Here is a 72,089-nt window from a genome sequence, read left to right on the forward strand (position 1 = left end):
CTAGGGAACAACGTTCAAGGTAGGATTTAAAACAAAAAAGTATTGATTCCTTGTGAACCCCAGTTCCACTCATCTTCCCATCCCTTCATATCCACCCTCCATCTTGGCAACCTCCCCACAAAAGAAAATAAAAATTAAAAACAACATAAATAAACAGTATGCCCTTTTGTCCACACATTTTTACTTATAAATGTTCATCACAACAAGTCACTAGTGTGGTTTGTGCTTCCGCTGCACCATCAATACTGGACCCTCACTGGGGCTCCTCTCAGATATCCTGTTGCTGCCCAGTGTCATGGAGATCCTGCAGCTTTGGATCCTCAGGATCAGCCCCTTCCCTTGCTCCTGCAGTTCATAGATGGGGTAGATGTTGGGATGGGGCAATTCAGAGCCCTGGATCTCGGCCTGGGTGGAACCTGAGTTGGTCAGCCCTCCTGTACTTCTGCACTCACACCACCAGGGCCAGCGCTCCAGGCAAGGCACAGTGCTGCTCTCCCAAATGGCTGCAGCCGGTGAGAGACAGGGCCAGCTCTCCTACTGGTGGTGCATCTCTCTGTGCCCACACCACTACTTGGCAGACAGTGGGTGGGGCTGGCTCACTTGTACCCCTGTCAGCAGGGCTGGCTCTACTGTGCTGCTCAGTCAGGGTGGGTAGGATGCTCTTCTGTGTGCTGCAGCCACCAAGCAGGGCAGCTCGCCTGATCTCTACCCTTGGGACCATCCCTCCTAGAGGGGGCAGGGACAGGGGAAGTAAAAGGGGAAGGAGAGTTAAGATGGGATTTTAAAAACATTTCTTTAATTTTTGAGATCGCAATACAGTTGTATCATTTCCTCCTTCTTTTCTCCCTCCAAAGCCTCACATATACATCCTCCTTGCTCTTTCAAATTATGTCCTCTTCTGTCTTTTCCTGTTATTGCATATATTTTCTTAAACACATAAAGAAGCCCTGCTCAGTTTGTCTAATGTTACTGAATGCATATGTTTTCGGAATTGACTATTTAGTATTGATAAATGAATTGACGTGCTGTTTCCAGGGAAGACTATTTCTCCTGCTCTCGGCTTTCCTTACTTGCCTGTAGTTCTTCCGTAGTAGGTCCCTAGCCCTTAGTATATCTGACGCCATGTTAGAAGCACCATTCTGACCTTGGAACCCAGCACGTAGGCCCCAACACCTGCCCAAATGGGAATGAAGACCAAATCCATCAAAGACCTATTCCATAGATCCAGGAAAGTCTCTAAATGTACCAACCTTGCTTTTTGGCATCTGTGTTCCATGTCTTGCTTACTGAAGTATCAACCAGGATGTGGGGTTTTGTGCATAAACGGCAAAGGGCTGTAAGGCTCAGGGCTGCACGATTTGGGCGGAGTCTCCTGTGCAGCCACTGGCTGCCAATAAAGACATACTTGTCAGCTTTAAGAGCCCGTGTGGTGGTCTCTGGTGGCTTACCTCACAGTGCTTTGTCTAAGGTTGAGGCTTCATGTCTGTTGGTGTTGTCCTTGTCCGGCTCACGTTTAGGCCGCCATGCTGGTGAGACTTTAGGGATGTAGCTTCTGACAATCCTAGGAAACATGGTTCACACAAACTTCCTGGTCCTGGTTCTCACCATCTTTCCGCCGTCACTTTTGCAGTTAACCCTGAACCTGAGGTATCTGAGTTCGGTTGTAGATGTATCAGCTGGAACTGGGCTCCAGAACTGTGCATTTGATTGGCTGTGGTTTTCTGTCATGGTCTCTGTAGGATACAAGGAGAAGTTTCTGTGGTGAGGGATGGAGCCTACCCTTATCTGTGGATATAAGGACAATTATCTAGAATGTAGTTAGGAATTATGTTGTTTAGTAGGGTGGTAGTTCTAGGTTTCCCCCTCCAAGATCCATGACTGAACTAGTCCTAGTAGCTAGTGACTAGGTTTCTCATACCAGGCACGATTACCCTCTTGTTGAACAGGTCTTAAATCCAGTGAGGAAGCTGTTGGTTAGCGTTAATATGTGGGTGCCACTCGTTTGCACAAGATGGTTGTTGTCGTATGTATGGTTGGGTTGCTGATTGCCTCCCTCTTTTGGAAGCTTGCATAGTGCTTTCTGGTGCTGTGAAAGCAAGTTCTGAGGGAGGAAGCTTAGAGGCCAGTTAGAGCTCAGGAGCCTCTGGGTCCTGTGTCTGAAGCACAGAGTGTCTTCAGCCATAAGGACTTACCTTCCACATCTGGGAATCAAACAGAGGCATTAACAGTAGCTTTTAATGTTTGTAGAGTCTTTTGCCCAACCATGGCCAACTCAAAAGAGGAATTATTGTGCCTGGTGTTAATTTTGTTGTTGTTGTTGTTGTTGTTGTTGTTGTTGTTGTTGTTGTTAGTGGTCTTTGTATCTTTGGAGGGAGTATTGTCAGTCTAGATGGGAAAGTTTCATTTAAACTCTATATGTATACTTATACGTTGACTTACATTCTATAGATATTTTTAGGTAGATAGTTAATAGTATGCTACCTTAGTTTTTGTGCAAGGGGACAGACATGGGTCTATTTTCTTTCTTCTGCATATGGACATCTAATTTCCCAAACTATTTGTTGAAGATGTTTTCTTGTCTCCAGATTTGATTTTCAATGTCTTTGTTAAATGCTAAATGGCTCAGTTATATGTACTAATGTTTGGGTCTTTGATTTTGTTCCACTGGTCTACATGTCTGTTTTGTTACAGTAGCACACTGCTTTGTTACTTTGTCTCTGTAATGTATCTTGAGACCTGGAATTGTAATCCCTCCAGCATTGTTCTTTTTGCTCAGGATTGTTTTGCCTATCTGGGGTCTTTTGTGGTTCTATATTAATCTTAGGATACCTTTTCTATTTATATGGTAACAAGATAGGAGTTTTGATTGGGACTCATTGAATTTGTGAATAGTTTTTGGTAAAATGATCATTTCACAATATTAATTCTACTAATACATGAACATTTGCTGTCTCTTAATTTTCTTGTGTCTTTCCCCATCTCTCTCTTCAGAGGTTTAAAGTTTTTATTGTAGAGGTCCTCCACCCACTTGGTTAGGTTTATTCCTGGATATTTTGTTTTCCTTGAGGCTGTGGTGATGGGAATATGTCCATCCATGGTCTCCTGCTCTGTACGTTCATTGTAGATGGATAGGAAAGCTGTTGATTCATGAAAACTGATTATGACCCTTGCCACATGACTGAATTTATTTATCTTTTCTAGAAGTTTTCAGGGATCCCTGAAATCATCCACAAATAGGAGTAGTGTGACTTCTTTCCCTATTTATATTGGTTTCCTTCTCCTGCCTTATTACTTCAGCTTATTCTTTGAACACAACATTGAAAGGGAGTGGAACTAGGGGACATCCCTCTCAGCCCTGACTTCCGTGGGATTGTTTCAAGCTTTCCTCTGCCTAGGCTGATGTTTGCTGTGGGTTTCTCATGTGTTGCTTTTATTATGTTGAGGCGTGTTCTCTCTGACTCTGCGTTCTTTAGAGCTTTTATCATGAAGACTTGCTGGTTTCACTGAAGGCTCTTTCCACATTTATTGAGATGATCATGTGACTTTTGTGTGGTTTATTACCTTCTCTGAATTCCAGGGATAAAGCCAACTTAGTCATGGTGGGTAGTCGTTTTTTTTTTTTTTTTTTTTTGTTTTTTTTTTGTTTTTTTTTTGTTTTTTTTGTTTTTGTTTTTTTTGGTTCTTTTTTTTTTTTTTCCGGAGCTGGGGACCGAACCCAGGGCCTTGCGCTTCCTAGGCAAGCGCTCTACCACTGAGCTAAATCCCCAACCCCTGTTTTTTTTTTTTTTTTTTAATGCATTTCTGTATTCTATTTGCAAGTGTTTTATTGAACCTGTGTTCTTCAGGGATATTGGCTGTAGTTTTCTTTTTCTGTTGTGTCTCTACCTGGTTGGTTAGAGCAATGTTGGCTTCTTCAATGGAGTTTTGAAAGAGTAATCACACTCCTTCTCTTCTTTTCTTTCTCTTCCTTTTTCTCTTTCCCCTCCTGGTTGCAGATTTTCTTTGAAACTCTAGTAGAGTTTTGCCATAAATCCATCTGGCCCTGGACATTTGGGGGTGGGGGAAGTAGATGGCTTCTTGTTACTTTTTCAAACTCCTTATGGCATTGTTATGGGTCTGTTTAGGCTTTTGACTGGCTGGATCAAAAATACATCCATTTCTTTTAGGTTTTCCAATTTAACAGAATAAGGCTCTAAAATACTCCCTTATAAATTTGTGAATTCCTTCATTGTCTGTTGTAATGCTTCTCTGTTCATCTATGGTTCTGTTAACTTCGATCCTCTCTTTTTTTTGTTTTTGCGCAGTTGGTCCAAGAGGTTGTTTGCCTTGTTTACCTTGTCAAGGAACCAATCTTTAGTCCCTTGATTCTTTATATTCTTTTGTTTCCAGTTCATTACTTTCTGCTTTCATTTTTATTATTTCTTGCCATCGACTAGCTGTTTTCCAAGCTTTTGAATTGCATCATTTGAGCCATTGTTAGGTTCTGCCATCAGTTGTTGGATGAAGTCTCTCCAGTTCTGATGACGATTCTGCTAGGCTCTGGTTTCAGAATGCTCTGCGGGTAGAACAAACCGTAGATTGAAGGTTTTGTGACTGGGTTGGTGTCCCAATCCCTTCACTGAAGCCTAGGTTGGTTACAGAGGACAGCCGGTTCAAGACCTGTGTCCCCCATTACTAGGAGTCTTTGCTAGGGTTGCTCACATAGATTCCATGGAGTGTCCATTGCAATAGGTTTCCACCCTTGCACCTAAAATGCCTGCCAATTCTAGTCGTTTCTCCCAGCACTCCTCACATACACCTGATCCCTCCTGTTCCCAGCCCCATCTGCCCCTGTTCCACCTAGGAAATCCTCTTCTCGGGGAGATCTTTGCAACCCTCTTAAGCCCTTTTGGTTACTCAGTCTCTCTCTCTCTCTGGGTCTGTAGACTATAGCATGACCAACCCTACATTTGACGGAAGGCAAATATCCAAAATATATAAAAGACTTAAGATACCAGACATCAGCAAACCTAATAATCCAATTAAAAATGAGGCACAGATATAAACAGAGAATTCTCAACATAGGAATCTCAAGTGGCTGAGAAACACTTAATGTCCAACATCCTTAGCCAGCAGGGAAATGCAAATCAAACGACTTTGAGACTCTGTTTCATACCTGTCAGAGTGGCTCAGATAAAAAACACAAGCGACAGTTCATTCTGCTTAGGGTGTGGAGCAAGGGGAGCACTGTGCAAACTTGTACAGCCATTATGGTAGTTTCTCAGAAAACTGGAAATCGATCTACTTCAATACCCAGCTATACCATTCCTGGGCATTTACCCAAAGGATACCTCATCCTATCACAAGGACACTTGATCAACTATGCTCATAGAAGCTTTATTTATAATAGGCAGAAACTGAAAAAAAACAATCCAGATGTCCCTCAACCAAATTATGGATAAAGAAAATGTGGTGGTACATTTACACAATGGAATATTACTCACCTGTTAAAAATAATGACAGCATGAAATTTGTAGGCAAATGGATGGAAAAAGAAAAAAAAATCATCTGGGTGAGGTAACCCAGACTCAAGACAGACAAATATGTTAATGTACTCACTGATAAGTGGACATTACTATAAAGTAAAAAACAGTCATGATCTTTCTGATTGTTTAATGTGTACACTTAGTGTTATAAATTTCCTCCATAGGACTGCTTTCAGTTTGTCACAGAGGTTCTGTTGTATTATATTTACAGTTTCGTTTACTTTCAGGAATTTTTTTATTTCTTTCATGATGTTTTCTTTGAACCATTCACCACTGAGTAATGAGTTATTGAATCTCCATGAGTTTGGGTATGTACTAGAAATTGGCTTGATGGTTTTTTGTTTTTGTTTTTTTTTTAAGTTTTATTACATTGTGGTCAGATAGGGTGCACAGAGTTATTTCAGTCTTTTTCAATTCGTAAAGATTTGTTCTGTGTCCAGGATGTGGTCTGTTTTAGAGACGCTTCCAGGAGCTGCTGAGTGGAATGTGTGTCCATTGGCGTTTGGGTAGAATGTTCTGTAGATATCTATTAAGTCCATTTGATGTATGTATGTTGTCATTTAATCCCGATGTTTTCCCATTCATGTTTTTGTCCAAATAACCTATCTGTTGGAGAAAATGTGGTGTTGAAATCACCTACTACTAATGGGTTGGCATAGCCTGTGTCATTACATCCAGTAGAACACGTTTAATGAAATCGGGTGTGCCAGTTTGATGAGTATAATCAGGATAGTAAGTGATGCCTTCCTGATTAATTGGTCCCTTGATTAGAACGAAGCGTCGTCTTCATCTCTCTTGATTAGTTCTAGTTTGAAGTCTATTTTGTCTGACGTTAGGCTAGCCTTCCTGCTCCGTGGCCGTTCGCCTGGAGTCCACTTGTCCGTCCTTTTACTCTAAGGTAGCACCTACCTTTAAAGCCGAGGTGTGGATCTTGGAGACCCCAGATAGGTGGATTTTGTTTTTTCATCTATTCAGTCAGCGTGCGTCTTTTGCCTAGAGAACCGAGGCCATGAATATTAAAGGTTATCATTGAAACGTGTGTGTAAATTGTGGTCATTGTATTGTTAGTCTTTGGTGGTAGTGTTTGTGTTCTCAGTGGTACTTTGTGCTTTAGTAATTATGTCTTTGCATTTCTTTCCACAGCCTCCTGAGTAGAGTACACTCATTCCTCTCGTCAGCCTGAAATAATTGCTTTCTCTATTGCACTCAGGCTCGGTTTGTCGGATATAAAAATTTAAAGGCTACTTATAACGTGGAATATTTTTCTTTCTCCTTCCGCTGTGGTGAGTAGCCTTGGTTGTTCCTTGTGGTCACTTAGGCCTTGGAACGCATTGTTCTGGGCTCTTCTGATTTTCAAAGTTCCTACTGAGAAATCGGCTGCTATTTTGATGGGTTTTCCTTTATATGTGACGTGTGTTTTCTCTCTTGCACCTTTCTTTGTTCTGTATAATTAGTGTTTTGACTATGATATGGTATCTTACAGGGTTTTATTGCCGTAAAGAGATACCATGACCAAGGCAACTTTTATAAAAGAAAACATTTAATTTGGAGCTGGATAACAGCTAAGTTTAATCCATTAGCATCATGATGGGAAACATGGCAGCTTCTGGGACATCTTGATGTTGGAGAAGGAGCTGAGAGTTTTACATTTTGATCCACAGGCAGCAAGGGCACTGGATGTGATTCACACTGGGTGTAGCTTTAGCATTTAAGACCTCAAAGCCCCACCTCCATGATGACAAACTTCCTCCCACAAGGCCACACCTCCCCAATAAGGCCACACCTCCTAATAGTGCCACTCCCCACAGGCCAAGCATTCAAACACATGAGTCTTTAGGGAGCAAACTTATTTAGAGCGATTTTCTTTTATGGTCTTGTTTATTTGGCATTCTGTGTGTTTCTCATGTCTGTGTGTGCTTGTCTTCCCTTATGTGGGGAACTTTTCTTCTATGGTCTCGTTGCAGATCTCGTCTGTGACGTTAACCTGAGATTGCTCATCCTCACCTATAGCTAAAGTGAAGATTTGCTCTTTTCCTGGTGTCTCTCACTCCCCGTGTGTTCTTAAACTTTTTTATTTCTTGCTTATCTGGTCCAGATCCTCCACTTTATCTCCAAGTCCTGACACTCTGTCTTCTACTTGATTCCTTCCACTTTTAAGGTTTCCTTCGTGTTTTTTCAGTTGGGCTGTTGGGGTTTTCAATTCCATCTCCATCTTAGCTCATCTTCTTCAGCAATCCCAGTGCTGGGTTACCTTTTTCGTTTCCATCAGCCTTATGCTGTGTTCTTGGGTGACACTCGGACATTTATTCTCCTTGAATTCTTTTTTAAGTTCCTTTCACGGTTTCATTGTGTCCTCTTTAAACTTGAGTTCTTTGATGGCCTTTATGACTGTTCTCTTAATTTTTGAGTCCCATAGTTCACCTAGGTAACCCTCACTGGCAACCATTTCTACAAGACTAAACTATTTGGTGTGGGGTAGAAAGGGATGCGCTCTCTTGATCTTTCATAATGTTTGTATTTATTCCATAAGTTCTGGACATGTGTACCCTCTCTGTTAGTTTTGTGTCTGATGTGGACAGAGCAGGTTGGAGCAGAAGAAAGGGTGTGTGGGCAGGTTGAGTCTGAAGGTTGAAAATGGTGTAGATGGAACAATGTTAGGAGGGTGCTACACCGGTGTGCTTGGTGTGAATCCCAGTCCAAGCCCGGAGTGTGGGGGTAGATATGGCCAGGTGCAAATATTTGATGCGGTGTAGGAGGGGCCTGTATGTCAGAGGCAGGCAGTGTGGTTCCCAGGGGGAAGGCTAGAGGTTGATTGTGTTAAAGGCTGTGACACTGCATGTAGGGCCTGGGTCATATCTGGGGGCTTTAAAGAGGTGTAGGGGAGGGTTAGGCAGACTCACCGGGGGAACAGTATGCAGAATCTGGGTGGGTAGACAAGTTCTGAAATGGGTATTTCAAACCAGATCACTAACTACATAAGCATTCTTAGTCCCTGGCATGCTAAAACTGCATAAATTGAAACTTTTGCCAGAGGAGAAGTTAGGATAAGGTACAGTCGGGAAATAATGAGGCATTTGAGGTCAGAGGAAGGTGTAGCTAAATGAAGACAGCTGGCTATTGCTGCAGGCGATTACTGTTCTAGAGAAACACCGCAAATGGTGTGTAATGATTATTACTAAGGTTACATGAACTGTGAACACCAGATGACTTACCTAGCATTATGTAAAGAGTCTCATGTCCTGTAGTCTCAGGGGAGAAGAAGCAGAGGAATCAAACCTAGGATTTAATTATAAGAGTTGTGGAGTTCTACAGAACATGAATTCTCAGGACAAGTCCACCATATCAAAGGTAAGGCTTTGACTGGGAAAATTGAGAATGTGGGGTTGCAGTGCTAATCTTGGTTGGCAACGTGACTACCTCAGGAATAAATTAAAAGCCAAGCATCAAGGCATGCCTGTGAGGGATTTTCTTGTCATGGGGAGACCCACCCTACATCTGGATCATTGGATGTGGGAAGACCCACCCTACATCTGGATCACTGGATGTGGGAAGACCCAACCTTCATCTGGATCATTGGATGTGGGAAGATCCATTCCAAACCCGGACCACACTTTCTGGGCTACATAAAAGGACATGGAAGACAGAAGCTTTTGCCTGCTTGCTCTTACTCTTGCTGGCAAGTTCATCTATGCTGCTACTGAGGCGTTCCTTCACCGCCATTAGAACATATTTTTAAGGAGTCCTCTGAAGCCTGAAGACAGGCAGTTCTCTAGGTCTTCCCTGGGACTGTAGGGTCAGAAAGGGGCTGCTGAGACATTCGGTTTTATGGACTGAACAACTACTAGATACCTGCTCTTTCCATCAGGAGATAGCCATTGTTGAAATACCCAGGCCACAGCCAGCAATACACTCTAATAAAGCTGCAGTTAAATATTCACATATATAATAATATAATACATATGTATATGTGTGTGTGTGTGTGTGTGTGTGTGTGTGTGTACACATATGATAAAATTAATTCTATTCCATAGTCATTCTATCTGTTCCGTTCTTCTACGACAGTGGCTCTCAACCTTCCTAATGCTATGGCCCTTTAATATGGTTCCTCATGTTGTGGTGACCACCAATGTTGTGGGTAATTTGAAAATGCTCTGCTTTATCCCGGAGCTACCACACTACCAGCCCCTCTTGGCTCCCTTTTGTTCTACCCAGCTTAGCTCCGGGACCAGCTGCTGCCAGCCCTAACCTGACTTCTCTTTGTACCCGCCTTTGCTTCAGGAGGAAGGGTCACGCTCCCAGCTCCCACCTGAGACCCTCGAATCTACAGACAAAGAACACCCACACACAGCCCGTTTCTTTAACTTGCCTATTATGCATAATTGCTGAGCGTAGATATCTCCTGCCTGGAAAAGTATGCCCTCGCCAACTTATTATCTCTGTCTCTCCTCCCACCCTAAACTTAATGGCTCGTTTCACCTAGCCTCTGCCAGACATCCATGGCCATCCATCCATAGCGGAGGCTGTAGGCCCTAGCTCCCCGCAAGGCCTTACATGATTGCTGGGTCCTTTTTTCCTCCACAGCATCAGAAAAGTCTCTCTCCCTCCTTTGCATCTCCCTTTTCCTCCTGGGGCCTGGATGTTCCTCCCGTACCCTCAGCCCAGCAATTAGCCCCCAGCTTTCTTTATTGACAAATATCAAGAACCAATTGGGGAACAGAGTTAGCATCAGAGCCTCCCCTTTCACACAACCATAAAATTATTTTATTGCCACTTCATAACTGTAATCTGCTAGTTATGAATCACGATGTAAGTATCTGATAGGAAGGATATCCTATATGCAACCTTAAAGCTGTCTACAGGTTGAGAACCGCTGCTCTGGAGAACCCTGGCTAATACAGAGGTCTAGGCCACTGCATTTCTGAAGTCAAATAGTGTGGTCAACAGCCCCTGTGTGCAGGCCCTGATCCACAGCTTTCTGAGACCCCATGAGGCTGTGTCCGCAGCTCATGGAATTTTAAGCAGGATTAGCGTCTTAGCTCGAGATGGAGAGGCAACAGTAGTTCTAATATACACTACCTGAACTGCCATGGGTTATTATTCAGTTTCATCTGGACTGGGCACCCCAGTTTACAGATCTCCGATCTAGTAAGCAGGTTTGTGAACCCCAGTTGTCAGCGGTTCCCCTCTGCTGCTTCATGAGAGATACTGCTTTCTAAACTGTCCCCTCCACCACAACACGGCGAGCAACCTCTCGGGAAGTACACATTTCACTGTGCTTGTATCTTTAATTACAGAGCAGAAGATGTGAGGTTCAGGCTGACCTTCGAGACGACATCTTGCTCAGTACCGACATCCAGTCCTGCTCTGGTGTTCACAGCGGTCCTCTCTGTGGGCTTCCCTCAGCAGTTATATTTACAGTGCGGCATAAAAAATTTCTGAGCATTCCAACATTAAGTTGAAAAAACACAACAGATCATGAAATGAAAACCAAAAAAAAAAAAAAATGTTTAAAGCAAGGGATACACACATGCACATGCACATGCACATGCACATGCACATACACATAGAGCTGGATTCTTGTAGCTCCCTGTTTGCCAAGAACAGAACAACTTACCCTCCCCCAATTCCTGGAGCCTACACGCATCAGTTCAGATTCAGGTCAGCTGTGACTAAAGACCTTCAGGAGCACTGGCTTGCCCATGACAGTTCACACATGAATGACTGTAGGGAGGTCATTTGGAGTGACAACTGTGCTCTCTGAGGTCTCCGGGGACCCAATCATCTTGATTGGACTTTATTTTAGGAGATGGCCCTATCTGCATGGTTCAGTGGGTAGAACTCTAGCCATTACATCTATGTCCCAGGCAGCACGATGAAGGAGGCAGAAAGAACAAAGATGCACACTGTTGGACAGTGAAGGCAGCTTCCTGGAGCTGCTACCGGACCCCTCATTGACAGTCCCCTGTGCAGAGCACACATGTCCACAGTTTGATTCATTAGAAACTCACCAAGATTTTTATATCATGGCAACTATGCGCACAACTGAAAATGGAGCCAGTCAGTATCAGAGAAATGCCAGGTAACAGCCAGCATTCTCTGCCAAATTCTAAAAGCAACCCTCAAGACCTCTGCATGCTCTGAAATCCAAGGATAATTATCATTTGGAGGCAGTTCTGCCCTAACCTCACCCGAAGGATATCACGTTCTGCCTGGAAATAGCATCGGCTTCCGTGTCCTCTGAGAGAAGGTGGAATGGCCCTAGGTACAAGGAAAGCTTGCGACAGCTCATTAGCTTTGCGCAGTCCTCTTAGAAGAGGTTTGCTCCAGGCGCTCCTTCTGCTGGTCTCCTCCAAGTCAGCTGAAAGGAAACACGTAGCTCCTGCGGTTGACATGCATGAAATTCATAGGGTAAGCACACAGAGCCCCGTTCAACCCTCTCCGTTTCCACTCTCCTGACGAATGTAATTCCTTCCTAAACGTTTGACTCCACTGAAGAACCAGTCAAGGCGGACACCTTCCCCTGCTACAGTCCGCTGATGGTTAAGTAGAAAACAATGGAAAACAACAGAAGAAAGAAAGGATTCGCGAAAGTGCCAGAGAGCCCAGGAAGCACAATTTAGCGGCGTCATTATTTCAATCTGACTGACGACATCTTGGCGTACTGCATGACATCACCGGAAGTGGTGTGATGCTGCTGTTCCACCAGGAAGTGGCATAGTGTAGCTGTTAAACTCAAAATATGCAAAGGCAGTCAAAGGTAAGCAGATGGGGACAGTACCAAGGATAGTTGAGAACCACTGTGGTTCAGCAGAAAACTATTTCTAAACATAGTCTAGAATGCTTGAGTTGGATTAATCTCGTCAATGGCTACTAAAGGGCCCAGGTCACCTAGAGAGCCCAAAGCATTCTGGTGGGTTTTAAAGAGAGGTCTGTGTTTAAAGACAAATGTTAAAGTCCTAGAAAGTTTAGTGTTAACTAGAAATCATAGGCCTCAGGCATTCCATCCACGCCCCTGCCCCATTCTCCCATTCATCATTACCACCACCACCACCACATGATACTATTAGGAAAGACAGTGTAGAAAGCGCAGGCGCAATGTGGCTTTGCTGATTGGAGGGCTTCATTAGTCTTCCCTTTAAAATTATAGTAGCGCAATAGGCTTCAAAGTTACTTCTAGAATACAGTTCTTGTCAGTGTAAATTACTTTTAAAAAGAAACACCATTTAAGTTTTTTTTTTTTTTTTTTTTGGTTCTTTTTTTTTTTTTTTTTGAGACTGGGGACGAGCGCTTCCTAGGCAAGCGCTCTACCACTGAGCTAAATCCCCAACCCCGATTTTTTTTTTTACAGAAGAATAGTTTTAAAATTAACAACAAACTTTGTCTTTTAAGAATGTGATTTTGGGGTTGGGGATTTAGCTCAGTGGTAGAGCGCTTGCCTAAAGCGCAAGGCCCTGGGTTTGGTCCCCAGCTCCGAAAAAAAAGAAAAAAAAAAAAAAAAAAAAGAATGTGATTTTGGGAGCTGGAGAAATGACTCAGTGGTTAAGAGTACTGACTGCTCTTCCAGAGGTCCTGAACCAATTCCCAGCAACCACATGACTGTCTGCAGTAGGATCTGATTTCCTCTACTGGCATACACTCATATACCTAAATAAATAATTCTTTTTTTTAAAGGTGACTTTTAACAGCACGTTAGGATAGCCTAAAGAACTTCAGATTGCATTTGATCATCGGCAAGCCACAAAAGTTGTAATTACCTCACTCTTCCTTGATGTGAAATAAGAATACCTGAGCTCCTGTCTTCATTTGTGCACGCAGCTTTGGTCGATTAAACTTTAGTGGGTCGTAGGCACTCTTGAGACTATGGTATCAAACATGGTACCTCTTCCAAGAAACACACCTAAATGCACGTGCATAAACTAAAGGATGTGCAGAATAAGGCGTTTTGATTTTTTCTTATTTTTTGAGAATTCTATACATGCATACAATGAAATATGATAGTATCTACCTCCTATTTCTCCACTCCAACTCCCCCAACATCCCCCAACACACCCCATTCCCAATTTCCTCCCCCTCTCCATAACCCACTAAAAACCTACCACACTTTAAAGTAGAATAATTCCCCCTCTCCAACAGACAGCCACTGCCAGTAATTCCTCAGTAAGCGGTGGGGCCTAGAGATCATCTGTGCTGAAATTCTGGATGACCTGCTCTTGTGCCGGCAACCAGAGCTGCTGTGAGCCCATGCTTGTAATAGCCACGTCATGACCAGAACACAGCACCTATACAGCACTCTCCCCACCCTCCAGTGCTAACACCCTTTCTGCCTTCTCTCCTGCTGTTCCCTGAGCCTTGGCGGTCATGGGATTAATGTAGACATCTCACTCAGGGCTGAGCACTCAATCTCTTCATCTCAGCACTTTGACCAGGTATGCATTTTTGCACCAACGGCTGCCCACTGCAGAGGGAAGCCTCTCTGGCCAAAGCTGAGGGAAGCCAGGTTTAGGGTGATAAGCATATTTAGAAGGCAGTTTGACAGCCAGGCCACTTAGCAAAATAACCTAGGAGCTATGACCACCTCATCCATGGGCTTTGGGCCAGCATCATAGTACCAGACATGAAATTCCCTCTTGTAAGACAGGTCTCAAATTCCATTAGAAATCTGTTACTCCCATAACTAAAGTGGGAACTTCTCGTTTCTTTGGAGGGTCAAGTTATGTCACATGATGTTTTGCTGGGGCACACGGGTGAAAGAACGTTGTCCTGAAGCAGACACAGGCGACTGTTCTCCAGTGGGAGCTGGAGCATTGGTTTGCTTCGTTCCACCTCACTACTCTTTGTTGATGGCATGCATGTATTGGTTCTCCTTACATTACGTTGCTGAGCTTTGCTTGCGGTGATATCATAGAGAGAAACTTGTCAGACTTCTTGTGAGGTTCTCTGCGAACTCAGGCCAGTTGGTGAGCTGCTCAGATTCCTTCTGGATTGAACTGTAGCTGCTGATTCCTGTGTGGTGTCTGCTGAGTGGACTGGTCTGCAGCTGCTGGTTCATATGTGGTGTTTGCTAGTAAAGTGGATTGAGAATAACAGATTGGAATCACCCCAAAGAACTGTTTCTAAAACACGTCCACTTCCCCCATATCCTAATAACCTTTCTTTACCTCTGGTGAGTAGTGGGCAGGAGGAGGAGTTGAACTCTTATTAAAGCAGGCTGAGAAATATTTGTGCCTACATGTAACAGTCACACCACTATGGCACCAGTAGGCGCGTCTTGCCTGGAAGGCTGGTGTTTCAGCTTGTACAGTTCTGTACCGGGTGATACTACAAGTGCCTTTTCTCCCCTAGCAGCCTGCATAGCACCTTCTAAAATGATGAAAGTTGACCAGCTGGGAGGAAGTGTTCTAGTTGGTTTGAGATAGACTTTTCTACGTCCCACATGTAAGGTATATAAAGTATAATGCTTTTATCTGCTGCCCAAAAGCACATACCCTAAAAAAATACTGCATAAGAAAGAGTCTAAAGTTCTACACAGAGGTACGGTTATACTTCTGCATTTTCAGAAAATAAATGTAGTCCCAGATGGTTCCTGATATGTCTGCCCAGGACATCCAGAGACCACCAGATCAATGAGGCATCTGAAGGTAGATGATAAAACACCCTATCAAGAGAAGACGTCCCAAGAGGAAGGACGTCCCTAGACTCTAGGACTCTAACTTATCAAGCTAAGACTTTGGGGGAAACAGCAAGGACATTATTATACTATTGGCTCCCCATCATGCTATTATGATGTTGTTATGTTTAATGGCTGTCATTACCTGTTAATTATCAGCTTGTCTATGCAGAGTCCAAGTGTTTTTGTCATACCCCTGATAAGAGACAGTGCGATATCGTTTTGCCATGCTAAGGGTTATTTACAAAGGTTTGTGTGGAATAAGCTGTATCACCCATTTTGCTCGGTAGGTCTTCACAACCAATCAATTAAAAGAGCTCTCTCCAAAAAAATTGTGATAATTAGTAAAACTCTTAAAATGCAACAAAAGTATTAGCAGAAATGCATCTGGAGACGGTGAGCTGAGGAGCAATGCTTCAGACTAGCCACGGAGGCAGTGCGTTCTGCCACAGCCTCTGTTATGGGAAGCCATAAATGTTAAACACACAGGGGCCTCTCCTAAATGGAGGATAAATATCCGTTTTCCCACCCAGAAAGCTGGGAGTGGATACTGTTAATGACCTGGTGAGCTTTTTGCTATCTGTGAAGGCAGACCTCACCCAAGACATTTATTTATCCAGACTCTTCCTGCCGTAGACTTTTATCCTTAGCCCCCCAGTTACTAGAACCTCCTCAGAGTAGACGACACATGTATTTCATAGCCTGAGGACCTCTATGCTATCTCTGTCTGAGAACACACTAGGTTCTAAGCCTTTAAGTAGTCCCGCCCTAAGCTTTATTGTGCTCGGAATGATTGTCGTCTGGACACCTCTTCCCGAATCGCACTGCGTTTAAATGTGCTGGCAATGAACCGCATAGCATCAGACTCCCAAGTTTGATCCAGGTTCATGATGTCAATTGGAACTGAGTTTTCACCTCTTTGTGGTCATTGCCCCCTGCCTGATGCCTGAGCATCTCTCTTGGTCTGTGTTGTCTCCTCTTACATGTTACCTGTGTTCTACTACCCCTCTGTTGACTGACTGACTGACTGACTGACTGACTGAGACAAGGTCTCTCTGTAGACCAGTGAATTCACAAAGCCCTCACTGCGTCTTCGGCCTCCTGAGTGCTGGGATTAAAAGTGCTCACCATTGTCCCTGGCACTTGCTATTATTATTTTTAGGTTGACTTGTGAGTGTGCTCTCAGACGGCTTTTCACGTTCCGTTGGTCCTTCCACTTACTCACTGGTTTCCTGTACTCCTATGCTCTTCCTTGCTTAAGCCTTTCTTTCCCGTGTATTCTGCCTCTCTGTTTTCTTTTTACCTATAACCTCCTAGGACACTTTTTTTTATGTGCCTCAGGGCCCCTTTCAAGTTGCCTGGCTTACACTTATGCTCCAAGTTATACTCACAGAACAAAAGATTTAAAGCTGGGATCTGCCTGTGAGGGAAAAACACAGTGTTAATACTTTAGTGAGGTACTTCACACCATGTGATTTTCTCCAGTTCCATCCATTTACCTGAAATTTTCATTTCATTTTTCTTTACAGTTACATGATATTCCACTGTGTATATGGACCATATTTTTCTTATCGGGTCACCTAGTTGTGGAATCTGGGTTGATGCCACTTAGCCATCATGAACAATGCATGTGGTGTGTGGATGTTCAAGTGTCTCTGTAGTAGGATTTAAGGGCATTGGGTGTGTATCCAGGAATGGTATAGTTGGGTCACTTGGCAGTTCTATTTCATGTGTTAAAGAAATTTCCAGACTGATTTCCTAGATGCACTAGTCTACTCTCCCACTGTCAGTGTATGCAGGTTCCCTTCCCCAGCATCCACATCAGCATTTGTTATCATATGCATTATGATGATGGTCATTATAATGGTGGTCATTGTGATGGTGGTCATTGTGATGGTGGTCATTGTGTTAGTGGTCATTATGACGATGATTATTGTGATGGTGGTGATTGTGATGATGGTAATTGTAATGGTGGTCTTTGTAATGGTGGTTATTGTGATGAAGGTCCTTGTGATGGTGGTGATTGTGATGGTGGTCATTGTAATGATGGTCATTGTGATGGTGGTCATTATGATGGTGGTCATTGTAATGGTAGGCATTATAATGGTGGTCAGTCATCCCGATTGGGATGCAATGGGCTGCATTTCTATGATGGCTAAGAAAGTCAGACCTTTGGGAACAAGCCAAAGAAACTTGTCCTAAGTACTGCCATTTTGTTTCAGACTCCATTTAATCCCAGGGGGAAACTAAGTTCATGGACCCAGCCCTGAGGGTAGCTGGGAACTTTCTAAAAACTGAACAACTTCTGCTATTCATCTTCTGTTTCAGAGCATAATGACTGTTCTGTCCCTAACCACAGCTCCCATTATTCATCCTTTGTTCCCCCAAAACATAATGACTGTTTCTAACGACAAAGGAACAAATGGATTTGATTGGTTGGATTGTAAAACCTACATTTTGTATCAGTTAACAGAGATTAACCATATAAGGAAAGCCCTTATCTCTAAATCCTTATTGGTGGAAAAATAACTTGGCACAGATGTTTGTAATTTTGAAGCTTAAATACTCTGTAATATTCTGCCTGGAGGCAGGGCAGTGGGAGGGTCAGAGTTCAGCTCCCGAGTCTGTTCTGCAGCCCTGAAAACATCAGTAGTGGCTTGTTTACCATAAAATTTTGTCATCTGCATGGACCTGGTGTTTTTAAGTTGTGTTGGATCTAAGTAGACCCCAAAATAGAGTATTTTTAAAGTGCTTCCTAGCCGTTTTTATTTCTTCTTTTGGGAATTTCCTGTCTAGTTCTATAGTCCATTTTTAAAATGAGTTATTTTCTTAACATTTACTCTTGAGTTCTTTTTATATTCTAGACACTCATACTCTACAGTCTATAGCTGGCAAGGATTTTCTCCCACTCTTTGGGCTGCCTATTCACTGGGTTCACATTTCATTTGCTGTCCAGATGCCTTGAGATCCCACTTGGTGATTGTTGGTGTGATTTTTCTGTGTTACTGGAGTTTTATGCAACAAGCTTTAACCTGTGCCTATAACTGGAAGAATGTGTCCTACTTTTTCAGGTCTTATGTGGAAGTCCTCGATCCATTTAAAGTTGAGGTGTTTTTCCAAACACTAAGATTTTGACTAATTCTTTGAGAATTTCTCCTAATATATTTTGACCATACTCACTCTCTCCCTCAACTCCCCTCAACTCTTACCCACATTCTTAGACAGCAACTTCTAGTCTTTTTTTTTCTTCTTTTTATAAAAAAACTTGAATCCAATTTCTGTTGCTCAACTACTCTTGGGAGCGGGACTTGCTCTGGAGTGTGGTCAACCTACCCAGGGTTACACCATTAATGAAAACCAACATTTGTACTACTATTGCACCTATGGATGCACCTGATCAGGCCAGTCATTGTTACCCCTCATTGGGTTCACGGCTGGATGGGACTGATACTCGTTTGTATCTTCCAGTGACAGGCATAGCCCCTTCTAGCACTACGAAAACTGGCCAGTTTGGGTCAGTACCAGCTTGGTTTCTCCATGTTCAGTGATTCAAGTATACAATGTTTTCAGCAATAGGATCTTACCGTCAAGTTCTGGTGGGTAACCAAGAGCGATAGCAATAGTTTATAAGGTTCAGGTGTCCATGGAACCTCACTGACCAACATGGGAGTTGAGAGGTTTCTTTGTGCAAGATAAGAGTCTCTTTTTTCATTCTATGCATATTGATAACCACATTTCCCAGCAGAGTTTGTCCTTCCTCCAGTGTATATTTTTGTCATCTTTGTCAATGATCATAGCTGTAGTTACATGGACTTTAGGCCCCCAGTTCTATTCCACTGAGCCATGTTGCCTGTTTGTGCCAGGACCGTGGCATTGTTATGGCTACAAGCTGAAGTCAGGTATGGCAATTCTGCCACTAGTATTCTGTGTGATGCTAGTCTTGTCTTTTTTTTTTTTTTTTTCTTTTCTTTTTTTTTTGGTTCTTTTTTTCGGAGCTGGGGATCGAACCCAGGGCCTTGCACTTCCTAGGTAAGCGCTCTACCACTGAGCTAAATCCCCAGCCCCGATGCTAGTCTTGTCTTTTTGTGCTGCCACGTAAATTTTGAGGTTGTTTCTCCATATGTTTATGAAGACTGGTGAGGTCGGAGGACAACTTTGTGAAGTTGGTGCTCTCCTTCCACCTTCACATGGGTTCCGGAAAGTGAACTTATGTCATCAAGCCTGTGTGGCTGCCGCGTCATCCCTGAGCCATCTCACTGGTCCTTCTGCTGGTTTAATTAGAAGGTATTTTAAGAACTCAACAGAAGTTCACCCATGGCTTGTGGAAAAGTCAATATGATCACCTTAAGAAGTTAATTTAGAGTTCTTGTTCAAAGTTACAACTCCAAGAAATCCGTCGGAATGCCCCGAATTTAAATCAAATAACCCAAATGCTAATAGTCCATATTTTAAAATTCCAAACTGAATTACAATGCAAGGCATATTCTCTGTTTTTTGCTTGTGTGGGCTTTTGGAGTTTTGTTTTGGTTTTGTTTTGTTTTTGTTTTTGTTTTGTTTTGTTTTGTTTTGTTTTGCTTTTCGATGGGGTCCCATGCTACCCACTCTAGCCCTTGAACTCCTGATTTCCCGGTCGGCATCAGTCTGCCTCACCTCGGCATCAGTTTGCCTCACCATGTTGTCTCATGATGGAAAATTACCCCATTCACTTGAGATCTCTCCCGCAGAAATTCCAACAACTTTGTTTAGGTTAATAGATGAAGATATTATGAGGACACTTTTCTACACAATGAATCATTAATTTTATTAACTTTATTGAGATAGACAAAATATATATATATAATATAATTCACTTTGAACCATTGAACTCAATGTGTTACAGATCCACCACTAGAGTAATTTTAGAAAATTTTATCAGCTTCCAAAGATACTCTGTACTAATCAGCACTGATTTTTAACTTCTAACAGTTACAGCCTTGGGCTACTCATCTATGTTGTCCACAGACCTGTATATCCTGGAATTTTTTATCCACATCCATATGATGTGTGGCCTTATCTGCCTGCCTTCTCTGCCTGCCTCCCCTCACTCAGAACAGTGCTCTAACCCAGCACCATGTTACAACACGTGGCAGTTACTTCACACAGTTGGAATGTGTCAAGTGCGTGTATATGCCACTTGTGTTGATCTGCTAAGGCCATTTGGTTTGTCAACCGGAGGTGTGAATTATTCTATTAGCATAATTTTGTATACGTTTTGTATACGTTTTTGTTAGAGCAGGCAAATAGTCAAAAGAGAAGAATGCTTGTAGTAGTAAACATACATTCATTGAATTTTTCCGATAGAAGTGCAGTCAGAGGTATAGACTGACTGTAGACATTCCTGAAGTCTGACCATTGGAATTATGAGGTAGAAAGATACAGAGAGGAGCTTTTACTGACCAGCTATCAGCAGAAGCAGCAACCATGATTTGTACTTCAGAACGATCTGTTTGGATTTTAGGAAGGAATCATACTGAAATTAGGTGCCAACATATGTGGCAAAACGCAGAAGGCTGAATCACAGTTTGCTGCCGTGGGGCCCTGCCAAGCTTTGCCATTCCTTCAGAGGAGGGCTTCCCTGGGCTACCAGCCTTCTGAGGTAGTCACTGGGCTCCAGTTGGGGGATGTCAGGGTTCTGCCTATAATATTTCTGCAGTTTCTCTAGAACTGTGGGCAACCCAACTGAGGCAGCATAGAACATGGGCCCGCCCTTGTGCCTTGGCCACCCGTACCCGTGCAAGTAGATGACATCAATGTGCTCTGGGCGAGCAGCCATCCCCTCGTCCAAGATGCGGAATGCCTCATTGATGAGGGAATATAAGCAACGCTCCAGGATCTCCTCCTTGCTGATGGTACGCTGCTCAATGTGGTGGGCCTCTCTATATTGTGACAGGAACGTAGAAAGCCAGGGATCAGGTTTGTGGATGCGACCCAGTGGCTTGTCATACTGATACCAGCCTTTACCTGTCTTCTGACCAAATCGCCCAGCTTCACAGAGCATATCGCCAAGTGGGGAGTACCTGCTGTTGCCCCTCTTTCGGGCGGGGGTCCCTGGTGGCAATGATGGTCCAGTAAGGCCTTGCCCCTTGCGAACTTTCCAACCCACATCTAGCCCTGCGAGGTCTGACACTCTGAAGGGTCCCATTCTAAAACCAAACTCTTCTAAGACCCCGTCTACATCCTCTGGCTTGCTACCTTCCTCTAACAAGAAATACCCCTGGTTGTAATAGGGAGCCAACATCCGATTCCCAACAAATCCATAGCAGTTGCCAACCACTACTCCAATCTTTCCGATCTTTTTGGACAAGCTCATAACCGTGGCGATGGTAGTAGGGGACGAGTATCGGCTAGGAATGACCTCTAGCAACCTCATGACATGGGCTGGTGAGAAGAAGTGGGTGCCAATCACCAGCTGAGGGCGATCTGTGGAAGAAGCAATGTCGTCCACGTTCAGCGCCGAGGTATTGGTGCACAGAAAGGCTCCTGGCTTGCACAGGGCTGACAGCTCAGCGAAGACCTTCTTCTTCAGGTTCATGTCTTCGAACACTGCTTCGACCACCAAATCCACAGTTGAAAGTTCCTTTGTGGATGAGGAGAACCTGAGTTTTGGTTTTGCCAAAGCTTGGCCGTTCTGATGCGCTCTGGATGCTTCCTTCTCCAAGGTGGAAGTGATTATCTTCTTTGCAGCGTCTAGCTGCTTTGGGTCTGACTCCACGGCAACCACAGAGATCCCCACTCTCGCAAAAGAAATGGCGATGCCTCGGCCCATCGTTCCCAAGCCTGCGGATTCGGAGAAAAGGAAAGAAAACGTGATTAGCTCTTACTGGGTGCCGAACAGTTAGCTGGTCACTGGTAGAAGGCGTCTGTGGCAAAGTGACATTTTAAAAGATTGACCCCAGGGATAGAGCTGCTGGTCACTATCACTGCGTGATGATCACACATGAGGCCCTAGCTTCTGTGCCTGGCACTGACAACTCATAAGAACACTGGGGTTGGTCAGTGAACATAAATGTATCGAATAGTTCATGCACTGTTATGTGCTCCGGGGAGAGAGGGGGATATAAAAACCATTAGGATTCACATGCACTCATCCACACAAGCTATTAGAACTAATAGACAAGGGCTGGAGAGATGGCTCAGTGGTTAAGAGCACTGACTGCAGCACTGACTGCTCCTCCAGAGGTCCTGAGTTCAAATCCCAGCAACCACATGGTGGCTCGCAACCATCTGTAATGAGATCTTCTGGTGAGTCTGAAGACAGCCACAGTGTACTTATGTATAATAAATAAGTATATCTTTAAAAAAAAAAAAAAGAACTAATAGACAAGTCCAGTCAAGTTGCAGGATCTAAAATCTGGACATGAGAGCACTGTGCTCCCTTTAATCATGATTCCCAGAGCTCTTCCACTCTGCTCACAGATTGGTACCTCACTCAGTTGTCATCAGAGAGGCCTCACCCAGCCACTGATGGAAACAGATGAAGAGACCCACAGCCAAACATTAGGAAGCGCTCAGGGAATCCTATGGAAGTTGGGAAGGAAGGATTGTAGGAGCCAGGGCGGTCAAGGACACCGCAAGAAAACTTCATAATCAACTAACCTGGGCTCGCAGGGGCTCACAGACATTGAAGTGACAATCGGGGACCTGCAGGGGTCTGACCTAGGCCCCGTGCATATATTTTAGAGTTGTACAGCTTGGTCTTCTTATGGGAGTCCTAACAATGGGAGCAGGGCTGTCTCTGACTCTTTTGCCTGATTTTGGGACCCCTTTCCTACTACTGGGTTGCCTCATCCAATCTTAATACAGGGGAGGTGCCAGTCTTTACTGCAACTTGATATGCCATATTTGGCAACTAGATATCCCTGGAAGGCCTGCCCCTTCCCAAGGATGAGTGGGCATGTGCCGGGCAGAAATTGGAGGAGAGGAGAGAGGAAACTGTGGTTAGGGTGTCAATAATATTAAAAGCAATAGTAATTTTAAAATATTTATTTCTCTATGTGCCTGTGCCATAGACATCATTAGGAAGAGCTGGGCGTCCCTGTCTGTCCTTTCTGCCTATTCCTTTTGAAGCAGGGACCTCTCTTTTAAGAGGCAGAGGGTTTGTGTCTTTTCATCTAGTCCGGAAGCCAGCAAGCACAGTCATATTCTTGTCTTGGCCGCCCTCCCCGGAGCAGGTGTTATAGGTGTTTGGGGGCTGCTCAACTTATCATACGGATGCTGGGACCAAAACTCTGATATTCACAACCTCAAAGCAGTTACTCTTAACTGCTGAGTCATCTCTCCCGCCCCAGTGTATTTCCACATATTAGCAATGAACTGTATGAAAACAAGGAGGAAATTCTACCTACACTAACATAAAAAATAATTATACTTTTGGAATACATTTAACAAAGGAGGGATTGTGTTCTAAAAACCAATGAAACACCATTGAAAAACTAAAGAGTGGCCAGGGTATTTATTGTTCAGTGTTAGAGGGCCTGCATGCACAAGGGTCAGAGTCTGATCCCTCACATTTAAAAAAAAGAAAGAAGGGGCTTGGGGATTTAGCTCAGTGGTAGAGCGCTTGCCTAGCAAGCGCAAGGCCGGGTTGGTCCCCAGCTCAAAAAAAAAAAAAAAGAATGAAGAGGGAGGGAAAGAAATAAAAAGAATCAAAGAGACCTAAATAGTGGCTGAAAGACAGCCAATGATCATGGACCAGAAAAAAAATTCAGTATTGTTAAGATGAAATATCAAATTAATCTGTAAAGCCAATGTAGGCACTATTCCACCCCAACTTCTTGCATAAATTAACACCAGATTCTAAAATTCATACAGAAATGCAAGAAACCTAGAAGAGTCAAAAACAGTATTTTTAAAAATTGGAGATGGGGCTAGGGAGATGGCTCAGCAGTTAAAAGCACTGGCTGCTCTTCCGGAGGTCCAGAGTTCAATTCCCAGCTCACAACCATCTGTAATGGGACTCAATGCCCTGTTCTGATGTGTCTGAAGACAGCAACGCTGTACTCACCTACCTTAGATAAATTAAATCTTTAAAACAAATCGGGGAAGTCATTCTTCCCAGTTTCAATAATTAGGACAAACTGCAGTAGTCAAGGCAGCGAACAGATGGTTTATACTGAGAGTTGGAAACAAACTCCACTCATATGGCCGATGTGTGGACAGAACTGCCACAGTTGGGAGGTCCTTACAGCTGACCCACAGAATGGAGAGAGTTCGTGGGCTCCAGCAAGAATTAACAAGTGTTGGGTTGGGGATTTGGCTCAGTGGTAGAGCGTTTGCCTAGGAAGCGCAAGGTCCTGGGTTCGATCCCCAGCCCCGAAAAAAAAAAAAAAAAGAATTAACAAGTGTTAACATGAGTACCATGTTCAACAAAATAATAGCTTCCCCGAGAAAGTGACAAAATAATAGCTTCCCTGAGAAATTGACATTTGAAATGTGCTATGTTTTTTGTACACAACAGTGCCATTGCACATATGAACCAACAACAGCTTTGACCACACACGCAAGACCGGTACAACATGGGGTTGGACAAAATCCCAGCATAAAGGAGAGGAGGGCAGGGAGTCCATCTGCAAGCCTAGGAGCCTACTGGCTAGTAATGGCTGTTGGCACAAGAAGAGTCAGTTTTCTTTAAGGATGAGTCCATCCTCCCTGGAGGCTTCCCATGTTCCAGTAGATGGCCTTACACCCATGCACATGTTAGCAGCACTAGGTGGCTTCTGTGGTTTTGAAAAAGAGAGAGAACACATGAAGTCAGGAGAAAATAGTGGTGGGGGAGGGTAAGGAAGGGACTGAAGGGAAGGGAGTGGGGAGCTAGAGCTAGACACAGTGTACACATGTATAAACTTCTCAATCGATTAGAAGAAACTCACAGGTTTAAAGAATGTCCTTACCAAGAACGCCAACTGAGGAGACGGGTTGAGCAGAGGCTGTTTTCCAAGACGCTCCTGAGGGAGTTGACCACTTATTTGCAGACTTTTCAGCAAAGAAGGCATACTGTAGGGCTTTAGCCTGCCCAGACGCCCGGAGGTACATAAACAGCTTTTCCTCTTCCTTGATGCCTACTTCGTAGGGATGCTTCACAGAGGCCTGGATTGAGCGGACACACGTCTCCGGAGCCAGGACGCCAGGGTACTGTTTTCGTACCTTGGCGATGGCTTCTGCAAAAACACTGTCCATGTTGGGCAAGCTTGGAACTGGCTTGTTAAAGATCCTGCGGGGTTCTATGGGTTTATCTGGAAGAGATTGCGAAAGGTCAGAGTACCATTAGCATAGCAGGAAGGGAACAGGACTGTACAAGAGCAAAACAATGGTGCATGGCTCCTACGACCCAATCAGACGCCATGCATTACAGCTCAGTGCATGGTTCCCAAGACCCAATCAGACGCCATGTACGGCTCAGTGCATGGCTCCCATGACCCAATCAGTTGCCATGCATTACAATATCTGATGAAACACAGATTCCAAGTCTGCAATCTTAGTAACTTCAGACCGTAAAGTAAAAATTTAGAAGATCTAAAGTATTGTGTTACTAATTCAGACATAAAAGGTGCATTCTCTTTTTATTCTGAGGTCAAGACAACTTTATAATATACTGAATATTAATCTGTCTGCACAGAGTATAGTTCTTAGTATTCGTATATTCAAAATTATTCACATTTTTCCTAATAATGACAAAACCTTTAGACTACCATAACAGACAGGAATGTTATACGAGGCAATGATTGCCAATGAAAAAGAATTGAAAGTTCATTGATAAGGTCTTCCAGGATAGTGAATTAATTTTTAATACAGGAGGAAAGATAACCCACAGGGCAAAAAAAGAGTCTTTTTTTTCTTCCCCCCAAAAGGTGGTGGTATAGCTGGATACACAGGTGGGAGAACTGATACACAGGTGGGAGAACTGATACACAGGTGGGAGAACTGATACACAGTGGGAGAACTGATACACAGGTGGGAGAACTGATACACAGTGGGAGAACTGATACACAGTGGGAGAACTGATACCCAGTGAGAGAACTGATACCCAGTGGGAGAACTGATACACAGGTGGGAGAACTGATACACAGGTGGGAGAACTGATACACAGTGGGAGAACTGATACCCAGTGGGAGAACTGATACACAGTGGGAGAACTGATACCCAGTGGGAGAACTGATACACAGGTGGGAGAACTGATACACAGTGGGAGAACTGATACACAGTGGGAGAACTGATACACAGTGGGAGAACTGATACACAGGTAGGAGAACTGATACACAGGTGGGAGAACTGATACACAGTGGGAGAACTGATACACAGGTGGGAGAACTGATACACAGTGGGAGAACTGATACACAGGTGGGAGAACTGATACACAGTGGGAGAACTGATACACAGTGGGAGAACTGATACACAGTGGGAGAACTGATACACAGGTGGGAGAACTGATACACAGTGGGAGAACTGATACACAGGTGGGAGAACTGATACACAGGTGGGAGAACTGATACACAGTGGGAGAACTGATACACAGTGGGAGAACTGATACACAGGTGGGAGAACTGATACACAGTGGGAGAACTGATACACAGTGGGAGAACTGATACACAGGTGGGAGAACTGATACACAGGTGGGAGAACTGATACACAGGTGGGAGAACTGATACACAGTGGGAGAACTGATACACAGGTAGGAGAACTGATACACAGTGGGAGAACTGATAGACAGGTGGGAGAACTTGATACATAGGTACTAAGTAAATGAATTCTGTTCCCTGCCAAGCATCCGCAATCCTCAAAACAAACTATAATTTCACCGAATTCCTAATACTATAATTTTTTCTAGGAAAAAAAAAGCCCAGAACTTGAGTTAGGCATCAGAACCATGTGGTTCTATAATCGTCTTAATTTAATGGAATGATTTTTAAATCAGATAAAAACACACACCAAATCACAGTTACCAAAACTCAGCACCACCTAATGGGTTCTACTAAGGGCTACTAGCTCCAGCATGAACCATCTGCATAAATGTACCCCTAAGACAGTCAGACAGAGCCTAACACAGCATAAATGAACCCCTAAGATAATCAAAGAGCCTATCAAAGCTTATGAACCCCTAAGATGGTCAGAGAGCCTATCAGAGCTTATGAACCCCTAAGACAGTCAGACAGAGAGCCTATCTCAGCTTACGTCATACATACAGCCATTACAGAAGAACACAGAGCTGACAGCCATGTGCTAAGGAGTTTCAGGAAGCAAGAGAACAGTCTAGATAGCATCACGTATACTGGGGATTCTGAAATCTCATACTGTTTTGGGTTTTTTGTTTGTTTGTTTGTTTTGTTTTGTTTTTAAGCTAAATGTGAGACCATAACTTGATTACACAAACATTAATTACCCATACTTGTGAGAAGGCTTTTAAGTGAATGCCACCCTATAGGACAGCGTTTCTCAACCTAGGGATTGTCACCCTTCTGGGGTGTCAAATGACTTTCTCATAGGGGTCACCTGAGACGATCAGAAAACAGATATTTACATTAGGACACATACAGTAGCAAAATTACAGTTATGAAGTAGCGACGAAATCATCTTAGAATTGGGGTGTACCACACGAGGAGCTGCATTAGGAAGGCTGAGGACCACTGCTATCGGACATAAAAGTCATTTTCAGATGGGAATGCAGCAGGTTAGCAACGTGTGGTCCCTCCTCACCCCTGTCTTCGGAGAGAGAACCATGAGCTCAGGCCCTCACTTAGTTACTCAGTGCATCAGCCCGGCCCACCATGCAGGGGAGGCAGGTTTAACAAGGAAGGTGAGGTCTGTGCAGGCGACGCCGGTGTTATTCATGGATGGCCAATGGGCTGTGGCCTCACCCACGTGGGACCCTGCAGACCTGGAATGCTACACGTGAGCCTGCTATTGTATGGCCCCCTCCATGACCAGAACTGCCTTCCAACACCACAGCACACCAGCCTTCTTTGAAAGGTTTAAGAAATTCAAATGTCTACTTCTCACCACATACATACTTAAAACGGTTTAAGGACAGAGGCAGAACACAACGATCTGAAAAACATTCGTGTCTGACTTCGATGTGCAGCCTCATAGAGGGCCAGGAGCAGACTTAGGCCTGGGAGTCACTTCCGGAGGACATCTGCAGTTGCCGGAAAGTTCGTCCCGACACTGAGGAGTAAGAAGGCACCTACACCAGGCAGGCAATGACGGCCTCTGGCAGTACTGCCCGAGAGTTTAGCATCAGCTTCTGGGGAAAGAGGAAGGCTGGGGACTGGAAGGAGAGCTCAGTGGTTAAGAGCACCGGCTGCTCTTCCAGAGGTCCTGAGTTCAATTCCCAGCAACCACATGGTGGCTCACAAACTCCCAGTTATAGGATCCGGTACCCTCCAGGCCTGTGACCACTTCTACCCTTGGCTCTGCTCACAAGTTTTGACAAAGCTATGTGACAAAATGTGGTCATCCCCCACACACCCTTCTACCAACGGTGCAGGAAGAGATTATCAGTCTGGCTAACGAGACCCAAAGTGTGGCTCACATAAATTGTTTCCTTAGAGACAAAGACTCCTTTCCTCGTACTCTGACCCAATGTGCTGCACCCGTGTTAGAGACTCCACAAATGACTGAGAGAACGGTTGCGTATCCTCAACTCCAGGAAGGCTACTCACGATGGGTGACACCTCAAGAGGAGGCTCCCTGTGTAGGACAGATCCCCCCATTCTTTGGAAATATTCAGAGAAAGAAAAAACAATAGATTACAAAGAGTAGGCAGTAAAATGAAAAGCAAGACCAAGGGAAAGCACTAGGAACTCTTGGAAGCCACAAAATCCAAATGAACAGGAACCAAAGTCTTTGGGCAGAAATAGAATTGTTGAAAATGGACTAAGCATCCAGGGCAAAGGGCCTGAGCTCATGACACAGACAAGAACGGAGCGTCAGAGGGCACGCAGCGTGGTAGCATATGCCTATCATCCCAGAACTCAACATGATGAGATAGGAAGATTGAGCATTTGGCCAACCTGGGCTAGTCTCTGCCTCAGAACAAAAACCAGGGCCTGCAGAAATGGCTCGGTGGTTAAGAGTCCTTGCTGCTCTACCACAGGACCCGAGCTTCACTCCCAGCAAGTGACTCCCAGCCATCTGTTAACTCCAGGCCCGAGGGATTTGATGCCCCCTCTGGCCTTTGAAGGCATTGCACCCATGTGCACAAACCCACAGGGATATATACATAATTAAAATCATGAAATAAAACCTTAAAAAAAAAACCCTAAACCTACTAAGTGCCTAGAGCATCCTTTCCTCAGCCGAGACTCCCAGATGAATGCTCTCTGTGCCCAGCCCTCACTCCAGGAACTTGGCATGGGGACTAGGAGTTCTTACCCAAGAGACCGCCAGGCTGCTAGTCACAGGCAATCGGGAATGAGTGGCACTTTACAAGGCCCCCCCTTCCTCAGGGCGGGGCAAGGAATTCAATGTGGCTCTGTTCTATCCCTTGTCTCTGGGATAAAGCCTGGTGGGATTCATATGTTAGGAAACATATAACACAGTGCTTAAGAGAACTGGCTGCTCTACCAGAGGTCCCGGGTTCAATTCCCAGCAACCACATGGTGGCTCACAACCATCTGTAATGGGATCTGACGCCCTCTTCTGGTGTGTCAGAGGACAGCTACAATGTACTCATAAAGAAAACAAATAAATGAATCTTGTTTTTTTAAAAAGCCTGTTTGGGGGTTGGGGATTTAGCTCAGTGGTAGAGCACTTGCCTAGGAAGCGCAAGGCCCTGGGTTCGATCCCCAGCTCCGAAAAAAAGAACCAAAAAAAAAAAAAAGCCTGTTTGGCTTAGTTAAGAATGGTTTGAGACAGGGTTACTATGTAGTTCTGGTTGGCCTTGAACTAGGGACAAGCTCCTGCCTCAGCTTCTTAAACTGGTATACCAGTTTAAGCCATTTCACGCATCTTAAAATGGACATTTTAAACACTACCAGGGAGCTGGAGAGATGGTTCAGAGGTCCTGAGTTCAATTCCCAGCAACCACGTGGTGGCTCACAACCATCTGTAATGGGATCTGATGCCCTCTTCTGGTGTGTCTGAGGACAGCGACAGTGTACTCATAAAATAAATAAACAAATCTTTACAAAATAAGATCTAATAACCGTGTGGTTTAAATCTTAGTAAAAATTAACATGACTCCTCTTTCATGTTGTTTGTTTTTGTTTTTAAGGTTTGTAGAGACAGGCACAGCAGCTTCTCCACTCCCTCCAGACCAGCGCTTGTGACTCACTCCCCTCACTCCTCTGGGGTGGAAAATGAAACCTTTGAGCTTCTCAATTCGACACTGGAGTAGTAGTGACTGTGGCAATAGGCTGAAGGCTTTTTGACAGAAAATCCCGACTCAGTGAAGTGAGAGAACTGACGCTGTACAGCAAAACTAGCTTCGTAGAGGAGACTTCCCACACACGTACAAACACACATTAACGAGGGGTTGGCTGCTTATGAATCTGACCATCGAGGTGGTCCACCAGTTTCGTTTTGTCAAATGTTTACAGACCAGTGGCTGCATTTGAAAGCAAATGAGAGAGGGAGAGAACAAGGAAATCACAAAAAGAAGAGTGTAAGATTAAAATGAAAAGCAGACGTGGCCAACTGTGCCTTTGTGAGATGATAGGACCACGGAGAGCAGTGAGGTGTTCTTAGTCAGGCCTTTACTGCTGCCACCTCTTCTACTGTCCACCTATTACACCCATCTTCCCAAGGAGGTCACTGGGTCTCATGTAGCCAAGAACGGTTCTCTCCCTCCTGCCTCCACCTCAGAGAGCTGGGATTACAGCAGGGTGCCAACATCCACAGTTTTAGGGGCTACGTGGATTGAACCCAGGGACCTCCTACATGTTAGGCAAGCACTCTATCACCCTCAACCTGAAATAGTCAAGATTGCAAACATTTGTGCTCAGGCAAAACAAACAAACAAAAAACCCAATAGCAATAAAATCGCTAGCATTTTCCATGGGATTCTATCACTGAAACCCAAAACAGACACTGGGGTGTGCTTGGTTGTAGGAAGGCCGAACACTGAGATCCCCGCCCCCCCCAGTACTGGCTTTGCTTTCTCAGAACATGGCCAGAAATTAATTTTGTGGATCCCTTCTTTGTTAGAGACAAGAAAATTAAAAGAAGACCTATTGTGGTTCACACATGGCTAAGAGGAGAATAAAATCCTGATGTCCAATCCAGAGGTCATTTCCGTATCAGACGCACCCACCAAGACACTGGCTTGCCTCTTTTCCCTCTGGGCAAATTCAATGGCTTGGAAAGTAGAAAAAAGAACAATTATTTTTAATTATTTTATTTCAGTATTATTGTATGTGTACGTACAGGCACATATACCTGTGTGTGCATGTGTGTGTGTGTGTGTGTGTGTGTGTGTGTGTGTGTGTGAAATTCATGTCCTCAAAGACCAGTGAGGATTCAGAGTGGTAAAAACCAATTGTCCATCAGCTAAAGAAACTACGGAACACTCTTCAGTAGTGGAGAGTAGTCAGTTATTACTACATGGGACAACACAGGCGCCTCTCAAAAGCATGCAGAGTCCAACGCTATGTGGATGTGGAATTCTAAAAGCAGAAAACTGCTGTGTCTTGAAGTCTCAGTTGAATGGCCTCTACCGGAAGGAGCCGGTTCTTTTTGAAATGAAAAATATATATCCTACTACTCTCTGGTGATAACCACACAACTGTAAACCATTACCAACACTCAGCAAATGCTACACTTAAAATGAATGGGTTTTGGGGTTGGGGATTTAAGCTCAGTGGTAGAGCACTTGCCTATAAGCGCCAAGGCCCTGGGTTAGGTCCCCAGCTCGAAAAAAAAAGAAAAAAAAAAAAAAAAAAAAAAAAGAATGGGTTTCACTGTTCATAAACAAAGCACTGAGAAAGCCTGAGGAAGCCTAGGGGCATTCGAACTCTATTCGTCTGGATTAGTACTCAAGTGGGGAATTGTAAATAAAGTCAATTACGATCTACACAATGAGGAATGCATACAGCTGAACACATTAAACATTAGAAATGGGGGGGGGACTAACAAAACCTAAGCTAGGAAAAAAATTAAAGCAAGGGATGGCGATATCTGCCACACATGTGCGAAGCCGGGAGTCTGACTCCCCGTGAGCCTCCCCGCACAGCCAGCGAGCAAACAAACAGCAGACTGCACCACAGTAGAAGCAAAAGCCGCAGAGTAAGATTTGTGAGGTGTTTTTTTTTCACTTACCGTTGTCTCCTGACAGTTTTCATAACTACTTTTACGGATTCTAACTAGCTATAGGTACAAAATGTATGTACATTTTTGTGTTTTTGTTTTTTTCCTTTCTCTTCTTGGAATTGGAATCAAGCCTATGGTTTCACTCCGCAAGTACTTATTTTAGCATTCCTTCTCGTCTCCGCCACACAGTTACCAGGCAACAACCAGGTAACACCTGGTTTATTATGAAAAGCACTGTTTGGCCCTTCCTCTCTGTTACTCTCTTACTCTCTCTGCCTCTTCTCCCTCTCTTCCCACCCCTATCCCACTCTCCATGTATTCCTGGCTGGTCTCCTCTCCTCTCCTCTCCTCTCCTCCTCTCCTCTCCTCTCTCTCCTCTCCTCTCCCCTCCCTCCCCTCCCCTCCCTCCTCCCTCCCTCCCCTCCGTCCCTCTTCTCTCTCTCTCTCTCTCTCCCCATCCCCACCCTGTGTGTGTGTGTGTGTGTGTGTGTGTGTGTGTGTGTGTGCATGCGCCTTTCTGTCTCTACTCCCTTCTCAACTCCCCTTCCTATGCCCTAAATAAACGCTATTCTATACTATACTGTCATGTGGCTGGTGGGGAGGGTGGCAGCATGGGCCCCAGAGGCCCCCTTTCACCTCACCATACTGCACTTCATCAAACATATCCTTGGCTTCTCTCTCTCTCTCTCTCTCTCTCTCTCTCTCTCTCTCTCTCTCTCTCTTTCAACACAACACTTATCACTCAGGCAGAACCTCACTGCTGAAACATGTGTACATCACAAGCAAGTTTACACACCTCCATACACTCTTCTCAACAAAGCTTTAAAACCATCACAAATAACTGCCCCTAGCCAGAACCATAGGCAACTTAAGTTTTAGAGCAGACAATGGCTTGAGGTTGGGGTGCCACCAAGTGGACAAACTGTAATGTTGCTAAGACCAGGCATCATTCTGTTTTATAAACTTTGGAGTTTAATGTTTACAGTTAACTTTAAAAGCTGACCATAATAAGAATAGTAGGCCTTGGTCCTTATCCTCTGTTTGAAGTACTCACAAAGCAGAAAAAAACAGGGAAGGACAGAACTTCCCATAGGAACCCAAGCTGCTATTGGTGGAGAGATGGCTCAATGGTTAAGAGCACTGACTGCTCTTCCAGAGGTCCTGAGTTCAATCCCAGCAACCACATGGTGGCTCACAACCATCTGTAATGGGATCTGATGCCCTCTTCTGGTGTGTCTGAAGACAGCTACAGTGTACTTGTAAGAATCAAACTTAAGGACAAAGGTTGCCTTAGGCAAATACCAGGTGGAATTTAGGATAATACCCTGTTCCAGGAAATGAGCTAACCGCCCTTAACATGGATCCTTCACCACCCACTCTGCATGCCTAAGATATTTCCCCACCAAGGGCCTCCAATGAATTCAAAGGACAATAGGTGGCCACCAATGAATTCAAAAAGTAATAGGTCCCACCAATGAGAAATAACCAACTCTTGCTGTAACCTAAAGCTTTTGTTCTTCAAGGATGCCTTTGTCCTGATTACAGGGCCACCCCAGTGCACTGGATCATTAAACCTCTTGCATCGATCTCCATCTCTGTGTCTCTGTGAGTGGGACATCCCAAATGTAGGGCTCAGAGGGCTTTTCTCGGGTCTTACATACTCACATACATACAATTAAAAAACAAACAAACAAACAAAAACCCAGATCATCATTAAGAAAAATCAATAGTGGGCTGGAGAGATGGCTCAGTGGTTAAGAGCACTGACTGCTCTATCAGAGGTCCTGAGTTCAAATCCCAGCAACCACATGGTGGCTCACAACCATCTGTAGTGAGATCTGATGCCCTCTTCTGGTGTGTCTGAAGACAGCTACAGTGTACTCCTATATAATAAATAAATAAAATATTAAGAAAAATCAATAGTATGAACTTGAGGCCCATTCCTAGAATGGCCTAGGGCACTCTCTGCAAACGAATTGTGCAAGTCGATGCTCACAAGCTAGGTCGGTTCCGAGCTACGAGCCAGGTCAGTGCCCACAAGCTAAGCAGCCCTCCCTGGAGCACAGGGCCACAGACCTGTGACAGCAGCCTGGGAGGCAGAGCACCACTCTGGAGGCAGAATACTGCAGGTAGGACAGCTCCGTGTGGGCAGGACTTGCTGACTCCTGGTTAGAAGGCAGCAGTATTTTCCCATTGGAACCCCTTATCTTTGTAGTGTGAATGCCACTTAGTCGAACCATAAAAAAAGATGTTTAAAAAAAAAAAATTGGTCCCTGCCAGAGGCACACCTCGAAGTGACCCCGAGCCTTCTGTCACTAGCACACACTCCATACTGCCTGGAGCCCGACAATCCTCACAAGTATTTTCTTAGGCAATTTTAGCTTCTGTGAGGGGCTCCAGCCTCCACGAACTTTCCCACAGAAGTTATCAAACCGCTTGGCTTCTGTTGCGATTTTCTCACAAGAAGGCTAGTAGGAATTGAACTCTGGCTTTGCACTCATCTCCCAGTTATATCCTCAGCCACGGTTTCAAATTTTTCTAGATTTAAAGGCACAGCTTGAAGTTAAAAACAACAGCAAAAATCAGTGAGCCACTATGAGTGAGTGGTGCTAAAGGCACGCTTGGTCTGCAGGGATGGCAGGGGCAGAAAGCTCCAGAGGCCATGCTGTCTCTGAGAGCTGTGCAGATCCCAACCAGCCACATGTTTGTTCCTCTGTCTCAACTTTAATTCTACTTTTCAAGCAGAAAAACACTCATAGGGTATAAAATGCCCAAAGCTCACAAATGTGCAGTTCCTCTGCCCAGGAGCACTCCCGGAAGCTTCAGGCACAGCCAGCAGGCACGCATACCCATTCTCGGCATATACACCTTCTCTCCCACCCTACCTTGTTCTGTTACACTGTCTGCAAAGCACCACCTAAAATAACATTCTTTTCATTAGCTGATACAATGTACCAAGCGTTGAAGCTGCATTCTACTACATGGAGGCCCCATCAGCTACTTACGGGATTCCTTAGTAGAATGCACACTTAGCGTGTTCCTGATCTTGCACTATTTTTTTTTATTATTGTTTACCTATAATCTTCTGAGCAAATTTGATGGCTTCTTCAACTGGGTCTGACTTCACGACTGCATCCAGAATTCCAAGCCTGAGTGCTTCATCTGCTGAAAGATATTTTCCTGGAGCAAAAGGGAATAAAAGAAATCAAAGAACGGTGTGAGAACAAACTGGGGCGTTGCTCTGTCTGGTGGGGAAGGTTGCCATTCCTGGAGATGCCAACTGGTCCGTGAAATGCCTAATGACCTGACTGGTGTACTTGATGATTTGTTTTTGAGACAGGGTCTCACCGTGTAGCTCTGACTGCCCAGGAACTCCACGGATAACCCAGGCTGGTCTCAAACTCAGAGATCGGCTCGTCTCTGACTCCTGTGCACCACCGTGCCGGGGCTGGACTGTAGTGGTTGAACTGCACTACAGATGTAGCCACGAAGCTTGAATTCAAACGGCAGCTCTGATTCTTACTATTAGAGAAACGAGGGACTGTACAAGGACTCCGATTTCATCTCTGATAATGGAGGTGATTATGCTTACCATGGTAATTCTGAGTAAAAGAGTGATTCTGAGCGGTCTCTTTAGATCCTTATAGAGGTGTATAACCTGTGTGTCTCTACAGAAGTGGGTGAAATGGTTGGGTTTGGGGTGTAGTAGAAGAAGAAAGCAACAGAACGCAGAATATCTACATTGTATCTACTGCAAACCAGGAACTGTCTATGGAGATTCCAAGGATGCAGACACTTCAACAACTGCTCCTTCAATGTCCGGGCAGGGACGTGAAGCCCCTAATCCCAAGCTTACTAGAATCAGAGCTCTGCTGAGGGTCAGCAACTGCTACCCCAACAGCCGTCCAAACCTCCTCCATTGAGGAGGGTGGGGCAGGCGAGTGGTGTCAAGTGTCATCAGTATAAAGACTCTTGGGTGAGCCAAAGTGATCCTGCTTGGGCAGGGCAAAAAGACCAAGGCATAGAAAATGAACCTGGGCACTACACGGAGCCCTGGGGCAACAAGATGGGGAAACGAGAGCTGCCCACGCAGGGGCTGGCTCTTACCAAGCTCTTGAGGCTCACAGAAAGAATATTATGGGGGTTGGGGATTTAGCTCAGTGGTAGGGCGCTTGCCTAGCAAGCACAAGGCCCTGGGTTCGGTCCCCAGCTCCGAAAAAAAGAAAAGAAAAAAAAAAAAAGAATATTATGGCTGTGTTTTCAGTTTAATAATGCCTTAACAACAGGCCTAATTCTGATCCAAACTACTAACGAGTAAACACAAGGAGGCCCTGCAGGCTCAATCCAAAGCCTCAGCCAGGCTGAGAATCATTCTTTCCTGGGCCACACACAGTGTGGACCGGACCTCTGTCTCGCAGGCTGTGAGCCAATAGCGCTGGAAGATGAGCCGTAGGCAGACCCCAGAGTGACCGGAGCACGGAGCACCTCCCACACATTTGACATTGCCATGTTTCTTTCCAAGTTTCTTCAAGATTTTTTCCAAAGCTTAAAATTTCAAGGTCTTCATGGAACGTTTCTGAGCTATCACTTTAAAATCAACTACCAACCCAGCCGCCAGATCGCAACATCTACTCCAGAAGACAGGCGTGGGTTACTGGACTAGTGTCTCCCTATTCACCGAGCCTTTGCTACACAAGTCAAAACCTGTCCATCTCGGAGTTTCTGCTTCTTTTCTCATGAGGCTAGCATGGTGGCATCCCATGAGTCAGTGCCGTGGGCAAAGCTAGCAGCGTCCCGTGAATCACGCTGTGGGCAAAAACCCAAGCCAAGTTCCCTTCAATTCTCTTTGTTTAAGAAGTCGTTTTTCTTCCTGATTTTTCTCTGGGGCACTTCTGGCTTCTGGACTAGTTTCTTCAATTTCCTCACTGACTTAATTCTGTAAACCTTAGGGTTTGCCAACTTAGAACCCACCACTTTTATTCCCTCAGATATTCTATGATTCTGTTTCTATTTTGTCTTTTGCTGAATAGCCCGTCTCACGTGCACTGAATTCCCGTAGAATTCTGAATTCCAAGCATTCTCTGAAGAAACTGAAGCCACTTCGAATACTTTCCATCCTTTAAAATACCCTCATATTAAACGATTGATAATGGGACTGTTTGAATGAACTTGAATTCAATACATCGAGTTTTTCTAACTTTCCTTCCACACGCCTCTTTTAAAAGGACAAAGCTATTTTTAATTCATATAGACTGATGGCTTCTATGTTGGCCCACATGCATATTGCTTTTCTGTCAGTTTTTAATCAGAGCATATAGATCTCTAATATTAGTTCCATTTATATCCTTAGGAATTAAAGATCTACTATCACATAGGTTGTATCTGTCAATATTTACTATACTGGAAATTAAAACTGGGAACCTTAGAAAGCTTTCTGAATGAGATAATTTTTAAAATGATGAGAAATTCATTACATGCTAGCACAACTTTTTGCTAAAATAACAGAATTTGCACCTTTGCTATGTTAACTGCTCATTCGCTAGGCTATCATCTGCAAATGAGAGCCTCATCTTGATCTTAGAAAACAGCTAGAGCTAAGGAATTGGGAATTCTAAGAGGGGCCTAAGCACAGTTTCCAATCTGCATCGCCCTCTGGTAGATGCCGCTACTGTGCACATGGTGAGAGGAAAGATGGCCCACAGGTTCACAATGAACCATGCTTGTTTGGAATAAGTACTCATTCTGTCTTCCAACCTCGCCTCAAAGGAAAATCACGTTTTTTTTCAATTCCCCATTCAAAAAGAAAAACTTTCACTTAAACTATTATCTTAGGGGTTGGGGATTTAGCTCAGTGGTAGAGTGCTTGCCTAGGAAGCGCAAGGCCCTGGGTTCGGTCCCCAGCTCTGAAAAAAAGAACCAAAAAACAAAACAAAACAAAACAAAAAAAACTATTATCTTAATACCTTGAAAATGAATAATTCAGTCACTGGTACCTAAATTTGAAAATTCTAGTTTTAATTCTTTTGGCTATTATGCCCACCTGCCCACCTGTCTTCCTTTCTTCCTTCCTTTCTTCCTTCCTTTCTTCCTTCCTCCCTTCCTTGTCGCTAGGTCTAGCCCTCACCACACTATATGGCTGAAAAAGAGCCTTCCTGCCTATAACTACTGAGTGCTAGGATTAGTCAGGAATCACCACACCGGGTTTTATGCAGTGGAACCTGGTTTTATGCCAAGGAGTCAACCCAAGTTTCACAAATGCTAGACAAGCGCTCTACCAACTAAAGTACACCCATGGCCCCAGACATTAAACTTTCTAAACCAGGTCTGATTATTATGTTCCTATATGAGCATGTAGTCTATGGATAAAAGGATAAACTGTAATATGTCTCTCGTGGGCTCCTCATAGAAACGTTTGGGAAGTGCTCAGGAAAGTTACTGTTTCTATTTCACAGATGACAAAATTTGGAGTCAGAGAAGCTAAAGTAGACTCCTTAGAACTCAGGTGGGCGGTAAGTGACCAAGATAAGATTGCCTAGATGCTGGCCTAGTTCTCCACATTGATCCAATCACAGCCGGGGTTTCCACTGACCTGAGGTAATTAAGTCAAGAGCAACAGGAACTCCAACGACCCTGGGGAGAAGCTGGGTTCCTCTTGCACCAGGAAGAATCCCCAGTGTGACTTCTGGCAAGCCGACACGAGCCTACAAAACATTAAAGGAAGAACCCCCACCTTAGGAAACAGTGAAATGAGATAGTAGACAAGCGCACTCCTGACATCCCACCCATAAGAAACAGTTTCACTGAAATCTGCAACAGTGTCCAGAGGGCACGCACAGTCTGTGTCTGCTGTCTCCTTTAATCCCTGTCTTTCCACATACCCTTGCTTGGGCACATTTTCCCCTTTGACTCCACAGTGACATGTCACAGAAAACAAAGTAGCCTCTAGGGCTCTCGGAGTTCCCACAAGTATCAGAAAGTAAAGAAAACCCAGAGGAGGAGAAAGAGTGATACAGAGCTTCTCCCATCTCCAGACGCTACAAAGAATACTCACAACCTAACAATAAAAGGACAACCAACTGATAATGGGCTGATTATCTGAGCAAACAACACCCCAAAGAAAGGACATGAGTGGCCAATGGTGCTCAGTAAGTATCAGTGGCCACTGGGGATATGAACGTAAGCCAGGATGAAACCCACTTGCCGCCTGCCTGCCAAATGAGTATAATAAAACAAGGCAGGCGCTCAGCCTGGCAGCACAGGCTCTCAAACTATGCAGAGATGCCTGGCCTGGGAGCTGCCAAGGACGGCATGCGTATCCATGACGTGTTTCACAGTTTTCAGTAGAGAAGGGACCATCAGGGTACAAGTAGTTCTCAAGGGAAAACAGTAACAATGGGGGAGGGGGGAGTTTTCATTAGGAAAGGGAATAAAAACCAGAGGAAAGAGGGAAGAGGATAAGCTGTCAAAATGTCTGAAAGAGTCATAAGGGAGCAAGCTATTATCTCTCTACCTAAGATTACATATAATCTGAATCTGTATCTATGAATACATATATGGCTTTCTTTTTTAGGTTTATTTATTCGTTTCATGTAATGAGTACACTGCTGCTGTCTTCAGACACACCAGAAGAGGGCATCAGATCCAATTACAGACGGTTGTGAGCCACCGTGTGGTTGCTGGGAATTGTACTCAGGATCTCTGGGAGAGCACTCAGTTCTTTTAACTGCTGAGCCATCTCTCCAGCCCTATGTATGTGTTTTAAATGGCATTTTTCCCATCTGAGCTGACAATGCTACCCACGAGGGGTATTTAACACATATGCTATCCATAGGGTATTTAACGAAACAAAACAAAAACCCACCAGGCATGAGAGGTCTCTGTTTGAGCGATTGGTCATGAGTGACCAAGAGGCTCCCAGCACACTGTCGCATCTTACTGTTTGCCTTCTGTTGCCTCCCAGAGATGGACGGAAAGTCTCTGCTGCTGAGGGCATTATGCACTTTGGAAATGGGCCCCAGAGGCTATGGAGCTGGAATTGACCTAAAAGCCTCCCCGAGGACTAGCTTACCTGGTACACAGCTTCCAAAGGAGGGAAGCAACCAACCGCATAAGCCAGTCATGAAGCCCATGAACGAAAGCAAGCACCACGAGTGCAGTGGCAGCACCCGCACCTTCATGGTAACCAGCAGCTCTCTAACTGGACGTAAGGCCTGCTCAACAAAGGGCAGTCCTTCCTGGAACTGGAGACCTAGCCGACTTACATGGCTCAAGAGGTCAGAAGGTCTTGGAGGGGGAGCCTACAAGCACCACTTTACTGAAGAACACAGTCACCAGCCAGATATTTGCCCTAATCCCCAGATGAGTGTAGTCCTCACCCCTCCTCAAGGAAGCATCTCTTTGTAACTCTTGAAGACCGTTATAGAAAACCACAACCAATCAAAGTGCAGAGTGGTGGAGCCCCAGTCCCAGTGGAACGTCCTCAGAACAACTCTGGAACCTAAGGCCCAGGGAACGCTGTGAAAAGGGGGCACCAGCAGTCAAGGCGCACAGGACTGTCAGCAGTAAGTCAGCCGTTCCAAGCCATCAGCCACAGGCATAACCGCACTTAGAGCTGGCACTGAAGGCAGGGCCCACCCTAACTGCACCCCTAGGCACCTCTTACCTTTGCATTGGCAATCCGATAGTGACAGCCCAGGGCCAGCTCCAGTCCTCCTCCGAGAGCCACACCTTGGATAGCGGCCAACACAGGCTTCTGGTATCTCTGTATTTCATCTACCAAGCTTCCTAATGCAAGGCCAGGGGTAGAAGCACTAAAGCCATGGATATCAGCACCTAAAGACACAGGGACAAGGAGAAGTGGTTCAGAAGGACTGAGCCTTGATCACTAACACGAGGGGACCCAGCCAGTCTTAGAAGCCCTGGGGCTGAGAGGTGCTCTGTTCTCAGACTATAAACAGAAGGTAATGAGAGAAAAATCCAATCTTTATGGTGAACCAAATTCTATGCTCCCATTAAGTTCTGGAAATTTTAAAAGCTCAGAAAAAAGAACTAGGTTCTTTACCAAGTCAATCATTTTGGGAATCAGTGCCTCTTGCTGTTCACCAACCTATTTTAGAAGAATGTCACCGTTTCTTCAGTAAGAGCACAGACCATCACAGTGTAAGGTGCCATTGTAAAAGGCAGATTGCCTATGTGTTGTGTCAGTAACCAGTTAAGCATAGATAGATTTCCCGAAAGCATTTTTTAAATGATTTCTTTATTTTTGTTTTATAGGTATGAGGATTTTGTCTGCATGGTACGTTGAGTACATATGCATGCAGTGCCTGTAGAGGTCAGAAGAGGGCGCTAGATTCCTCAGAACTGGAGTTACCGATGGTGGTGAGTGGCCATTCCACCACGGTGTGAATGGGAATCAAACCCCAGTCCTGTGCAAGAGCTGCCAGTGCTCTTAACCACTGAGCCATTCTCCAGCCCCTCATAGGTTTCTTATGAGTAAGAAAATTAACATGGCTCGTCTTTCTGGATTATAAAAACGATGCGGGGATTATAAAAATGTAAAACCTGTACAACAACCACCACGAAGGACCACCTAAATGCCATCGCAGAGATAAAGCTTTGCTCAGTTCTTAGTCCTCCCACGCCTATGTAAATGGATTTATGGCTGCAAGTGCAATTTGCTCTTTTTGTCTCAATACCTATCTTGACTCACTTGAAGTTCAGTATGCATTTTCAACAAGGAGAACGTACTGTGAAACCTTATTTTTGTCTTTACCAGACAGAACAAGTAAGTCCTACAGTGTTTCCATAGGGTGGCATCTATTCTTTGAAAATGAATTATTTCAGGGCTGGCTATATAGTGCCATATAGCATGCACAGGGCCTGGGTTTAGTCTCCAGACTGAAAAAAAAACGTTTAAATTAAAAGATAAGTTTGTGTTCAACTTATTACCTGCTTCATTCCTCTCCCTCCTCGCCCGCATCGCATGAATATGCCAGGCCATGAGCTGCACAGCCGGTCCCACACCCCGTGTCCTTTAGGTTTCCTACCAACCCCTTACCTAGTGTGATCCTCTGCATTCCCAGTAAGAAATTCAACGTTTTGAGTTATTAACCAGTTGGTCGAGATGCAACAATTAAATTAAATATAATATATCAAAGCTCAGGAGAACTTGTTACAGCAGCCTCAGGACACTAAGCATGAGAAGCTTCCAGGCTCCACCTCTCTCCTTCCTAGAATCTTCCGGTAAAGTTGGAGCCGTATTTTTTAATTTGTAGGAGAGTTTGCCAATGATGCCTCCTGGGTCTAGAATTTATTTTGTGAGTTTCCTGATTACCAATTGATTTGATTTTTGATTTATTAGGGCGTTGCCATGGAGTTCAGGCTGTAGGAAACTCATCGTACAGGTCAGGGGTCCTCCGGTTCCTGAGTTAAGATCACAGGCCTGTGCCACCACACACGACTCTGATTCCCTTCCTTTAATGGTTATACAACTGCTTGGGTTTTGCTTCTCTTTAAGTCACTCTTAGTAAATACAGTTTTTCATAAATCATATTTCTAGCATCTTTGATGTTACCTGTTTGTTTTGTTTTTCAGCTTTTTTAAAACAATTAAATTTGTTCTTTGAGAGTTTTATACACCTCACCCTCTCTTATGTTCCCCCCACTCCTGAAACACCCACTCTCCACAAAATCCCTTTCCCACATCCATGCCTTTGTGTTTTGCTTCGTAAGTTTAGCTAGAACCATCTGCGTTACCACGGGTTTGGAATTATCCACTAGAGGCTGCTGGCTAGCAGTATCCACGGAAGGCAATGACTGTCCCTCTCCCAGCATCTACCAGAGGTCAGTAGTTCGGCAGGGAGAGGCAGGGCCCAAGTGCCCCTCCCCCACCACAGCTGTCTAAGGATAGAACCGATCTTGTGCAGGCCCAGTACGAATGGCTGCAGCGGCTGAGAACATGTAGTTGCGATGACTGTGTCATGATGGATGTTATTTTGTGCCCCCCCTCCCCCCCCCGGCTCTCTTCCTTTGAGGCTGTCTCACTGTGTAACCTGAACTTGCCTTGAGCTCATTATATAGCCCAGGCTGACCTCGCACTCATAACTCTCCTCCTTTAGCCTTCGAAGTGCTGAGGCCACGGGAGAGGACCCTTGCACGCAAATGCACTGGTTTTGCTTTCCCTCTCTTCTTTAATTTTAATCGTATTTGATGTGTAGGAATGTCTGCTTCCGCCCCTTCTCCAGGTCCTCACTCCTTCCCCTCCCCCAGGTAACTCTCCCTTACGCCAGGTCTGTCTCACGGTGCGGTTGCTCAGGGGACACCTTGTCACGGGCCTGCCAGGTCCCCACTACTTGCACGCCTGCTTCTTTTTATTTCATAACACTGTACCCCCAAATGTTATGCTCCGGTTCCCGACTGATCTTTGTAACTATGCTGATGTGTTTGCGAAGAGGGCGCCTTCCCCTGTTTGGAGGTTCACCGTCCTACGCATGTCTACTAATCAAAGTGGACCATTTCTGATAACTTCCTTAAAAAGCAACATTATTCAGCCCACAAGTTATATCACATTCCGATTGTCACCTCTCCTCATGCAGAAAATCGGGCTCCCCATGATTCTGACCCTTGTCAGGCTTCAAATCACGGCTGCAAGCTTCAGAGTCTAGTGAGATTAATTTAATCTGTCTCTTCTCCCGCCATCCTCACCTGGACTTGCCGAGCATTAAAATGTTTAAAAACATACTGTTTTGTTTTTGGTTAGTGAGTAATCTCTACGGCACTGAGCAGGCAACGTAAGCAGTGATTTTATGGCCAGTATTTTTATATTGTTTTTAATCCTGACCCTAGGAACTGGCGTAATCCCAGGTTACCATTTACAAACACTGAAGAGCTCTGCTATTGGACCCTCATTCCCACGTGACTTCCGCCAAAGGGTGCAATACGTTCATTCTTGGGGCAGGGAAAGAAGGCGGTGCTACAGACTACACCAAAAGAGTCATTGCTTTAGATACTTGTGCTGTGCATTGTTGTGCAGACCCAGAGAAGCAGTGCTGAGGTCACTGGGGGCGGGGCTGTCCGAATAAACAGTCGCGCTTCCTGCACAAGTTCTGGATACAGACACCGTACAAGGGTACTCAGCTAAAGCACTTAATCTCACACAACCTCCTTCTGCTAGAAATTATGGGCCCTACTCTATAGGCAGAGACGATGAGGTAAGGATATCAGAGACTGGCCCAAGCTCTTACAGAATAGAAGAGACGTATGTGGAGCAGACACACATCAGCCAGTTTACAGCAGGAGGCAGTTACTAACAAAATGTTCTTCAAAGGCTCAGTCCTGTCTAGGTCTGTCTTGGGACAGATATGCCCCATCACCCATGATGCTTTTCGCCTCCACTCCAGTGTCCCCCTAGTCATTACCCACAGGGACAGCCGATGCATTGCTGGGCGTAGTCTGAGTATAAGGGGTAAGGAGAGATGGAGACGCGCAGTTACCTGCACAGAAGTTTCCGTTTGCTCCACAGATCACAATGGCTTTAACCGTGTGGTCCGATCCAGCTTTCTGGAGTCCATTTCTTACTTCCCTGATTACAGTTGGACTAAAAGAAAAAAATTCATAAAGCAAATTAACCAAAATTAAATTTCTGTCATCTTCTTTATTAGCAAACCACTGAACAGCTATGATGGATTAAAAAAATATATATACAGATTCTTACCATAGAATTTTCACTATTTGTTCAATCAATAAAATGTCTACTGTCAATTAAGAGCTGGGCTAATAAAATAAACCTACTTTAAGGCAATATTATTTTCCTCCATTGTGCTCTAACTTTGATCATGAAAAATTAGTAACCAGTTCTGAACTAACTGTACCTGATATCACAAGTACAGAGTTACCTGATAGGTATACACAACTACCATGTAAAGGATCTGAGAGGGCGGCGGTGAAGGTACAAAGAAGGCAGGCAGAACAGGAAAGGGCAGCTTTCCCTTCAATTTCTCATACTTCCAAAACAGAAAAGATAAAGGAGAACCTGTCTAGGACATGAGGCAGGGCTGCTAGTTATTTCAAACATCCATTTTTATTTTTTTAACTACAGATGGTTGTGAGCCACCATGTGGTTGTTGGCAATTGAACTCAGGACCTCTGGAATAGCAGTCAGTGCTCTTAACCACTGAGCCACATCCATTCTTCTAACACCTGCTTCTTAGCTAGATCCAGGGTGGCCCAAAACAAAGACTACATTTCCCAGTATGCTTTGCAGTACAGTCTGACCTAGGCACCAAGTTCTCTATCTGATTTGTGCATCATTGAGGAAGATTTCTGGAAAAACAGTGGGCATAATTTCCTACTTTTCTTTCCTTCTTACTCCTGGCAAGAATGCGGGTGAGCTGGCTGGACGGAAATATCCTTCTTGTACCAAGAGGTAGAATGTATGTATGTACAGAGGACGGCAGGACAGTCACGGGGTTGCGGAGCAGCTACTCAGGACCGCGGTGAGAGAAATCACTAGCCTTCGTTTAATTCACAGTCTTTGAAAGTTTTCTGTCTGTGGCAGCCACATTACACCCTAATTAATTTAGGAGGAAAAGGCAAGGCAAAGAAACGTTGAGCACGGCCTGCAGTAGATGCTTTTCAGTATATGAGGGAGACAGCTACAGAAAATACAGCTAAACCCTCGGGAGGGTAACTGTGCCAGAGGTACAGGAACTCCAGCTAATGGTCATCCTCCAGGTCTGTCTGCTTTCCAGAAGTGGGGAAGACTCGGCGATCCCATTCGGGAGAGTTGTCACAAGGGAAAGAGAATTTGCCAAGTGGATGAGGCTGGTGAAGGAGGGGGAACCTAGAAAATCGTGGGCTGTCAGCTGCAAGGAAGACAGCAGCAAGCTCTAACCCGTTCTGCTTGGAATTCTATGTATTCTGGGCACGATTGTCCTTCTTGTGTATACAGTGTGAAAATTTCAAGCCAAATGGAAAAGCAAACTGTTACAGAAGAGGTGCTAAGATCAACAAGACAGATCCACAGACTACAGTAAATACTTGCCCTCATGAGCCATAATTACCTTCCACCCAGTTACATTTTACCTACATACAATTAAACAAAACCTCCCACTCCTGCTTTATTAATAGGAAACGGAATAAACAGAATCTGAGACGTTATATAATACCAAGAAGTCCAAAAGGCTAAGGAGTTGTCCTTCAGAATCCAGGTGGGATTGCTTCTGGGAAACCATGCCCCCAGCCTAACAAAACCCCTCACAAATTCAAAGTCTGGCAGATAAAACACTGCAGTATTTCCACACACCCCATACAAATCTTCATTTCCAAACTATTTACAATAAACCATAAAATAAGCATGCTGCACAGCTCACAGTACACTGTTTAGGGAATAATGACAAAGAAAAGTCACATCCTCGTTGGGAACTCAACTGTAGTGGACTGAACACTATTCTCTCTCTGTGGGTAAATGGTGGGTATGGACCCCATAGCCAAGCTGTCTCCTTCTGGATCTCCCTCTCCTGGGAGCCACTGAGGAGAGCGCTGGGGGTTCACATGGCAACCATCCCCTCCTCTTTTATACACATTTTTTGTTCATTTTGAAAACTCTGAGAAGAAAAACGGCTACAAATAACAAGGTTTGACTGGGCCGGGTGAGGGGTATTTAAGTGTCTCTCTCTCAAGCAGGAGAACGGATGCTAGAAAGACATGTGACCCATGGCCCGCTTTACTCCATGAGCCTTTCCCTTTGGAATTATTAAAACAAAAACAAAATGAGCAGGAACCACCTAAAGTTTATTAAATCAAATTTGTGCAATTTTTCAAAAAGAAATTAACAAATAAGAAAATAAAACTGGCCAAACAGATGAGGTTAGGTTTCGAGTTCAAGAAGTATTATTTTCAGCTGTGCTTTTTGTGTGCAGGTGTTCCTAGTTCAGGTAAAATACATAGTATCTTCCACAGGGTGAAAGGCGCTGTTCTGGGAAAGTTGTCGGACTACTCAGAGACCCTAGACTTTGACTGGAACAGAAGAAATTTGGCTAAGACATCGGTTAAGGATTTATAATAGTTTTGGGGGAAGAGAAGAAGAATTATTCAAACAGCAGTGCAGTACGTAATCGTGATGGCTCTCACCTTTAATCTAGGAACTTGGGAGGGGAAAACTAGTGGATCTCTGTGGGCTGAAGCTACATACCGAGACCTTGTCTTTAAAAAAAAAAAAAGAAAAGAAAATATTCGAGGACAAGGGGAAGAAAAAGAAAAGAAAAAAAAAGGGAAAAAGAAAGAAAAGACTCAATAAGCTAGAAAGACAATTCCCCATTAAAAATTAAAAATGAGAAGGAACTAAAGAATAAAACAGAGGGGAAACTGGGAACATATTCACTTGGTGAACAAGCTGACCCTCGAGAAACTGGTGAGAACCTCTTTAAAACAGAACAAGGAAGTCCTTGGGAACAAAGGAGCCATTCCTCTCCCAGGTCTGAGAAAGTGCAGTGGGAACAGGAATTGGCTACAGCCTTAAGGGAGAGCCTCCGGGGAAGGAGCTACTGTATTAAGAGCTACCGGCTTAGGCCCAGCCCCAACAAACACAGAACTCCTTGGATGGATCTTCCTCCTCATATTCCCTTGGCATGACAACTACCTTTTCCCTAGTTATTTTTTTATCCTTTAACCTTTTGCTCTTGACTGGTTAATTAGAAATGAAGTCTGATGAGGAAAACAGATTATGAGCCATGACATGACAAGGCACATGCAGTGGATGTGGGCGTCCTTCCAGGGCCAAGGCTAAGCTATGGAAATGCCCACCTGTGGAGGCCTGTTATGGGGAGAGTGGATCAGTGGCATGAAGCCTGTGATTCCCTACTCAGATTTCCCAGAAGTCTGTGTTCATCAGGCCGCAGGCATCCCGTGTGTAGTTACATTGTTAAAAATCTGTTTAGGCTGAATGGCAGATGGGACACCCAGGGGTACAGAAAGTCACTGTATTTTCCTTCTGGGTAAAGAATGGCAGCCAGCTGTGGCTCACATCTGTAATCCCAGCACTTGGATGCTTGAGGCAAGAGTATTGTCACAAGTTCAAGGCCAGCTTGCAGTACAGGGTGACATCTTGTTTCAAAACTCCAAAACAAACCCTCACAACAATGAAAGATTGACCTCAACCAAAATCACCTCACTCCATGGCGTGAAGAGAGATGGGCTTTTCCCATCCCAACCACACACCTCTTTTCATGGATGTTTTTGGTAACAAAAGAAATTAGCTCAAAAACTAGAAATAAAGAGAAAGGATGGCTGCTATAGGAAAACACACACACACACACACACACACACACACACACACACACACACACACACACACCTATAATCCACTGTTTCCAGGATCAAGCCCAGTCACCAAGCATGTGCTGAACCTACACTCGGCCAACAGCCATCTGAACTCAAGCAAACACTGTCTGGCTATGCTCAATGAAGGATTTAAACTGTTTCTCCGGGTAAATCCACAGATTACTCCCAGTAAACACACTTATAATCATTTCCTTTCCCCTAGTGACTTTTCACCTTTGATCCGGGAGGAAATAAAAGCCCTTGCTTTTGACTGGTTAATTAGCAACTGTATCATGGCACAGCTTGACGACTGTACACAATGTTTACCAGTTCACAGGGTACATGCATTTCCCTCTGCATCTGGGAAATAGGTTCCCTCTCCCCAGAGCACCTAAATCCTCCTGGAGTGAAGTTCCTCATAGAAAATGAGATCGAATTAATATGAGACTACTCACAGCTGCCCATAACCTGGAAACACTATGTAAATAAGTGTTAGACCTCACTACTCAAAAAATATTTGCAAGGAGAAAATTATGTATTCATTAGGGAACCTTCCATGGTGGGAGTGGCCAGTTCCTCACCCGGGGGTTGGCTGAATGGCAGACAGGAAAGCCAGAGGGGAGGCTATTTTTCCTTCTGGATTACATATGGCCCCAACTGAGTCAAGACAACCTCTGTGGGCACCACTGGGGTGAGGTATTGGTTCTTCCCACTTTACCTAGCCTCTCCTCTTTGTGGTATTTTGGGGGGAATTTCATAAATCGGAAAAACTGGAAAAGGAAACCAGCTGTGTTTTGTTTTCTCTAGGTTAAGGGGAAAATTGTAGTAGGTATGTTGTTATGCAGGTGAAGGCAGGTACAGGATAGAATGAGGCCTGTCATTGGACGAGAAGGAAGGATGGGCGGGAGAAAAGTTTTAGAGAGGCAGAGGAGGCCGGAGCCAGTGGAAAACAGCTGAGAGAACATGGCGGCAGATGTTAAGATTCTTCTCTGCACATATTACATTCTTAAGGAATGGATTGTATGTCTAGATGGACAAATTATATCTTATCAATTAGATCAGAGGATATTGTGTGATGTGGTCTTTCATGTGGCGACTTAATTGAGTTCAAGGGAGTGTATGGTGGCGGGACACACCGGCCCACCATGGAATTGGGATGTGTGTGCCTGGTGTGGTGGAAACCAGCCAAGAGAGCTGCGAGTGAGGGCCAGGCGGCCTGACAGGGTGCTGTGTTGGGACAGTGGGCAGAAAGTACTTGGGGACAGCGTGGAGCTGCGGAGATAAATTAGCGCTAGTTCCAATAGCCCGCTGGAGCCACAACTAGTGAGAGCTCGACCGCCAGGGTACACGCGCGAACCGGTTCGCCCTTTTTTATTTTTACCGCAACTGAAACGTAGCTAGGGAAAAGGTAATTGTGAGCCACCGGGTCTAGCGCCTCCTATGTTCCCTAAGGAATGTTCCAGCTTTAAAGATTCAGATGATTCTGGAGGAAACACAGCTCTGCAACACTGGAAAGACCCCAGCAGCCAGGACAAGCATGTCCTCATCACCACACTGCCAGGAAGAGAGGACAGAGTGAGGAATTGAGTGCCCACTGTGTCGGGACCACGGAACGAGGAGTTCAGTGTCCTCTGTGTGGGGCCCACAGAGCGAGGAGAGGAGTGTCCACTAAATGAGGACCACAGAATGAGAAGACGAGTGCCCACTGTGTGGGGGCCACAGGGCGAGGAGACGAGTGCCCACTGTGTGGGGGCACAGAACGAGGAGACAAGTACCCACTGCGTGGGCACAGAGCGAGGAGACATTTCCTGAGAGCCCACCGTGTCTTTCAGCTTCTTTGACTACAGGGGGATTTTCATTTTCAACCGTTGTTTATTTTTTAAGTCTTAGCTTTATCAAATTAAGCCTCATCTAAAAATGATCAGTATTTTTTCCAAAACAGAAACTTAAGAAAATAAGCCAAAGAAACCTCTAGGGGTAAGTTTGGTGTTTAAAAAAAAAGTTGTCAGTTCTGAGTGTGTGTTGTTAGTTGTAACATCAAACATAAGGTTTCTTACTATGTGAATTACAAAAGAAAAAACAAAACAAAACAAAAGTTACTGTTTCCAGAGGTAGGGATAGAAATCTTTGTATTGCGCACTTAGAAACCGGGCTGACATGCATGGGAAGAGAGGCAAATGTAGCGGTTAGTCTAGCAATGAGGGAGCTAAACTATTTCTTTGGGGGAAAAAAAACCCAAATAATTTCTATTTTTTCTTTTTTTTTTTTCTTTTTTCTTTTTTTTCGGAGCTGTGGACCGAACCCAGGGCCTTGCAAGCGCTCTACCACTGAACTAAATCCCCAACCCCCCAAATCATTTCAATTAGCATATGTCACCTGGCTGGAAAGGTGTAACTTCAAACAAACAAACAACCAGAACTAGAAAAGGGCTGAGGAGGGAGGAAGGGAGGAAGGAAAGAAAAGGATTTTCTTAAGTGAGTTATCTGTACACTTAGTGAATTAGCTGTCAAGGAACAAAATCCCTGCTCTTTACCCAGAGGGAGAGAGCTCCTCAAAGAACCAACTGCTAGAGAGGACTTTGGCTAAGGCCAGCAACTAAGAGTCCAAACCTCAGGGGACACAGAGGATGCTTGCCCTTGTGTACGAGGGTTACCTTTCCCCCAGTTGCCTTTCACCCTGTAACCCAGAGAAAGGCAAACAGAACCTTGGATTTCATCTGGCTACTGGAAACCCCAACCTGATTATGAAATGGGTTTTAAAGCATTACATAATATTTAGAAGTCCAAAAATTACACGTAATCGCTCCCCAGTATATGTGTGAAATTGGTTCTAAGACTTTCCATCCCTCCCAGAATTCCAAACTCCTCATAATGTTCAAGCCCCTAACATAAAAGTCACATTCTGCATATAAAATGTATTAATTTCTAGACTGTTTAATAATATCCCAGAAAATGAAAATGCTTGCTAATAGTTTTTTTTATACAAGAAAAAAGAGAGATGTATGTGCAAAAAAGAGACCCAAACATCCTGGATAAAACCACTCTCTCTCCGTGGTTGGCTGATGTGAGTCCAGGGATACAAAGAGCTGGCTGTTTTTAAGAGATGATCTCTATTTGAACTGCAATTAACCTCAGTCAGTGTTAGGAGAAGACAAGACTTCTCTCATTCCAACCCACCCTCCCTCCTGCGTTCTTCCAGACCCTTGAAAACTCAGAAATGAGGAAGGTCAATGGTTGTAACTGATACGGTTCTATTAAATTCAGCTGACTGAGAGGCTCCAGCGAGGTAGTGTACGGGAGATCTGAGAAAGTGCCTTGGCTCTCCCCTGCCCCTGCCACACCCCTGCTTTGCCCCTGCCCTCCCACTCCTTCCAAAGTCAGATGCGTAAGTGGAGTCTAGGGTGATGATAATATTCACTGGCTAAGAAAATAGCTCAGGTAAAGTACCTGCCACAAAAGCAGCACACACCGTGACTGGAGACCAGAACCTATGTAAGTGCTGGGTGGGTGTGGTGGCCAGGAGACCGGGACATTTGGACAAGCTAACTTGACTAACCACATTGGTGAGTTCTGCGTCCAACTGCCTTAGCCTCAAGCAAGGAAGACTTACAAGGCCAACCACCAGCTTTCATACTCACACACAGCGCACCCTCACGCACATGTAAATGTGAACGCACATTCATGCACAGCACACCTATATAAAGGTTAAAAAAAGAAAAACAAAAAAACTTAAGATAACATTTTCTGAGTGCTGGCCTAAACCCAACCCTTCAACTTCTTTGTCCACAGCGGGATTTTCCTTCTGATTTTTTTTTCTTCTTTTCTTTTCTTTTTTTTTTTTTTTCCGCTGTTGTTACTTAAACCAAAGCTTCTCAAATCAAAGTTTTTACTTACAATCAGCTTAAAAAAAGAAAGGAAGGAAGGAAGGAAGGAAGGAGGGAGGGAAGGAAGGAAGAAAGAAAGAAAGAAAGAAAGAAAGAAAGAGAGAGAGAAAACTAAATATTCCGAAATCTATAGCATGTAAGGATTGGCTGGGTTTCGGGGAATTCTGTTTTCAGTTCTACAGGCTATATGCATGTGTGCACCTTCAAATTTGGTTTCTTAACTAAGTAGATGACAGTAATAAAAAAATGTTGAAAACCATTGTCCGTGGGATAGTAAGCAGTCATGTTCTTCAGTTAGGAAGAAACGGAACCTTCCCAGAGTGGAGAACAACATGGCTGCCCACTCCAACGAGGAAGGATTTTAACTGGTTGGGGAAAGAGAATTGGACAGTTTACAATTTCAGGTAGAGAGAGATAACTTCCTGCATAAAATTAGGAAGAAGGAAGGGGGAAAGAGTGAGAGGGAGAGATGGAGAAAGGGAGGGGAGAAAATTAAGGTTAAAAAACAAGGATGCTAAGCCATTAAAATGGATGAACGACTTACCTAAAAAAGTTCAGAGAAACACATGGGGAAGCGCACGGTCTAAGACAAGAAAAAAATCTCCACAAAGCTGAAGCAGATGTTCAGAAAGGGGGCTACTACAGGGGACTGACCACAGGCTGCTCAAGGAGGCCTTGCGAGTGTGGAGTAATTTATAATCTCTGTTTCATTTAACTTAAGCTTTCTCCCAACTGGGGAGGGACCCAGCAGGCTAAGAAACACACGGGCTGGCACCAGAAGGAATAGTTGTGAGACTATGGGACATCTTCCTCCTTACCGCTTGATGGACATAGTGCCTCGTGAACAGAGCGTTCAATAGAATGCCTTATCAAGTAATCCTGTCAGTCCATGAGCCCCCATGTGGATACAAGATCATATTGCTTATGCTTTCTTTATGAAAACACATGTGGTCACCACTTCCTGGTTTCTGAGCTGAGATCAAGAATGAAATTGGAGTGACCAGTAGTTTGCTTCCGCCCCACCCCCCAAAAGTGGCCAGTAATTTCTGCGTATTATGTATTAATCAATGCTATCCTTCACATTAAAGTAAGTACAGGTTAAGCCAAGGGTAGTAGCACATACCTTTAATCCCAATATTTGGGAGGCAGAGGCAGGTGGCTCTCGGCAAGTTCAAGGCCAGCCTAGTTCACATAGTTAGTCTAGGTCAGCCAGAACTGCAAAGTAAGACCGTGTTTCAAAACAAACAAACAAAAAAGTCAAACAACACCAGGGCATGTGATACACAGATATACATGCAGGTAAAAGACCCATACACATAAAATGATAATAATTTTCAAGCTTAAAAAATAAAATCTGGCCTGGAGAGATGGCTCAGCGGTTAAGAGCACTGACTGCTCTTCCAGAGGTCCTGAGTTCAATTCCCAGCAACCACATGGTGGCTCACAACCATCTGTAATGGGATCTGATGCCCTCTTCTGGTGTGTCTGAAGACAGCTACAGTGCACTCATAAAATAAATAAACAAATCTTTAAAAATAAGACTAAATAACCGTGTGGTTTAAATCTTAGTTAAAATTAACATGACTCCTCTTTCATGTTGTTTGTTTGTTCTGAGACGGGGTCTGACTAGATCAACAGTTCTACTGCAGCCTCCTGAATGCTGCGATTCCATGCATGTGCCAACCTGGCATCTGTTTGGTTTTGCTCCAGCAGCCTGCGGTGGGAATTTTTTAGCAAATGGCCCATTTTTGCTTTATTTATTCTGCTGCTGTGCAGCTACTTCCTTGGGACTGAAGCATTCTTTTTTTTTTTAATTTTTTAATTTATTTATTTTATGTATATAAGTACACTGTCACTGTCTTCAGACACACCAGAAGAGGGCATCACATTCCATTACAGATGGTTGTGAGCCACCATGTGGTTGCTGGGATTTGAACTCAGGACCTCTGGAAGAGCAGTCAGTGCTCTTAACTGCTGAGCCATCTCTCCAGCCCTGAAGCATTCTTTCCTGGAAGGGGCGAAAGGCTAAGACCGGGAAGCTAAAGAGACTAACGAGGTACTGGGAGCTAAACACATTGTCTGATGTTCAGGATGCTCAGGAAGCTCAGAAACGTGCAAGGTTCATAAGGCCCCTCGCCAAGGTTACAGGAGCAGAAGCAATTGTAAGGAGTCCCATGAGTCATTGTGTTGCGGTTGGCTTCCAGGGGTTCCATTGTTTTAGAAGCAACTATAGTCTTGTAACTAACTTCAGTAAAGTCACTAATCTACTGAGCTAGACTTGGGAGGAATCATTTATTTGGCCTCTCATAAACGCCCTCTCTCCGGTGAATGGTTAGCTGTTCTCATCGTTGCACGGGACTATTCTCCCAGTCAAATCGCTGCAAGTTTGGTGAGTTTGTTTGCCAAAGATCATTGTTGGTGGTTGATTGTCATGGAAGGGCGGGACCAGAACACTACCAGACTATCCAGCCACCCCTCCTTACCCTGATTGTACCCTCGGGTCTCTGGAGAGGACTAGAGGATATAGGCAGAGAAGGATTAGGGGAGGGGGCTCTTAGCAGCCACCGGGAATCATGATCTTTGCTGCCGAGGCTGCTTCCAATGTGGGAGCTCTAAGGTCACTCGGGCTTCTTCCCCTTCCCCCATACCACCCTGTTCTGCAAGTAAGCCTAAACCCATTGCACTGGTCCCCTGCAGAGTGAACAGGGCTAGAACGGCACCCAGGTTTGTCCGTTAGGCTGTAAGGTGTCACCTAGGAAAAGTGTTTTAGCAAGGTCTCACCAGTGAAAATTATACAGTCTCTGTCACAATCCTGTCTACCACTTCTGCAATGTATGGGTTATATATGGGTTTTAATGTATATTAGCCTCCTCCTGGGGCTAATATAGAATTATATTCTATTCGCGGTGATAAGGAATGAACAGGGTAAATGAACATCATTTTTTCAAAAAGACAACAGATCTCATTTTTAACGGTAATGTGCTAAGAGCGTTGCACAGGAGGGTATCGTAGGTGAAGTAAACTTCAGCCTTTCAGAAAATACTATTCAGTAGGCCTCCTCTGACAAGGAGAGTTGACACGCACAGGAACCAAACTCTGCTTTTCTACAAGTCAGTTAACTATAGCTTTTGGCCTCAAAGAGACGCTGGGGTTGCAAGCCAGCAGGAGGGTTGCAGGAAGGGGGTTCAGACAGCCACTTGCTGCACCAGACTCACCTCTGTAGGTTCCAGACACGCCAGAACCAGACGTAAACACGCCGTGAGGTCACCAGCGGACAGCTGCCCATTGGCCCGTGCTTCCAGCGGAGACAAGCCCTCACCCAGACCCGCCACACCCCGCGGTCCCGGGTTACCTGACGGCGTTGACTGGCGGGTTGCAGAGGCGGATCATCGCCAGGGAATGGGGCAGCCTCAGATACTCAGCCATTTTCTCAAGGTATCCGGCACCTCTGACGTCTGGAGCAGCCCAGGGCTCCTTTTCTGGGCGGCCCCAAGAGGAGGGGCGCGCGCTGGGCCAATGGGAACCGCTGCTACTGCCTCCTGCCCCTTGCACTTCGTGCTCTGCCGGGCCGGCTGCGCTCCAAGGAGGGTGATCCTCCTCCTCTAGTAAAGGGATTGTCCAAAGGCAAGCTGAGCTGCTGGGTCACACCACCGGAGTAAACCACTTGTTCACAAAGCAGCCATTTACCAAGGCACAGAAGGCCCTGCCTTCTCTGGTTCTGTCCCTTCTAAAGGCTGGGATTTTTCACAGTTCGTCCAGGAACTGCACACATATTATGGGCTGAATGTAGGCTGGGTATGACAACAAACCATGCCTTGTCTCTTCCCTCTAAAAGTTCAGCTGGGACACGGTCCTTCCAGCTGCATATGGCTTCTCATGGTTGCCAAAGTCCACCAAGTAGCCAGATGACAGTGTTGACAAGTGTGCAGGTTGACAAGTAAAGGCGTCCTTGTAAATCTTCGCTGATGTTTTACACGTTTTAACAATGTCTAAATATTATTTCCGGGTGCATTACTTCTTGAAACTAAGAAAGGTTCTGGCTAGTAGAAAAACGCTGAGTCCCCGGAAGCCCCGGTAACGAGCATCGTTCAGACTCATTCCAACAATCGTAGCCCACGTGTCAAGGAGAGCCAGCCACTCAAGTGTGCCCTCAGATGGCAGCGATGACAACAACAGCCTTGTAGCAAGCAGCTACTTACAAGCGACAGGAATCTCTGTCTGCTGCCTCTAAAACCATGGCTAGTCCCCAAACTCTCCTAGTGTGTTCCGTTGGCAGAAGTCTTCACAGCCAGCCCAGGTCTCGCTTCCTATAAGAAGCATTAACCTCAGCTTTACCTCCCTTCAGATACTGGTGTCTAGGAGATACTGGTGTGCCAGCATCTAGGAACCTGAGCAGGTAGCGTTCAAGGTTTAATAGCACTGAGTAGCCTTATTACATCCCACCCCCTTGGAGCAAGGGGGTGATAATAAGCACATCTCCATGTGGCCATCGGGTCTGCACTTTTATTTTAGTTGAGCACAGAACTTTCTGTGGTGTCTCCCACAGTCAGCTCTTGGTGCAAGCTTCTGGATGAATCCATTAAACTTCTTGGCTGTTTAGAGTTGGCACCTCAGTGGGAGCAGAATCAGCAAAAGGCAAGTGAGGCATTTAGGGGACAAAGTTCGAAGGGCAGCTCCTATCAGGCTCAGCCAGTGCTGATGCTTCCTGCTCCTTCACAACCCAGCCGCACACAATCCTATCAATTAGTCCCTCTCTGAGTGTCGCAAAACAGAAATAGGGATACAATGTGTGGAAGCACATTGATTTTTCTTTTCCTGATGGTACAAAATTGTCTACATGTATGGTGGGTTCCAAATTTGCTGAGTTTATGGATGTCAGTTAAGTAGGTTATGCCATGTTGCTGTGTGTAGAGTCTTTTGTGTCACCTTCCATATCCTTCTATTAAATATAACCGTACTTTTGGCTACTTTCCTGGATTATCGACCATCCTTCTCCACCTCCAGCCCTTCCAACTCCCAACATTAGGTCAGTGGGAAAGAAAGTTAGAGGGAAAGGAGGCATAGATATCCTTAACTACTTCCTGCTGCTAAAGGTCATCAAGCTCCTTGGGGCAAGTCCAATCTTTGTTATCAGGATATCCAATTTCTTTTTCTCATCTCTTTGCTCACAGCAACAGGAAGCAGCACTAGCAGCTGCAGGGGCCACCGGCCCCCGACAGCTTCTGACATTTTCCTATCCCCTCAAGAGTCCCGAGAACTCCTGATGCAAACTCTCCTCGGGTGGCAGAATCACACCCCTGCCAGAGCATGAGACAAATCACAGTCAGCTGCTGTGGACAATCTGAAGCAGCCCCATGTCCCACACCTGGGATTAAAACAAAACATATTCACACACCATAGTTGGGTTTTTAAGAAACAAAACAAAATTCTCACTACGTACAAAGTGCTATTTCATAGGATATCATCCTCTTGGGTGCACCCCATACCACCTGTAGGTTGCCTCTTTTTAAGTACATGACTTTCACTGTAGCAACTGCATCGTCCTGCACCCTCAGGTCACAAGGTATCTCAGGTTTGTTGATGCTTCAAAGAAATCATTGTAAGCACTGAAACTAATACAGTGCCCAGAGTGTAAACGTTGAACCCTACCACGGATACTGAATTTTTGCCTGCTTAATCACGCAGGTCTCCCTCTACCTATGCAGGGAACAGGGGTGGCTATTTCTCCCCATCTCCAGATCCCTATCCACTGAAAAGCTCAATCTGTTTCCTGTCAGGCAAAGAATCCAAAGGTTCCTTGGGGTAGTTTAAATTCAGTCTCATGGACAGGAAGGAAAATATTCATGAGTCACTAATGACCGTTCCTCATTTTAACTTTGCATTATGTAAGTTTTCAAGCGTGCACCAAAAGTAAGAATATACTAAAATGATATTAATATGTGACCATTTTGATCACTGTTTTCATCTTGTGTTTTACAGTAAGTCCACTCACAAAACCATGGTGTTTTGGCATTGGCTCTGCTGAACAAGGTGTTATGGTACTGTGGTGGTTCAAGGCTGCAATTCCAATACTCGGGAGGCAGAGGCAGGAGGATGACTGAGTTTGAGACCACCCTAGGCTATACAGATGAAGCTTAAAAACATGCAAGCAAGAGGGATGTAATGACTTTTTCTCCGTTTTCTCTAAATTCCTCTCTATGGTTTCATCTTTCCATTCTAAACTCACCACCGTACTTTAAAAAGAAGTTCTTTTAATAGGTAAAAGGGCAGGGCACTAGATGTGGAAAGAAAAGCCTAGAATTATTCCTGGAATTTATTTACTTTTTTACTTGTTCAGCAAATGTTTAAGACCTATCAGCTCCCAAAGTCTTGGGGCACTCAAATGTAGGTAATAGTTCAGTAGGTCAAAGGAGAGGTGGGGGTAGCGGTGGGGTGGAGGGGAAGCAGAGAAAAACAGAGGTAGACTCACACTTTACCTCCTGACATCTAGTGGTCACAGTGGTACATTTTACTCATTTTCTTCCTCCTTTTTTCTTTTTTAAGATTTATTTATGTATATTAGTACACTGTAGCTGTCTTCAGACACACCAAAAGAGGGCATCAGATTCCATTACAGATGGTTGTGAGCCACCAGGTGGTTGCCGGGAATTGAACTCAGGACCTCTGGAAGAGCAGTCAGTGTTCTTAACCGCCGAGCCATCTCTCCAGCCCGGTTTTACTCATTTTTGTATGACAGTATCATGGTGTTTGTTCAGAAAGAAATTTTAAAAGAGGTGATTTATTTAAGGTCACATGGCTACTAACATGTGACCCATTCTGAGGAACCGGATCACACAACCGTGTAGCCTAACAAACTGAGACCCTCAGTGTAGGCCAGCAGCTTGGCATCCTATGAGGCTTGGGTCCTGCAGCTCAAGTCGAGAGGCAGATAGACACCCAGAGGCCGACTTATCATTTCCTCAGGACACCTACCTCAACCTCTTCCTTTCACAGCCTTCAACCACTTGGACAAGTCCCATCCATATTATGGAGTTTTGTATGTTTTATTCAAAACCAACTAATTGGGGCACTGGCTGCTCTTCCGGAGAACCAGGGTTCAATTCCCAACACCTACAAGGAAGCTTCTCAACTGTCCGTAATTCCAATCTAAAAGGCTCTGAGACCTTCTTCAGACCTCTTTAGGCATCAGGTTTGCACATGGTATGTGGGCATACATGCAGACAAAACACCTCATGTTGGAAGCAGCCTTCATGCTAGATTCAAGGGCAATTGTATTTTAGCCGTATGTTAGATCAAAACAGCCATGCCTAAGCCTGCACCTGCAGTTCTGCTTGAACTCAACAGATAGAATAAATCTGGTTGTCAGGTCGTTTAGCACTGGTGGTCAGGTCACTAAGTCACCCACCCTACTGTCCACCCCCCACCCCCCACCCCCACCCCCGACTGATTTACCCAGCCAACATCCTGGTCATTGAGCCAGGCCCATTCTTTTGTGGTTACCTAACCCCTCTCCACATTTTGCTCCTACCAGTATATCTTCTGCCTGAGAAAAATTAAAAATTGTCAGCTTGATCAGACTTCTTGACTTACTGTCCGTTCCTTGCGTCTCTTGTCCCCCATTCTCTCCTAGGTGGACCCCAGACCCTGGTCGACTGCCCTGCAAGTCAGGGTACCACACATAAAAATGAATTTAAAAAAAATCGACACATGGAAATGTCATTTTCATTTAAGGAATTATTTTACAGAAATACACAAAACGTTTCACCAAATAACTGTGTGTGACTTATCAAGTTGACAAAGAAAATGGACTCTCATAAAAGACAGGTGGTGAGGTTTGGTTCTGTGCGTATGAAGAGAATTATCTGGTTTTTATTTTAAATTTTTATTTTATTTCTAAACAAAGAAAATAAGCTGTTGGTTTCTTCCTTGCACAAGTGTGGGACAGAAAGGGGCGGGGCATTAAGAACCATAACATCTTCAAGATGAAATGTATTAAAATAGACCATGATAAGAGATTCTGTCCCCAGGGCTTTAGGCAAAAAAGACCTGGCTCAGGGTCCCAACACTAGACCTGGCCACCTATTCTAATATGCCACCCAAAGCGGTGGGATGAGTAGAAGGTCACAAAAAGTAGGTTTAATCAGTATGGCATGCTGGGAAGAACTGATAAATGGAACGGTGACTGCAAGTTTGTCTTCCATGGGCTAACAGGAACGCTGCAACTTTATATATAAAAGAGATATGAAGGAAGAAGTTGGTTTGTGACTAGCTGACAGAATGGGTGATCTTGGTTGTGCCAGTGTTTGGTTATCTCAGTTCTGGTTCCACGATCAGGCTGTGGAAAGTTGTTGCTGTTGTCACTTGTGGGGGACAATCTGGTTCCCATGAGTGTTCTGGGGTACAGCCTTGTCACCATAGATAATTGTGCTCATTGTAGACATGGAGGGTGGTCTGTCTCGAGAGGCAATAAGGATTATACCCAATCGGCCCTGTTATTCCTAAAAGCTAAGCTGACTAGAGAAACAAGTAGCTAAGAAGAAAGCGTTGATGAGGCAAATGAAGAACCTGAGGGGAATCTGCTTTCAACACAAAGGCCATGGTTCATAGTGTCTGGGTCTCCAGTAGCTGACTATGAGATCAGTGTAAATCCTGATTGCTTGACAGTTTTGAAAGTCTGGCTTTAATGATTTAAATTTTGATGAAAACATTATCATTTTGTATTTCTAAAACTCAAGCTATGGTTTCTGGGGAGCAAAGGAAAGTGTCATTGGTTGACGGATGGAACTAGATGTCCCTGTGATTATGCTAACGTTAAATTACCTTTCCATCAAGGGCTGCTGTCCTCCCAAGGTAGGAAACTTCCTCAAGCAAGTGTTCACTGTATCCCTCTTTCTCTAAAGTCTGTGTGTCTTATGTGAGTAAATGAATAATAAATGGAATTAAAGAGGCTCGATTCTAAGATCACACTGGCTAACTCTGTACTTTGTGGCAAATTACTGAATCCTTACAGTCAAACAGTGCATTACAAAATCATTGGGTCTAAACCAGGCATGGCTGTATAATTCTCCAAGACCTGTTAACACTAGGAGGGTTCCAGGAGGAGCAGTCTGAGCTATACAGGGGGACCTTATCGCAGAACAACCAAAGTCATTGTTCTAATAAAATGTAGCACTGGAAACACTTCATCTAATCTAGCTATCTTATTCTACAGGTCTATGGGGGGGGGTGTTTCTGAGTTATTTGGAACATTGACCCCTCACCCACATTTCAACACTACTACTAGCTTGTTTTGCCATCTTTCTAAACAAAAGGCTGAGCTACAAAAGAGTAAACTTTGAACTACAAAAGAGTAAATGAAACCCTGCCCTGTTAGTGGCAGTACAGTCATAGCCTGCTAACCTTCTAAAACTGCTCCTATTAACCAGTTAAAAACGAAGACACCCCCTGCTTTTCCGGGTCAATATGAGATTTGTGGGCACACACACACACGCACACACACACACACACACTCACACACACAGAGACCTCCTTATTGATGAGTATGCCTACTTTTCAGGGACAACTTGTTTTAGTCATTGTGCCTCCCATTAGCACGATAACTCAGCAAAAGTTTTCAATCAAGTTTATATATATGTTTCCAAAGGGGAAGGTACCCAGTTTCATCAGCTAAGCACTGAACAAAAGTAGTTCCAGTACACGTATGTGTTCCAACGCGGAACAAGCACGTATATCACATCATTAGAAAAAAAAACAACAACAAAAAACCAACCAAACAAAAAACCCTGTTAATGTTCATTGCAGTATGCTGGAACGTTCTATACATCACCTCAAAGAACACAACAGCCTCAGGTTGTGGGTACTAGTGTTTTTCACACTTGAGTAAGGCCCACAGAAGTAAAGTAACTTGCCCTTGTAACACAACACCAGCACCCTCAGAAGTGAAATGGGCAGAACCGCAGCCAGCAACTGCAACCTCAGAGGCCGACATCCGGCAGAGACCTCGACAATCTCGTGACTTTGTCCAAACGCCCCGCTAATTTGGATTGGAGCGGCCAATTTAAGCATGGAAGAGAGTCTGCAGAAAAAAGGAATTGGGTCATGCAGCCCAGGACCCGCAGGCTAACAACACAGAGCTTCAGGAGCCCCGGACCCACTGCGGAGCGGTGTGTCGGAAGTGACGTCATACGCGGAAGTTGTGGAGGCGGAGGCGGCGCCTGCGCGCAGGTGTTGCGCTGGGTCGGGTGTCCAGCGCTGTCGCAGGAGCGCCGTGAGAAGGCTTGCGGTCGTGCGGACTCGGCTTCGGGCCGAGAACTTAGAAGAAGTAAGTGTTCTAGGAACCTGGCGGCGCTAGCGGGAGTTGGCGACATGGCTTCTGGGGCAGCTGTGGTGCGCTCAGCTAGGCTCGCTGCCTACTCCTGAGCCTGTGATAGAGTAGGGGACAGCGAGCCGGTCTTCTTTAGGTCTTGCGAGAGGTGAACGCCTGCTGGAAAGGGTTTGGGCAGAGTGAAAAGCCCGACTGGCGTAGCCGCTGAGTGCATCCCGGGTGTCAGCATCCCGCCTCTGAGTGCAAGCGCGACTCCAGGGTACCTTGCCCCTCCCTGCCCTATGATGCAGGTGCAGAGGAAAATTCGGACGCGTTTTGTTTTAGAGTTAGTGAAATGTACAAATGGGTCCTTATCTCTTGGCGGAGAAAATAAGGCGCTTATCTTGGCTTCCTGCGGCTACCTTTACTTTTCTGGGAAGAACTGGAGTGTGATGCCAGGAAGGTTATCGAATAATAAGTCACCGTTGTCGGTTGTCGTACCGTGCTGGTAGCTGATGTCATAAATGCTTTCTTTTCATCAGGGTAAACTTTCTTTTTCTTAAATATTTCTTATGTTGGTAAACTATTTGAAAGATGAATGATATTTATAACCAATATAAAAACTAATTGATAGATATCTAGTCGTGCTTCACCTGCTGTGTATAGTCACAAGGAATGATTGTAGCAGTCCCCCCAATGCGCCCCCCCCGTTTCCCCTCAAAATCCCTTGAAGACGAAAGTGTTTCCTTTGTTAAAAGCACCATTAACTATTACAAAGAGTGTACATGCACCCCGCAAAAGCAAGTACCGTAACCACCTTGTTTGGGCTATCAAATGAAATACAGTGCAGATGCTTCATTGTGCTGTGTAATCGGATCTCAGCAAGAGTCCCACCTACCTACCTGTAGCCCCAGTAAGGTGGCTGTGCACAGGCTATCAAATAAAAGGCAGATCTTGAGAGGTCCCCAAAATGTGTCATTAGATTGGATAGAGAGGGGTTAGGAGACCATGAATTTATGTTGCATTGGTTGTGTTTTCCCTAAGAAACTAGTAAGCATCTTTAGATTTTTAAATCTAAGCTTTTCTTCAAGGCAGTTGAATACTCCAAAAGTAAACAGCTTTTTGCAGTAAAATTTATGTTTGTTCATATTTAAATCTTCTCACAGTTCCTGGACAGAACTGATACTTACCCCCATTTTATATACTGTTACTGGGCCAGTGAGTTAGAATATATTTAAATATGATAAAAATCATTTACACTTTGAGATCTTCTGGGCCAGCATTATTGTTTTCCTGTAGTCTTGGCCACTTGGACCTTGCTCATAGTCATGTCCACTAAACCACATAGCTAAGTGTCTGTGTGGGGTAGCTGCTCTCCACAGTGGATTGATCCGCGAGGTAACCTAGGTTTATGCATTGACAACTGTGAGGTTTTTCAGTTTTGCAGAACCCTGCTGTTACCTACGCACTCTGCCATGGATTCCGTGTAAAGAAACCCTGGATGCAGTAACGGACAAAACATGAGTCAATTTGTGTTGTGGCCCTCAGATCCTAACACACCGGGAGAGGTAAGCTGTTGACTGTTTTACATTAGGTGATGTATTAGAATAGCACTCTTGAGTCGAAGAAATTTCAAGAAGGGAGAAAAAAATTAGGTCTGAATCTCTATTTTTAAAATCAGGATCTTCCAAGGCAAGTCATGCTTTGTTTGTGTGATGGTGTGACTGACTGTTTTTCCTGTTGAGGGGGTGAGGGTTGAGGAACCAGGTGTACTGCAGGAAGGATCTTCTCTGCCTTGCTTTTGGGAGCCCCTCTTCCCCAGGCTTGTCTTCTGGTGATAATAGCCTGTGTTACTGTTAAAGATAAAGCCTCCAATGCTCATCTAAACCACGCGGTTCCAAGCTTGTCTCAAATCTATTGAGTAACTCTATTTTATGCAGGAGAAATCATGTCTTTTTTTTTTCTTATCTTGCCTTATTTAGCCTTATTTAAGTAATTTTCCCCTTTCTATTTTTTATTATCTCAATCTTTTTATCTTTCTGTCCCAGGGATCATGTAAAGTTTCCTTGCTCCCTCCTTTTTCCTTTTTTTTTTTTTTTTTCCATTTTCCTGATTAATTACTTCTGTTTCTAACTCTGTTGATGTTTGGCATCTCTTAATCACTAAGCATTTAATCTGAAGGTATTTTCTTGTCTCCTTTGTAGATATGCTGGTTTCTTATTTAAATCTGCTTAATTCTGTTAACAGGTGGTACTTGTAATAATTTATCTTGTATACACAATTGTGCTTGCGCACACACACACACACACATATATATACATACATATAATGACATTACAATATTGTTTGCAATGAAAAATGACAACTAGAAATAAACATGCTGCAATGGAGGTTTGGTTAAAGTACCGTCATACATGTAACACTCTGCAGCTAATGTTTCACGAAACACTGCAGCTAATGTTGCATGGAACACTATATCTAATGTTGCATGGAACACTGCAGCTATGTTGCATGGAACACTGCAGCTATGTTGCATGGAACACTCTGTATCTAAAATTTCATGGAACACTCTGCAGCTAATATTGCATGAAACACTGCAGCTAATGTTGCACGGAACACTGTGCAGCTAATGTTGCACGGAACACTCTGCAGCTAATGTTGCATGGAACACTGCAGCTAATGTTGCACGGAACACTCTGTATCTAATGTTGCACGGAACACTGCAGCTAATGTTGCATGGAACACTCTGTATCTAATATTGCATGGAACACTCTGCAGCTAATATTGCATGAAACACTGCAGCTAATGTTGCACGGAACACTCTGTATCTAATATTGCATGGAACACTGCAGCTAATGTTGCATGGAACACTGCAGCTAATGTTGCATGGAACACTCTGCAGCTAATGTTGCATGAAACATTGCAGCTAATGTTGCATGGAACACTATATCTAATGTTGCATGGAACACTGCAGTTAATGTTGCATGGAACACTATATCTTTTTTTTTGTTTTTTTTTTCTTTTTTTTAATGTTTTTTTGGAACACTATATCTAATGTTGCATGGAACACTGCAGCTAATGTTGCATGGAACACCGCGGCTAATGTAAATAATGAAGTAAAGCCACAGAGGCATGTGTAGAAGAATCTGCCCAGATCCATTACTAACTGAGAAAAGCACTAGGGAACAGTGTGCAGCATGTTTTTATTTGTTGTTTTAAAAGCAGCATGCACTGTATATACACATACACACATGCATACATACCTACAAACGTATATAGATAGGTTTCTTCATACCTAAGCAAACAGTAGATGTATAAGGAGGGAGAATTAATTAGGTAGTTTTTTTTTTTTTTTTTTTTTTTTTTTTTCTTTTTTTTCGGATAGGGGATCGAACCCAGGGCCTCACGCTTAGGGAAGCGCCTACCACTGAGCTAAATCCCCAACCCCAGGTAGTTTCTTTATACTTTCTCCTTTTGCTGTTGGCGTGTATTTTCCCAATACTATGAAACAGACAGCAAAGCTGTGGCAAGTTTACTAAACACAGGACCCATCGCTACCCCTCAGGACTGTCTTTATTGCATCACTGATAGGACTAGGGCCATACAGTGCTCTATTCCTTTTTCAGAGCTGCAGGGAAGGCTTGGTGACATTGTGTAGGTTTTAGACTTTCACACTAGATTGGTACTATTAATATGAATTCATGCTGCTGAATTCAGTCCTCATGCACAGTGCATGGTATGACTTTGACTTGACCAAGTGCAGCGGTTGGCTCTCACCTCTGCTTGCTCAGTGTCACTGAATGGGATGGGGTCTGTTTCATTTAAGTGCTTTGCATTCTTGTGGTACTAAAGATCAAACCCATTGCTCTGCACTGTTCTAGGCTAGTACTCTACCCTGCCCTGAGACTCTGTACTATTTAGGCAAATCTTAAAGCTATTGTTTGTTTTTTCTTAAAATTTAAAATTTATTATATGTGTGTGTGTGTGTGTGTGTGTGTTTTATCTGCATGTATATCTGTGTACCACACATGTGTGCCCGGTGCCCAGGGGAGCCAGAAGTGTGTCAGATTCCCTGGGACTGTAGTGTTACAGACATTGTGAGCCACAATGTGGGTACTAGGAATTGAACCTGGGTCCTCTAGAGCAGCAGCCAGGGCCCTAACAGCTGAGCCACTTCCCCAGCTGCTCCACTTTCTCTGTGATGCTTACAACTGTTTTAAGAATTTCAGAGAATGTCTTGTTCTCTCTCAGTAAAATCAGGAAGCCAGAAAGAAAATTCAGAGAACCGCATCTGGGTAGTTTTATTATGTATTATTTTGAATTGGCTCATTACCTTGGAGTCAGCAAAAAATGTCTGGTGACTTTTATTTCTCCAGTTTCTTTGTCTTTCAAACTTTTATTGTGGGGCATTTAGAATAATAGGGTTAGGTGTCTTACAATATGAGTGGGGGGATTTTCCGAGGACCTAAAAATACAGTCTTTATTAATGAAACTTGTTTCGTTAGAATAGGCTATACACACTATGTACATGTGTTACACGACTGGTTAACATATATCTTTATGTGTTAAAACATCCTTATACTTGTTAAAACATCCAATGAATGTCACTAAATCTAGGGTCTGGGTCATGATTAATGGAAAAGGACAGGTTTTTAAAGTTTTTAGATATTTACATTTTTCACGTATATGGGTGGTTTTCTCCTGCAGGTATGTCTGTACCATGTACACAAATTACCTGCCCACAGAGGCCAGAAGAGGTGGGGCAGATCCACTGGGACTAGAGTTACAGATAGTTAAGAGCCATTGTGTGGGTTCTGGGAATCGAACCCAGGTCCTCTGAAAGAGTAGCCTGTGTTCCTAAGGCCTGAGCCATCTTTCCAGCCCTGGGCCTGTGTTTTATATTGTTATTAGCACACTATTTTTTATATCGCATATGGTTGTCTCCTTTAAGTGATGCTTTTTTCGCCCTAAGGTCTTTGGGATTGATGTCTGCTGTCTTGACCTTATTCGCTTTTCCTGGTGATAAATAACCAAAGCAATATAAGGGAGAATGGCTTATTTAGCTCACAGGTCCTGGTTATGGTCTGTTCTGGAGAGGGCATCAGGGCATCAGGAGCTTGAAGCAGCTGGTCATGTTGTACGCACAGTTGGAAGAAGAGAGCAGTGGGTCCATGCATACAGTGCTCAGCTTGTTGTCTCCACTCTGTACAGTCCTCTGCTTAGGGAATGGAGCCTCCTGTTGTGGCTGGGTCTTCCCCACTCAGTTACATAGGATCCGTGTAATTCCCCACTGACATGCTACAAGCCCGCTCATGTCCTACATGGTTTTAACTTGTGCCAGGTAACAACACTAGCCCTTCTAGTCACAAATCACAGGCAGGGTATCTGGAATGCCAGTCTTGTTTCACTAAAGGGGAAAAAAATATACTACTGCTGAACTTAGGTTGCTTCCCTGAGTCAAGATGCTAAATGCTGAAGATGATAAGAAATAAAGGAGATAAACATGAATAGTTCCTGAAGAAAATATAACATTGAAAAAGATACATTGAGGGGTTGGGGATTTAGCTCAGTGGTAGAGCGCTTTGCCTAGGAAGCGCAAGGCCCTGGGTTCGGTCCCCAGCTCGAAAAAAAAAAAAAAAAAAAAAAAAAGATACATTGGTTTGCTTATTGAGTGTCTGTCTCTCTGTCTCTGTCTCTGTCTCTGTCTCTTTGTCTCTCTCTCTCTCTCTCTCTCTCTCTCTCTCTCTCTCTCTCTCTCACTCACTCAGAAAGCCAGAATTCCAGATAGGAAGTTATTAAAAGCCAGCCATTTAAGGCCTGGGCTAATTTATGATTTTGAGAGTAGCTTAAAGAATTTTAGAAGTTTTAGAGTTAACCCAAAGGTTCAAATGGCAGGAATGTAGCAAATCCTGAGACTGATTCACTTGTGTATGACCATGATTTAGTAGACCTTGTTACCATGTAGAAGCATGACTATACACAACTGATTTAATTATAGACATACTTAAGGCATACAAGAACGTCTAACTTTGGTGTTTAATGTTTTCTTGATATGAAGGAAAACCCTGATGAGGTAACTTAGAGGAGTTGGGACCGTTTTTCTTTTCTGTTGTCGTCCTCCCCACCCCATAGAATATAAGGTTGTGGGAGACCTGAGGAAACTTCTGGAGTACATTTGTTCTCTGTGTGATCGCTTTGAGACCAGAAGTGATCCTGAATGAAGAAGACACAGGATGGGTTAGTGGTAGGAGGGACTGTGCTCGAGAAGGTGAGCTCCTGGGGCTTAGGAGAGCAGAAGTGAGTCTGCATGTGTGGCAGGAGTGTGGCCGAGAGCTGCACTGAATGGGTCACAAACATTTTACTATGGCAGAGTAAGCTGACTTACTACAGGCAGCTCTGTGCCTCAGCTTAATTAGTAATACGTGTGTGCGTGAGTACGTGTGCATGTCAGGAGTGTGGCAGAGAGCTGCATTGAATGGGTCACAAACATTTTACTATGGCAGAGTAAGCTGACTTACTACAGATGCAGCTCTGTGCCTCAGCTTAATTAGTAATGCCTTAGTGTGTGTGCGTGTGTGTGTGTGTGTGCACGTGTGTGTGTGCGTACGTGTGCACCAGAGGTTGATGTCAGGATGTGTTCCTCAATTACTTCTCACCTTATTTTTTCAGGTAGGAACCTGGAGCTCTCAGTGTGGACTAGGCTGGCTGGACACTAAGCCCCCAGGATCCTCCTGTTTGCACCCTGGGTACTAACTAGGGTTAGAGATTTGATGTCACACGATGTCAGATGACTTCAGGCCTCCATGCACTCAGCAGGCACTTTACCGTTTCCGCCGTCTTCCCAGACTCGACAGTTGTGTTTGTTTTTAAAGATTTATGTGCATATATGGGTACATCTGCACACCAGAAGACAGCATCAAACAGCCATGTGGGTGTTGGGAATCGAACTCAGGACCTTTGGAAGAGCAGTGAGTACTCTTAACCATTGAGCCATCTCCCCAGCCCCTGACTCAGCGCTTTTTTAAAGTGTGAAGTTTTCTTGGGAACAAAGCAAGCAGACAAAGTAAAAAAAAAAAAAAAATTAAAAAAAGGGAATTACAGTGTAGTCAGTAAATCATCGCACTTAAAAATCTTTTTCAGAGAATGGAGAGGTGGCCCAGGGGCTAAGCAGTACTCGCTGCTCACTTATGAGGACCAGAGTCTGGAGCCCAGCACCTGTGTAACAAGCCCTACAGCTGGCAGACAGCTGGCAGACAGCTGTCAGTGTGGCTCCAGCTCCAAGAGACCTGATGCCCTGAACTCCTGGAGGTGCGCATTTGCTGACGCACAGGTGAATGCCCACACCTGTGCACACCCGCACACAGAGGTGTGCATACCCATACACATGTGCACAGTCCCACACACACATAAATACATTCATGAATTAAATGAATTCTTCTAGAAAGCCCACTCCAGAAAGATGTAAGAAGGGACAGACCAGATGCCCTTCTGTTCCCTAGAGGGATATAGTCCATGTGTAGTTATCAGCTTAACCACTAGAATTTCAGATGGCTATAACTTCCCTTCAGTTACATTGTACGAGCTTACAATGTATTTGATATATGCTTTCCATTTGGGACTTGAAAATTATTGGTATTTTCCTCCTCATTTGCATATGTATGTGTGCATATATATGTACAGATATACCTACGTGTGTACACACACACACACACACACACACACACACACACACACACACACACACACACCCTTTCCCCCAGCTAGGTGTGGTGGTGCATGCCTGTTGTTGTAGCCATTAGTAGGTTAAGACAGGAGGGTCAGAGTTTGAGGCCAGCCTGGACATATCAGGAGACACGCTCAAAAAGGCTTCAAACCCCAGTCTCTTCCTCCCCTACAAATTCAATTTGATTTTGTACCTTCTTTTCTAACGAGCATTTTCACTTTGCTCTTGGAGATTGAAGTTTTAGAAGCATCTCATACCTTGGCTGTCAGTCACAGATTTAAGAAAGTATCATTACATCATCACATCTTAGTTCTGTGGGACTTCGATTCTGTGGCAGTCTGGAGTGGATAAGAACCAGCAAGGTGAAGCCAGCAAATACGTGTGTGCTAGATATTTCTAAGACCATTTTAAAAATTTTCTCATTTTGTTCTTTTAGTGTGGTTATCTTGTGATCTGACTAATTGTTTCCCCTGTACAAACTTTTTGACTTGCTAGTAGATTTTTTTTTTTTTGTTCTGTTTTTAAGCATCGAGTACCAAGATTTTGAAGATCATGGCCCATCCTATGCATTCAAGACTTGAGTGTGGCTGACTTCGAATGTAAAGCCTCTTCAGAAGCTTCATGTGTCCTGCACATTGAAGCCTGCATTAAACCCGCTCACATAAGTAATGCTCAAAGGGGCTGAAGCCCATTAATACAGTCGTTTGTCTCTCTCTTCTTCTTCAGTTTCTTAACCATCAGGGTCCTTAATGCTTCTTATATTACTACAGGCAAGAACCACAGAAATGGTGCTCTCCAGAAAGCACTGTGTTTTGTGGCCACAAGCCTTTGTTAGTGGAGAGGCATGGACTGGTATGGGCATCTTCACCTGGGTCTTTTGTTACAGTGTACTGAAAATTCCATTCAGTAATGTGAAAGTGAGGATTAAATACCTAAAAACACAATATTAGAGAAGTGTGTGCTTAACATGTGAAAAGCCCCACGTCCGCTGCATTGTGTGTGGGTGTGTAGGGTGCGTGTAGACACAGTAGAAGTGACTCAGAAGCTGTGGTCTTGAGACAGGAGCTCTAAGAGGTAATGGCCCACCGCTGCCTCTTACGAGCTGAGTGTGGGAAAGTCAGGTCTTCTTCTTCTTTTTTTTTTTTAAAGATTTATTTATTTCATGTATATGAGTACACTGTCGCTGTCTTCAGACACACCAGAAGAGGGCATCAGATCTCATTACTGATGGCTGTGAGCCACCATGTGGTTGCTGGGAATTGAACTCAGGACCTCTGGAAGAGCAATCAGTGCTCTGAACTACTGAGCCATCTCTCCAGCCCAAGGTCTTCACTGAGGTCTTCACTTCTCCAGGTCTTCTCTCTGAGTCTTCACTGCACTGACCAACAGCTG

At 44.4% G+C, this 72,089-nt stretch overlaps 1 protein-coding gene across 1 annotated transcript; it reads right to left on the reverse strand.

The window, feature by feature from the left end:
- Positions 1-20,444: 20,444 nt before the first annotated feature.
- On the reverse strand, positions 20,445-56,148 carry Ehhadh (enoyl-CoA hydratase and 3-hydroxyacyl CoA dehydrogenase). Its single transcript, XM_032900001.1, has 7 exons — positions 56,024-56,148; positions 44,963-45,066; positions 41,135-41,304; positions 39,062-39,173; positions 35,548-35,652; positions 25,122-25,463; positions 20,445-22,008 (listed from the first exon to the last, which is right to left on the reverse strand). Exons 1-7 carry the CDS (start codon positions 56,095-56,097, stop codon positions 20,747-20,749), a joined length of 2,169 nt encoding a protein of 722 aa, XP_032755892.1. The 5' UTR covers positions 56,098-56,148; the 3' UTR covers positions 20,445-20,746.
- Positions 56,149-72,089: the final 15,941 nt, after the last annotated feature.

Source organism: Rattus rattus, chromosome 4 (assembly GCF_011064425.1).
Source record: "Rattus rattus isolate New Zealand chromosome 4, Rrattus_CSIRO_v1, whole genome shotgun sequence".
NCBI classification, from domain to species: domain Eukaryota; kingdom Metazoa; phylum Chordata; class Mammalia; order Rodentia; family Muridae; genus Rattus; species Rattus rattus.

What these genes read in the sequence shown, in the direction of transcription:
- Ehhadh (XM_032900001.1), bottom strand. Translation starts at nt 56,097, where the DNA reads ATGGCTGAGTATCTGAGGCTGCCCCATTCCCTGGCGATGATCCGCCTC. An exon ending in CCGCCAGTCAACGCCGTCAG is followed by an intron (nt 45,067 to 56,023) that starts GTAACCCGGGAC and finishes TTTTTCTTTTAG; the next exon opens with TCCAACTGTAATCAGGGAAG. An exon ending in ATTTGCTCAGAAGATTATAG is followed by an intron (nt 25,464 to 35,547) that starts GTAAACAATAAT and finishes AATCTCTTCCAG; the next exon opens with ATAAACCCATAGAACCCCGC.